We start from the raw sequence: 63,693 nt of genomic DNA, 5'->3' as shown, positions 1-63,693 counted from the left end.
TTTTTAAGGTATTGATTATTGGTAAAGAAACACAGATAGAAAAGTGGTCACTTATATCAGTCTGCAACACACCAGAGTTCACTAAATTCATTAAGTGCTCATTACTGTTAATAAATATATGATCCAGACAATATACATGGTTACGACCATTAGGTAATCTGGTATTAATGTTTATAAATGACGCAAAACCACTCACAGATATTAGATCTAGGTATTCATTATTAATTAAATTATCACCGACAATATTTATATTCATATCTCCAATGAGAACAATATAGCCACCTTTATAATTATATTCCTTTATAACATTACTTAATGTTTCCATAAAGCTACGTATATCAGTCGAGGGTGATCTATAAATGCATAAAATATTTATAGGCAGGCATAGATTCATTAAAGATATTTTAACAATGTTTGTTTCTACATAATCGTATTCAAAAAAGTCTACATTAAAAGTGTTTTTAACAAAAATAACTATTCCATCATTTTGATTTCTCTTAATAGTTGAAAAAAATAAATTATAGCCATCAATAGTGTAGTTACAATGATTCGAAGCATTATGCCAAGTTTCAGTTAAAATAATTATATCTAATTTTTCATTATTTTTATCACTTTCTAAAAACAACATTAATTCATCAAAATTGGCGTTTACACTTCTAATATTACAACAAAAAATATTTACATAATTAATACTATTTACATTTTTTACATGATAAAATTCAGAAAAAGATTCAAAATAATTTGTTTTATAACTTAGATATCCTTCAATATTTAAACATTTTTCCATTTAAAATATAATATAAAATATAAACAAAAATAACCTGCTTTGTAATGATGTTAAATTAAATTAGTTTAGATCCTCATTATCAACTATTATGGCTTTTGTACTTTCACTGTTTTTTAATAAACAATTTTAAGTCTTTAAACCAAACAAATTTAAAGCTCTTTTCACGTGCAAACATTTTAGCTTTAAAAAACAGATTTCTATTAAACAGAGTTAGACAATCATTAATATAAATCTTATCATTATTCCAGTTAGCATTAACAGCTTCACCTGTTAATTTTGTTTTCCTTACATTTTCCATCAAAATTTGTTTAGTATGGTTTGTCTGGAATTCAACAATCATTTTTCTGGGTTTGTTTTGGAGTTTAGTCTGGATACGATAAGCTTTCAAAATAGTTGTTTCAACTCCTACTGATGCCGCGATTGCCTCCACTGTTTTAATACAATTTTCATTGTTTGTTTCTGGAACACCAACAATTCAGCAAAATGTTCTATTGATTTTTGTTCTAAGACATTTATACGCTTATCTAAGAAAGTAACTTCATTTTTCAGTTTATTATTTTGTTCCCTTAAAATTTGATTTTCCTCCTTCATATATTTTATTGTCGTTAACATTTCCTGTAGTTGTTTACCAAAGCTATCAAACTTATCGCTCATGTAGTTAACTGAATCAATTAAACTTTTAAAAGTTTCGTTTGATAAGGTACATGAATCCATACTATTAAGTACCGTAGTACTTACCGAAGTCGGTGTTTTATCCTTTGGAGCAGAAAATTTGCATTTATTACAACTCCAGTTAAATTTGGCGTTTTTTGACATTTTTCTAAACGAGATTTCTCTTAACGAAGCACATCCGAAATGAAAAAGTGTAATACACGTTGAACATTTAATTTCATCTCCCTCAAAAATATCATCATTGCATTCATTACACAACATTTTCACAACTTATAATTATTTATAAAATATAATCGAGAAATAATAAGCAATTAACTATTTAATCACAAAGAGAATTAAAGATAACACACGACTAACGTCCGTACTCTTCAAGCACACGATGCACACTGGATATTAGATTGATAACTTATAATATACTTAGTGCAGGAACTTACACTGCTTTTTACTGTGTAGGAACTTACATATGTACCTAATTTTATCGTGTAGGAACTAACATAGGTATGTATCTTGTTTACCTGCTAGGTCTCGTGTAGGAACTTACATTCGCCTATTAGAATACTGCAACACAAATGGTTTACACGCACTCGACCACTTCCTTTACTCCGTTAGTCTACCTCTACATCATTTGAACCTTGCGTTTAACGTAATACATTTTTCTTTGTTTGGTCAATTGATGTACATCGATGATCAATGTTATTGATACTCTTATAATCCGATAATGTGACAAAACTGCATTTGTTTATTAGTTATTACAGTCGACTACTGACGCTTAGTGGGATATTGAACATTATTAGAATAGCGTTATACTTTTGTTAACTAAAATAAAGTCTATAGTTTTCTGTTGATGATTTACTTTTATGCAATCGATGGAGCTGGGTTTGTGAACTATATGATACTGATTAAGAGAAAATGAATATATAAGTAATTACACATTTTTATCAGAATAAGATATTTGAAGTATGAAAAGTACCTAACGTTAACCATTTAAATCATTTTAATACTTCACTAATTTGTCAGATAATAGTTTGAAACAATTTTGGGGTTTTACTGTTCATCTTGTTATTTATAAATGTATATAATAGCATTGTGTTGTGGTATTTAAGGTATTTAATATTTAAGCTCAAATGAAATAAAATAATAAAATATAAGTATCTATCTTAACAATGTACTAGTATTTAAGTATTTATGAATATCAATTACTTACACGTTTTAAAATGTTAAATACCTACTAATTGCCAATAAATGTTTATTTTATTATAATAGTTCGGCCATTTGTATTAATTTATTTTTAAATTGTTTCAGGATATGTCAGCAATGATATTTCACTCGTTATCCACTACATAAACCTCAGACGAGAAAATCTCATAATCACATGCGTTGGACGTGCTTTTCACACATATAGTTCTGATAGATTTCAACTTCTATCAGTAAGCCCACAACATGAAACTGACATAACTTGTTTAGCGGCTGATAGTTATCTGGTTTATACCATGGGGTTACAACTTTATAGCAACAAGCTGCATTAGCCCGATAAGAATATTACGAAATCAGAATGCCAACTGTAATTATACGTACACTAGTTACCATAAGTTGGTAATGCAAAAAACCACATTGGAACATTTATATTTTATTTTACTATATTTGTGTATTGTGTAAAATGAAAAATTATTAATTTATTTAATTTTATAATTTATAATAAAACGTTGAAAACGATAAACGATTACTAGTTATTACTGTTAATAGTTTCTACTATACTTCTATCGGTCTTTACTCTTTATATAATAATATTAAGTATTTAAGTATCAACTCCAATAGTTATTGAAGTGAGTACCTAACTACTTTTATTTAAATGGTAATTAATAATTATATTACTTCTTTATGATGTATTTCAGTCATTCCAGATGCCATCAAAAAATTGTATTGTTGTTGGTTGTGATACAACATATAAAGACAAATCTACAATACGTCATTTATTTCCATACAATAATGAACTTTTGTTTTCAAAATGGGTTCAGAGTACAGGAAATTCAAAATTAAAATCACTAAGTGTACAACAAGTGCATAGATCATTTGTGATATGTTCAAAGCATTTTGACGAAAGTTGTACAAGTCCTGGAACTAAAAAACTAAACCGAAATGCTGTTCCAACATTATGTTTACCAGCTGGTTTGTATTTATACAATGAAACATAATTTGTGATTTGTGAGCATGTTTTATGTGTATGGTGTATAATACAACAGTGGTGAATATACATTTCTTAAATCAATTACAATTATTTTTATGTGTTCTATGTATTGTACCTATTTGATAATCAAATTTTGATTTGAGAACATGTGTATTGAATGTCAATGTATTATTTGGATTACTATTAATTATTAGTTAAATCTATTCTTTATGTAAAATTTGCTTTTTGTGTTTTAATTTAAAATTGTATTTTTTGTATAGGTATTAAATGTTAAAGTTATGGTTTGTTAACAGTTGAATCTATTATTTGTGTACAATTTGCTTCTTGTGTTTAATTTAAAATTGTGTAATACATTTCATGTTATTTATATGTTATCTGTGTGTCTAAGGGTCTAAGGTAACTGTTGCTAACATTAATTGAGCTTTCTGATAATTTTATTAACCAATGAAATGATGAAGAAAAAATGCCATCAATGATGACAGGTATATTAATTTCACATTTGTACATTATATTTTTTTATAGATTTAAATTGTTATGAATATAAAATGTAATTGTGTTTTAAATACCTATGTAACATATTAATTATTTATTATAACTCAATTGTTTTTGTGTTTTAGATGGAATTTATGATGTCATGTGTTTAGACAAGACTGAAAGCACGATTCAGTATTCTACATCTACATCTGAAGGTACAGGAATTGATGTAATGTGTTCAGACAAGGGTGAAAGTATGACTCAGCATTCTACATCTACATCTGAAGTCAAAAGTAAAGATAATTATAAAATTTCTATTTCTGAATAAAATTTGATTAGTTGAACAATGTATATTAATTTATTGTTTTTACTAGTGCTCAACACAATGCTACCATCTACAAGTAAAACAGTTTCGAGAAATATCTCAGTTTCAGTGTCTACAAATATATTAGGTTCGTATATTATATTTTTATTTACATTTATATTGTGATGAACATATTATCTTAACTCAAATAATTAGAACTTAATTGTAGGTGAGAAAAAATGTTATTGACGTTATTGTGTTTTTAATTGCCTATAGGTACCTACCTAACATAATATTAGTTTTTTAGTATACATAACTCAATTGTTCTTGTGTTTTAGATGGAATCGACGGTGTAATGTGTTTAGACAAGTCTGAAAGTATGATTCAGCATTCTACACCTATGTCTGAAGTCACAGATAAAGATAATTATAAAACACATTTGTTTTTCCTTTGAAAACATTTATCTAATTAAGTTAAATTAAATTTCTTAACAGGAAAGAAAAAGCCATCTACTTTAGGCATATTGAAACATATAAATGTACGACGTAGGGTGGATTTGACTCCCAGGAAGGGACGTATTTATGATGCCCTTAAAGAAGCCAAGAAGAAAAACTCTTTACTTAATTATCGATATAGTGCATTCAAAACACGTTTGCAAGTAGCTGAAAAGTATATGAATGATCATAGAGAATGTTTGAGTAAACTCAATCATATCACTACTACATTCATTGAATCACAAATAAGATCACAATCAAAAAAGCCACAGGGAAGACGATTCACACTCGATGACAAAATATTTGCTCTTTCATTATTTAAGCAAAGTGGAAAAGCTTATAGGTTACTCCAAAAAGTATTTGCTTTACCATGTAAGAGTTCGTTGATGAGTTTATTACAAAAAATCCCATTTGAAGCCGGAATAAACAAAAAAATATTTCAACACCTAAAAAAAACTGTCAACAAAATAAAAAATCCACTAGATAAATATTGTACGGTCATTTTTGATGAAATATCGTTATCTGCAGGACTACAATACGTGCCACATCAAGATAGGGTGATAGGTTTTGAAGATCTTGGTAATAATAAAACAAAACCATTATTTGCTGATAAAGCGTTGACATTTATGATCAGAGGAATTCATAGGAAATTCAAACAGCCAGTTGCTTTTATGTTTACGAATAGCTCTATGAAAACACCAGATCTTGTAGTTGCTATAAAAGAAGTCATCCAAGCAGTGCAATCAACTGGACTTATGGTGGCTGCACTAATATGTGATCAAGCATCTACTAATGTAGCAGCTATTAATAAATTAAAAATGGAAACAAAAGAAATGTATTCACGACTCGGGAAAGATAAGAAAACTTTTGGTTTTGAAATAGGCAACCAAGAAATTGTACCGCTATTTGATCCGCCGCATCTATTAAAGTGTATGCGTAACAACTTAATAACAAAAAATTTAATATTTTCTGATAGTGGAATACAACATGTAGCAAAATGGGAACATCTTACTCAGCTATATGAATTGGACAAAACAGAGTCAAATATCGGTGATCGTATCAACCCAAAGCTAACAGACGCTCATATTTATGTTGAAAAAATGAAAAAAATGAAAGTTTTACATGCAGCACAAGTTTTTAGTCAGCGAGTTGGTTCCATAATGAAACTTCTTGCTACATGGTCAGGTAAGCTAAATTTTTTAATTAATTCAATATATCTGTAAAAATAAATAGTTTTTTATTTAATTAATTTTTGTAATAGCACACTCAGCAGTAAAACAACTTGATCCATCTGCTGTAGACACTGCTAAATTTTGTCTTTTTATGGACAAACTGTTTGATAGCGTAAATGGAAGTATGGCTCTTCCAACAATTGGAAAAGAGTTAAGATGTGCAGTGACAAAAACATCATGCCATTGGGATTTTTGGAAAGAAGCACTTACAATTTTGAAAAGTATGAAATTTGACTGCAGACAAAATAAAGTTGTTTCTATTAAAAGTTGGATAGAAACATTAGAAGGTATAATGTATCTATCAAAAAAATTATTATCAAATGGGTTTGACTTCTTAGTTCTAAGAAATCTTAACCAGGACCCAATCGAAAATTTTTTTTGTTCAATTAGGAGTCATGGTTTAAGAAATATAAATCCTACTTGTTGGGGATTTATATCATCTTTTAAATCACTTTTAATAAGTAATTTAACAACAAAACATTCTGTAGGAGCGAATTGCGAAACAGATAATTCTGAAGGAATTTTAGATAGTTTAAGAGAATTGGTATTATTAAATGATTTTGAGGATGTTGAAGAAAATATAGAAACAGAGCAAACACAAATTATTGAATCCTATTTTAATATACAACAACCGGTATATTCAAACATACAAATTAATATCAGGTCATATGTTACAGGTTGGATCATAAAAAAGATAAAACCACTTTTAAACAACTGTAAGATATGTCAGTATAAATTAACTTCTAACAAATTTTTAAATGAACATAATTTTATTAATCTTTTTGAATATGAAAAATGTAAATTAAATTATCCTACTTCAGAAGCTTCCAATCTATATAGTTTAGTTATCCATTTTTTTAATATACATGTATCTGACTTAATTTCAAAACCTCATTTAAAAACAAATTTAATCTTAATAATAAGACGGTATATTAATATTGAGTCATTATTGTGTCCAAAACATGACTTAAAAAATATATATTTAAAAACTTCTATTAAGCTACTCATTTTTTCATTTATAAAAGAAATAAACTACATTTTAAATAAAGGTGAACTAAAATCAAAATATACTGAAAACTCAATGAAAATTTCCGCTTTAAAATATAATAAAACTTATAAATCAAGATCTCAAAAAATAAAAACCATGAAAACCGGTGGAAAGTAGTTAATATTAAAACATAGTATTTTATTATATAGGTAGGTAGTTACTTATCATTTATTAGTGTATATTTGTATTTTGTTATATTAATTGTATATTTGTATTCTATGAATTCTTAGATATTTTAAATGTTTAATATACAATTAATTTGAGTATATTATTATTAAGGTTGATATTAAAACATTGTATTTGTAAATTATCATTTATTAGTGTATATTTATTGTTAATTATATATAAATTATACAAGTCCTTTTAATTTTTATATTATTTATAAATTGTTAATATTTTATGTGTAATAATGCTTTTAAAAAAATGTGATTCACTTAAATAAATTAAAATTGTTTATTATAATACTATGAGAAGTTATTGATAAATAGTAAATTGTATTTTCTTATTGGTCTCTATTAGTTATTGATAAAGTACAAACAAAGATGAATCTAAATGTATCGTGTGTAAAATAAAACAACAGACTAAAGTCGTCTATAATATTATTATGAAATCGATAAAACCATAAAATCGATAAAATTATATTATCGATATATGATATACTATCGATAGTTAATAACGATTGTTTAGTTTTTACGATAACCGTTGGACTATTTAGCGCTAGTGTCACTGTTTCATTATTACTCCAGCGAGTCCGCGTTCTATTTATCTTTTATCTATGGTTTATACTAGTTGTGGAAATAATATATATGCATGGCGACGAGGGATAGAAGTGAAACACATGTATACAGGTCACAAAGCAGCTATCAAATTATTGTTTCCATTTGCGGCTAATTTAGTGTCTATTGATGAATCAGGAGTTCTTAAAATTTGGGATGTAAAAAGTGAGAGTTTATACAAAGAAATTCAATTAGACTTCACTGCAACAGCTATATGCCATCCACCAACGTATACTAATAAATTATTAATTGGCTCAGCTGAAGGAAAATTACAGCTGTGGAACATAAAAACAGGATCTATGATATATGAATTTAAGGGTTGGAATAGTTGTGTGACCAGCTTAGAACCAGCTCCAGCTGAAGACATGATGGCAATAGGATTGAGTAATGGAAAAATTATTTTGCACAATTTAAAGTTTGATGTAACCAGCATAAGTTTTACACAAGATTGGGGTTCGGTTACACGTATAAGTTTTCTTATTAAACGACAATTAATGATAACTGGGTAGTCCAAAGGGCACTGTAGTAGTTTGGAATCTCGAGGAAGGAAAAGTTGACAGCTTAATTATTAAAGCGCATCATGGACCAGTTTGTGGTCTTCAGTGTTTACCTGACGAACCACTTCTTGTGACTTCGTCTTCTGATAATTCTTTGAAAATGTGGCGTTTTGACATGTCTGATGGTTCGGCCAGTTTGTTTAAAATATGTGAAGGTCATTTCAAACCTCCTGTTTCTATTCGTTTTCACGGGGCGGATGGTGCTAGTATTTTAAGTTCTGGCAATGATTCATCATTGCGTGTCTTCAATACAGTCACTGAAATTGTGAATAAAAGTTTTGGACGTGCATCATATAATCGAAAAGCTTCTAAAAAAAAATGGAAATAAATGGGCTGATCCTCTTATAATGCCTCCAATATCTACTTTCACATCAGAAACTACACGAGATAAAGAATGGGACAGCATTGTTGCTGTACATAGAGGCATACCGACTGTAACTACTTGGTCATTTGACAAGAGTAAAATGGGAGAGCATAAGTTATGTCATGAAAGATTTAAGAAAAATGTCAGTGGGCAGAAAGGAATCAGCGCCACATGTGCATGTCTTACGCATTGTGGTAATTTTGCAGTTGTTGGATACAGTTCTGGTCACATTGATAAGTACAACATTCAGTCAGGCTTACATAGAGGAACTTATGGAGAACCAATAGCCCATAAATGTGTACGTGGAGTCTATGTAGACACACTTAATCAAATAATGGTATCTGGTGGCTCTGATACATTTTTAAAATTCTGGAATTTCAAAAAATTAAGTATGTCACATTTATTTTAAAATATATTGATTAAATAGCATTTTATTAAAAATATTTTATTTTTTTTTTGCAGATTTATTGTCTAAATTGGAGTTGGATGATACAGTTTCATTATTTAGCTGGCACACAGAAAGTTCATTCCTTGCAGTTGCTTTAGATAATTATAACATTAGTCTAGTTGATATTGATACTCGCACCATCATAAGAAAGTTTACTGGTCACCGAGGTCTTTTAACTGATTTGACATTTAGTCCAGATTCCAGATGGTTAGTTTCATCAGCAATGGATTCAACCATTCGTACTTGGGACATTCCATCATCATCATTGATTGATATACTTAAAGTAAGTTACCTGATATATTTATGATTGGATCATAAATATTATATAATTATATATATTTAATTGTTATAATATTTTAGGTTGATACACCTTGCGTTTCATTGACATTTTCTTCTACCGGTAGTTATCTGGGTACGGCGCACGCTGACCGTTTGGGAATATTTTTATGGTTAAACCAAACAATATACAATCATGTTAGTTTACGACCTATCACTGTGAAGAAGATACAGATGAATATATTTCCAAATTGGAAATTCAAAACTTAATAACTACGAGCGGCCTAAATGACGCTGGATGGCAGAGTCTATTAAATTTAGATGCTGTCAAAAAAAGAAACAAACCAGTACAACCACCTAAAGCTCCAGCTGCTGCTCCATTTTTCCTGCCTACTATACAATCAGTAGACTTTCAATTCGATTTAAATGGAGTTGGTAAAACAGATACAAATATTAAAATTCCGGAAACAGTTATGCATACTGTTTTTGCTCAACAACTTAAAAGCTACTTCGTCAAAAGATTATCAAATTTTATTTGATCAATTAAAATTAATGGGACCATCAGCTTTGAACTATGAATTAAGAAGCTTATCGCCAGAAGCAGGAGGGACTTATGAATTAATAATTAAATTTTTAAATCTTTTAAATGAAATATCAATCAAAAACAAAGACTTTGAGTTAATACAATCATATTTGGGTGTATTTTTAAAATATAATGGACGTGCATTGGCCCAGCGACCAGAAGCAATCAACAGTATTGAGGAGATATCAAAACATAATGCATGGGAGCATTTACAAAATAACTTTTTATTATGTCTAAGTATTATTGAATATATGAAAAATAATTAATAAGCATTTATTTGAGTTCTTGTTTATTTTTTTAATGCTTGTGTTAAGCATTTATACATTTATACAGTTTAATATCTAGTTAGAATTATTTAATTGATCATAGATAATACAATATAATTTATTAATTAAACAAATAATCAAATACAATTCAAGAATCAATATTAATACATTATAATACAACTTAATAAGGTATTTAAAAAACATATTTATTATATTGTTTTTAAATTATAACATCATATATTATGGTGTTAAGTTAAACGTAAAGTAATTTTAGTTAAATATTGAAATGCTAAATATTCTGTTTCCGAATATGGAATTAAAAATGTGTGTTGTTATTCAACAATGTAAAAGATACAGTTAAAAATTTATGTATGATCAACAACATTAATTTTTTTTTAAATAAGTGTTGTATGATAATAAAATAGCCTTATATATATTATATACTTGTATTTTTAAAATATGACTAAAATTTATGAAATAATTAATCATTTAAGACGGTTTTACAATTCATTGTGATTTGAGTAAAAATATATAAAATCTAAAAATCTATAAAAATCTATGCCCCATAAAAACAAAGAATATAGATGATCAACCCCATGTTGTTGGGAGTGTTGGGACCGAAAGGAAAAAGAAAAAAGACGTCATAATAGTATACAATGTAATGCATTTTAAGAATGTGTGATCAGACCATTTTTGGTAAGTACCATTTATACTGTTATACCACTGCTATTAGTTACTACTCACAACGATCAACAGGGATGTAGCGACCTTATGAAATATTTTTTAGATACTTGTTAACAGATTAAAAGAATAAAGTTACTTTTTAAAAGTATTTAAGAATAAACACAGAGCTCAGATACTTATTTGGAATGTCCTTAAAACTTATAAATTGAATACTCTGTAAAAAAAAAATGCAAGAACAAATACAGAAAAGTATTTTAATAATGTATTTATAGATACTTTCAAATTTTTTACTTACAATTTTTCTTATGTTTTAACCTAACTGAACTGAATTAATTGTATAGATCATTTTAGTATTTTTTATTTCATTAAACACCATTCAATTGAATTTTTTCCTATAATGATGATTCAATTTTTCTCTTAGCTACTTGAAGGAAAACTTATGAAAAACTAAGTATTGAATTATTTATTCTTAAATATAAACACAAACAATTTTATGATTTTTCAACTTCAAAATTACTTGCAAATTTTCGCGATTTTGACATATTTCGTAAAAATTTGAACTATAAACGCTTATAAAAAAAAAATGTGACCAACGATTTAAAATTTTTTTTAGCAATAATAAGAAAAACTTATAAGGAACTTTGTATTCAATTTTAAAGTATTTTTGGTCATCCAAATTTTTTTTATCGACACTTCAAAAAATATTCTTATAAAAAACGAAAATTTCAGTGGCCTATAAATAAATCAAAAAAAAATCAAAATTTTTTGAAAATTTATCTGTATATAGATAACATTATCATAAACATTTGGTGAAAATGTCAAGTATTTACATTGATTAGTTTTTGAATTACAACCAAATAAAATTCTCTTTGGTCGAAAACTGGTTTTACGTAAAAATTCCCGTTTTCCGTCCTTTTTTTTTGTTTTTCTCGATTTTTTTTGAAAACTGTCAGAAAATGTTTACTTTTTACCTCTTTAATGCTCCAAGGATATTCATTTTTCTATCGGAAACCACCCTCGAAGTTTGAAATTAAAGCATTATTTCAACTAGTTATGCTGTACACAGACACAAAAAAAAAAAATAAAAAACAAACATCATTGTAAAATCAATACATTCATTACTCCGTTCAGAATCTAAAACGTGTTGTGTGAGTCAAAATACTATTATATGTGATTTCTACGCACAGAAACGTTACCGCGTATTCGTACACATATTTTAAATATATTTAAGACGACAATATATTTATATTTCAAAATATCAAGTCTGTTTAGCTTTTTGTATGTATTTATTTTACACGTATAATGTATATAGGTATCCGCGTTGAACTTATAAAAACTTAAAGAGCATAGAATTTCTCATAAATCGTTATATATAATTATTTCTCACTCAATATCGAGTTCATCCGATCGTTTAATATACCCATCATATATGTATATACTGGCGGTATAGCGTCCTCTATACGTATAGAATACTATAAATTATTAACGATCTACATTTTATAGTAAGCAGTACATATTATCGATAAGTATATGCCTATGACATCGATATGCCTAATATTCTGAAGCGAAATATTTTTAGAGTATTTAGATGTATTATAAAATCGAAATTTAGACGAGTAGTTAATGAATTATAATTTGTAAGTATTTATAGTTAAGGTGATCAGAGTAGTAGACCGATGCATTTTGCGAACTGCATAGTATCCACGTACTATTCCATTTGTGTTACCTAAAATTTAAATACTTATAAGTAACAAAGTTATAACTTATAAACTATTCGTCTGATTTTTGATTTTTATATTTCTAAATACTCCAAAAATAAATGTTGTTATTCAAAAAAGTAAAAATCAACAAAATATAGTAACAACTAAAAATAGTTTTTTTTTTAAATATGTTGTTTTATTTTGCCTGTAAATTATACGAAAAAAACATATTTTCAAAAACATTAATAAGATTTTAAAATAATGACTATTTTAGATTAAATAATCACCCTGTATATTTTACATATAATATATGGTTTCCATTGCCTATTATTGGTTACAAAAAATATAATAGTCACCGAAAGGGTTACTGTAGCTTTGGATATAATTGATTTTTTTAATAATTAAAAACTGATCTTATTTTTCTTTTTTTCTTTTATATAGGTACCTATCTTGTGTATCACAAATGAAAAGTATTAACATTTTATATCCAGCGCGACGGCAGTGGCGCGAAGCTAAGTATTAAAAAAAAACGTATTGATAATATATTATATAGGTACTACATAGTTGGTGTTCATTAAAAGAAAAATTTAATTCGAAGAAAGTTAACAATAATTTAGATCACAGAAAGCGTCAACTCTAAGTAACGAGTGATTGACAATATTATAGTTGTGGTATATTTGTTTACGTGAACTCGAGGGTGTCATACTTCACACTTTTCAAAATGTTAAGATCACACCAAATTAGCTCGTTACGAATTCTAAAATAAAATATGAAACTTTACAATCTAATATCAATCTATTAACGTGCAATAGTTAAGAATACATCGATATTTCAATTTAAGTGTATAATATATATCATATACATACCTAACCAATTTTAATGTTATATCTGAAAACCTTGGTCAATAAAAGATAAAAAAAAACAATACAACTATCTATAGGTATAAGATTTTGATATAAGTATAGTAGGTATTTGTGATTATTCGTATTTTTATATCTAACGGTCCGCTCGAAAATTATTTTAAAGGGCATTGTCTCCCCGTCTTACTGTGGAATTATCTTTATTACCACGAACTAAAATGTACCGTATAATATAATCTTAGTTTGTGGCTATTGCATATCTGTGATTAGGTCTAAAGTTAGTCGCCGATAAATTGCGAGCGCGTTCGCTGCAATGACGAACGTTATTCATTACGTGCGCGGAGGTCGTGGAGTTTTCAAATTTCAATAATATTCTACGACGCTTATTTTACTGTTGTCAAATTTGTGTGTATTTCATCCAAGTCGTGTACGCGAATTCGGTTTCTTTTATTTTATTCTACCGTTGGATTTTGAGTTAACCATCGAATATTTATTTTGAATTAGCTGTAGCAAGTGCGTTGCGTGTGCAGTTATTTTTTTAAGTTGATTACTCAAGTTACCTTTTATTTGAAATTATTGACGTAACAGCTCCGGATTCGGGTTGCTTATGTCGAGGAAAGTCATATTACACTATAAATTGTAAATGCGTGTGTTGGGAAATGCACCAACTGAGAAAATATTTTTTAATAGTTTATTTTTCGAGTAAATAATAAAATATTAAAATTCCTTCACGGTTAATTATTTATAATTTATACGACCATGATAATGGCAAAAATAGTAAAAACTAAATGGTTCCTATTAAGGTAACTGTCGTACTTACTTAAGTACTTACTGACAGGTAAAGTCAAAAATGAACTTACCAAGCGTCTATTAACCCTTACATTAATTGTTTTGGACTCACTAATGATATTGTTATTAATCTCATTAACCGTATAATATTATATTATTGACCGCTGCCTGTGGTGTATTGCCATGGGTATATGTTCGAGTTACTTGTTATGATATATATTAGTGAATGTACATATTGTACAATATACATAAAGTATTATAATCGTATAATTTAGAGTTGATTAATATTTATCGACAAAGGTATGAAAATAAAGAATTTTTCGAACAGAAATTCAAAAATAAATCATTGGACACGTATATGGATTGAGTCTTAAGCGGTATGCTTAGCTCTTCAGCGATTGATAACGCACATAATGTAAAAAAGAAAATACATTTTCTTAGAACTAATAAAAAAATAGAATTATGTTTAAATACATCTTGTCATACTGATCGTTGATGTGTAAAGACTTCCTATAAAGTTAGCGAAGCCTCACTCCCTCCGCCATCGGTAGCTTATATTGACACTAAAATTATTTTGCACCTAGTTAGCTACTACTTTGTGGGCATCCCTATACTACGTGTATGTGTGTGTTATGTATTTGATGTAGGCTTTATATAGAGAAGCCTATAAACGAAGATTATTACGCTATGAAATGAGAGTATAATTTATACTACACTGTCTACTATCATTTGGATTATTTATATAATTTTATTTATTTTTCGGCCAAATGGTCTGTAATTGCATTATGAACATATTTATAAATATTAAAATGCTAATGAATATTTATTACCTATACTAATTAATTATACAAATTACCTATATTAATACTTATTTGACAAAGAAATCATAGTAAACATTTGAATTTAAGTTTTGACTTACCTATCTATATGCGCAATTGCATATAATAGGTAGGTACTACCTATTTTATATTACACATTTACAAACATTCACTTCACAACCAGTAGTGAATTAGAGTGTTTACTTACTTTTATAATTTCATATCACAAAGACACAAACAATAATTATTAAGTTACTAAATTCATAATAAATATTAAATCGATGTTTGAGTATTTAAAAATTACCCTATATATAACCTATAGAACAACCAAAGTGTGTTAAGTGGATGATTTAAATATTTAATAATACAAATTTTCCCATAAAAAATAAAGAACATGAAATCATATTAAACCATATATTTATACAATTGAGTTTTATTATTCAGTTAATCATTTATTTTATTAATTAATATCTAGTATTGAATTTTTATAACATTAAAATTAATTAATATTTTTCATGCATTTAAATATGTTAATATTTTTTTTAAGGATTTTTTAACAAACCTTCAGAAACAAAAAAAAAATTAGTCAATTAACACATATTTATAGATACATAAAAAAAAAATAATTTTAATTGTTTCATTCATTATATAATATAACCATTAGCCACATAATAAGAAGATAAATGTAATGCATTTAAAATAAATAATAGTCTAAAAATCATAATTTTGGATACATCGCTAATATTTCCATTCATATCTGAAATAATGAAATATATCTACTAAATGTATCTAAATATATGTATTCAGGCCATTCATACATAAACCACCTATTCACCAACCATTCGAATTGATATCCTAGGCTGACAAATCACCTTCGTTCAGAATCCTTTTTCGTATACTTACAATGATACCTATCATTGGATTCAAATATAACACACCTATAATATATAATAAATTATTATTAATAATGATCCATACGGCACTTAATGTACAGCTGGTACAGCAGAACGGTACCCACGTACCTGCTTTTTTTTTTTACAATTATTTTTATTAATATAACCATTTTACAATTTTATTATTAATAATTTCATAAAACAGATTACTATTATATATATATAATATTAGATTATTATTCATATAACAGATTATTGTTTGATAGAATTAATTAAATTAATATTCCGTAAAAATTTTTAGTTAATATTCTTTTGGTTATTTGTGTATTCTTAGTACAAATTATTGAAATATACCATACTATAACTGATATTTTCTATAAGAAGTATAAATTACTATTCTTAAGTTAAACTTTTGATATTCTGTACCATATTGTACATATTAAGAACTATATAAATTAAATACCCTGACTGATTATTTTTTTTATCGTTGTTCAAAATATAAAGATTTTTCTATAATTTATTGTTTATTTATTCATCTAATAAATTTATAATAAGATTAATCATCATATGAGCTCTATAAAGCATTGGCAGTTCCCAGTGTATGTACCTACCTATATAAATATTAGTCATTCACTAACTGTTCACGCTCATAGGCTGTTAGCCATAATCAGTTTTGGTTATCACTGTTATTATTGTTTGCAGTGGTGGTTATACATTATGTAACCCTCCCCACCAGAGCATTTTTATATATAGTATATTTATATAAAATAAATAATAGTTATAGTAATGTATATATATTTATGATATTAATGTATTAAAAAAAAGTATAAATGATGTAGTTTAAATGTATTGACTTAATTATCTTCTAATAATAATTGTAATAAAATCATATGCCATTGCCATGATAAAGCGTATGATAATGCTATTATCTATGTTAATATTAGAAAATACACCTGTTTTTTAAATGCAGAGCAAGCGAATCAAGCAAAAAAAGTTTGGGCCCATAAATTTAATTACTTAATATAAAATAGCACTATCCGCCTCTAGTGAGTATCCTTTGATTTATATTTCAATGAATTGGTAAAAAATGTATTTTATAAATATATTAGTATCTATGTATAAAAAGGTTTATTATAATACGAGAAGGGAGGATGGTTATACCCTGCACTTGGCCCTTCCTGCATGCGCTTGTAGACAATCCGATGACCCTAGTGTACGAAGACAGACTACGAGCATAACTAATACAACCACCAAGGCGCTGATACCCAGCAACAGACACAGTAATATGCAGCCTTTAAACGGCCTTTCTCAGGGCCAATCGACGCAGATATTAGGCCCTTGCCATAGGGTTATTTCATCTAAATATTGAAGGTATTTTGTCAGGTCAGAGTGAAATTTTATCAAAACTTACGAGAGAGAAAAAGTAGATTTCATCGCACTCCCGGGATCAAATAGCTGGTTACAATTTTATTGGAGTCATACACCATAAATAGTACGGAGTTGCAACCTACCTTAACTCATGCATCATGAATGCGAGAATTATTGTACAAGAAGTAGTGGATGAAGTATTTATCCTGACGGTGAGTGTGAGTGGAGTAAATATAGTAAATGTGTACAAACCACCACCAAATACATTATGGAATAAACCGACTGTTGGCTCGCGTTCGGCTTTCTCCACAAGGAGTAAGATGCCTTAACGGCCTGGAGATAGGCAACCCAATGTAGGTACTACCTATCTCAGCGCAACAAATAAAATAATAATATAAAAAAGACTTGGTTGTATTTAAGGTATATTAAAATATATGATTACAATAAATAAAATAGACGTAATTGTCTGTTTGGCACAACAATAAAATAATACAATAAGTAGATAATGTTGAGAAATAATATTATATTAAACTAAGACCCGTCGGTCATACACATAAACATTTGGTCGACAAATACTCACATAACAGTTGAGACACACGCCTGGTTTTACACCCACGCTACCGCACCAGGGTCTGTATATAATAATATGTCAAATAAGTTACAATAAAAAAACAAATTGACCCTGCGTACGTCCGAATGTGTGTCGGCAACTGTTCACGAAGAATTCACACCAATGAAACATTGAATGCAGCCGGGACTCTGACTAAATCTATATGATGCTCTGCTAAAAAAACTAAAAGATGCTCTGTGTAGACACGCTAGTCGTTTGCTCACTCTCGAATTTCCTACAGCGTAGATCAAAATAATTAATATCTATTTAATATTAAAATAAAACGTTAATATGTATTACCTTCGGCAAGTTTTCTAGTAATATGGTATCATTAGAAGTTCATACGAACAAATTATTGAAATTCGTCGGCATATATAATGATAACATAACTCTCAAATAAAAAAATTGAATATAATTTATAATGAAAAAGGTAATTTTTAAGTAATGCAATAATAGTGAACCTCGTGGAACTCTTAAGTCTTACATAAAAAAATCTGAGTAAAAATGTCTGTATTTAATTACTTCAGTTTTGTATTTCTTCCTATTATATTTTATATAAAAAGTAACTAATTATGAATGAATTGGGTTATGAAAATCTATACGATGCAGTATTATGTACTTATATATGTATAGGTATTTTAAATAAACACACTTATAGGTATCGGTATAAATAAAACATAATAATAATATAATTACGCACAATGGTAATTGTGTCATCATGAATATTAATATTATGATATATTAATATTAAAATTTTTTATCAGATAATACATGACATTATCTAGACAGTTAAACCTTTAGTTTAACTTATAATTTATACAATTCGTGTATTCTGTGCATCTTTATTTTTAATATCACTTTTTGATTAGTAAAATTATTTCAAGTCATATTCTATAAAATTTAAATTTAAAATACTTTTTAGTTTTAAAGTTTATTTTACAATCAAAATTCATCAATCAAGTTGTAATTAAATAAATAAAAAAAATATAATTCAAATAAAGCTCTACGTTAATAACAATTTTTAGCAATAAATTTATTATACATAAAATGTTGCACTAGTACAGATACATGAGTAAAAAATGCATTTATTTGAGTAATTGATGGTTCAATAATTACATGTTTCATAAACTGAATTCAACAAAATATATTAATTAAAAGGTTAGGTAAATATATTAAATATAGCAAGCCAATTTTTTTTTATAAAATAATATGAATAAAAACAAAATTGAGGTATTAAACTATTATTTTAATGAATTTTCGTTTATCTTAACCCTAGAACACACGCTACAAGTCAAAAAGACCGGGCTTTTATAATTTTGTTCATTGCTTCAAAAATATGAAATATTAATCTAACACAACCTAGGTACCTTCTAATTAGGTGATAAACTAAAATTAGATACAACTCTCAATTGTATACAATTTGATGCCTGTACTATAGAAGGGCTCAAAGTTCATTATTTATTGAAAAAACTGTGAGTGGTATACTACAATATAACCTTATATATATTTGATATATTTATATTTTATATGAAAGTTGAATTTGTTTAAATTAAGTATCAATAGAAACATTTGAAAATTTTTATTTATTTAAAAGCAATATAATAATGATTATTTCAATTTATCGAGTTGAAAAAGACCAAGTGCGTAGAATCTCGTGGATATTTTTAACGCGCGTAATCTAGGATTAAAAATACAAAATATTTAAGTATAAAATAATACTAATGATTTAAATACGCTTAACTGGATTTAATTTTAATAATAACCAACCTATCGTTTGAATTTATTTAAAAGAAATACAATAATACATTTTCAATTTATCTTATGTATACTATGATAATATACCTACTTATATTTCATTATAAAGATATTATCAGTATATATAAAAGTTATATCATTAAATACTGAAAAAAATTACAAATCAAATAATGTTTATACACATAATTTTAAACATTTAATGTTAAATTTTTTAGTAATAAAAAAAATGTTACTATAGAGGGGTAAATTTTAATTAAATAGTAATTAATAGATGAAAATTAAAAATGTATAAAGAACTAAATTTTCGTCAGCTCTATCAACATAATTTATTTTTATACCAAATGCTAAAAATCATATGACTTATGATTTATAAATGTAATTCTACATTAAGTCAAGTGAGAAATAATTGTATGACTAAAATCAATAATGTGTACAAATAGTAATACACAAATAAAGCAGATTAATATTAAATTTTAATTATTTGATTCTATCGTAATACCTCTGCATGCAAAAGTGCACGAGACTTGTCACCCACACAGAATACTTTTGATTGAGGAGACTCAACAGCTTCTGCACCCCATTCGTTACGAATGGTTTTTGCAACGTTTGTGTGGACTGCGCCACAAAGACCACGATCAGATGTTATAGCAACAATTAATTTATTGTTGTTACCATCATCCACTGCTTCGGTGGCACCAGACTTTTCATAAAATGCCTAAGAAAAGATAATACTTACACATTAAATAGATATATGACTTTTTGACTCTTAGCATATATAGTAATTTGGTACTTTTCGGTTATCCCTGCTGCCGGCCAATGCCGATAATGACTACCAGAAGGTTAGGAGAAATTCGTTATTTTCTTGTTAATTTGAAACTACAACTACATAATGTAAAATAAATAATAATTTTAAATTATTTGTCTAGGTACTTACAATTGTTAGGGCAGTACTTTCTCGTATGGCCAAATGCCCTGCAATTGTGGCACATAACTGGTGGCCGTCCCCGTCCACGTCCTCGTCCACGACCCCAAAAAACATTTTGAGCCCCATTATCGAACGTGTCTGTAGTTTGCGGTTGGGCAGCCTGAGCCATTTGAACTAAATTTAAATAATTATAGAATATTAGAGACTATTTTTTAACTAATATTAATATTATATAAATTAATTATTTAAATATTTTATTATTGAAACTAACCAACTGAGACGATCCCAGAAACAATAGATTTAAACACCTCTATGAAAATGGTCGTGGACGGTGTGGATGTGTGCCCTCCACGTCCATCACGTCCATAAATTTCACTGCGACCAGTGCGACCACGCATTACACCGCCACGACCACTTATAAGCCCGACTTGGCCACTGCCAGGCGTGTTCTGTAATATGGGCGAGGGCCGGTGATGTGCCCTGCCTCTAGGCCATTTCCCTACTGCCGACGCGGTGGTTGCCATCGATCTTCGACAGTTTATAAACTAGTGAAATTAATAATATATTTTTCATAATTATTACATAAGTAAATAAATTGAATTCGATGATCAACTTACATATGAGGGTGTCGCATACTAGTAGTTTATATCGCTGTGGTACATTATCAGCTAACAGTGATCGTACTAACGACACAAATGATACATATTTCGACATTTCTGATTTTGGAAATGCCCAAATTAATGAATTAGGGAACATGTTCCTTGTTTCGTTAATTTGGGTTTCCAAAATCTAAAAGAGATTTATATCGTTTGTAGAAAGGGCCCAAATTACAAAACAATTATTTGTTTTCGCAACTTCTCCTTTTCTAACAGACGCCCATTTCCCGTTCTCTATTAAGCTGTAAAAATATAAATAAAACAAAAAAAAATGTAACTATACGTTGATAAAAAATTAAATATAAAACGATTAAATTACCTTGGCGATAATTTAAAATGTTCTAAACACTTTTGGAAAGTGGGATTTTCGCTGGCATTATTGATTTCTACAGGAAGAATATATAGAGTTCCCGGAGCACCTGCATACTCCAAAAACTCTATTTTTAATTCGGAACATTTTGCGATGTGGTGAAGGGGCGTCTGAAACTGTAAATTACATATTTTATGCTATAATTTATTTTTATACCAAATGCTAAAAATCATATGACTTATGATTTATAAATGTAATTCTACATTAAGTCAAGTGAGAAATAATTGTATGACTAAAATCAATAATGTGTACAAATAGTAATACACAAATAAAGCAGATTAATATTAAATTTTAATTATTTGATTCTATCGTAATACCTCTGCATGCAAAAGTGCACGAGACTTGTCACCCACACAGAATACTTTTGATTGAGGAGACTCAACAGCTTCTGCACCCGATTCGTTACGAATGGTTTTTGCAACGTTTGTGTGGACTGCGCCACAAAGACCACGATCAGATGTTATAGCAACAATTAATTTATTGTTGTTACCATCATCCACTGCTTCGGTGGCACCAGACTTTTCATAAAATGCCTAAGAAAAGATAATACTTACCCATTAAATAGATATATGACTTTTTGACTCTTAGCATATATAGTAATTTGGTACTTTTCGGTTATCCCTGCTGCCGGCCAATGCCGCTAATGACTACCAGAAGGTTAGGAGAAATTCGTTATTTTCTTGTTAATTTGAAACTACAACTACATAATGTAAAATAAATAATAATTTTAAATTATTTGTCTAGGTACTTACAATTGTTAGGGCAGTACTTTCTCGTATGGCCAAATGCCCTGCAATTGTGGCACATAACTGGTGGCCGTCCCCGTCCACGTCCTCGTCCACGACCCCAAAAAACATTTTGAGCCCCATTATCGAACGTGTCTGTAGTTTGCGGTTGGGCAGCCTGAGCCATTTGAACTAAATTTAAATAATTATAGAATATTAGAGACTATTTTTTAACTAATATTAATATTATATAAATTAATTATTTAAATATTTTATTATTGAAACTAACCAACTGAGACGATCCCAGAAACAATAGATTTAAACACCTCTATGAAAATGGTCGTGGACGGTGTGGATGTGTGCCCTCCACGTCCATCACGTCCATAAATTTCACTGCGACCAGTGCGACCACGCATTACACCGCCACGACCACTTATAAGCCCGACTTGGCCACTGCCAGGCGTGTTCTGTAATATGGGCGAGGGCCGGTGATGTGCCCTGCCTCTAGGCCATTTCCCTACTGCCGACGCGGTGGTTGCCATCGATCTTCGACAGTTTATAAACTAGTGAAATTAATAATATATTTTTCATAATTATTACATAAGTAAATAAATTGAATTCGATGATCAACTTACATATGAGGGTGTCGCATACTAGTAGTTTATATCGCTGTGGTACATTATCAGCTAACAGTGATCGTACTAACGACACAAATGATACATATTTCGACATTTCTGATTTTGGAAATGCCCAAATTAATGAATTAGGGAACATGTTCCTTGTTTCGTTAATTTGGGTTTCCAAAATCTAAAAGAGATTTATATCGTTTGTAGAAAGGGCCCAAATTACAAAACAATTATTTGTTTTCGCAACTTCTCCTTTTCTAACAGACGCCCATTTCCCGTTCTCTATTAAGCTGTAAAAATATAAATAAAACAAAAAAAAATGTAACTATGCGTTGATAAAAAATTAAATATAAAACGATTAAATTACCTTGGCGATAATTTAAAATGTTCTAAACACTTTTGGAAAGTGGGATTTTCGCTGGCATTATTGATTTCTACAGGAAGAATATATAGAGTTCCCGGAGGCATATTACCATACCATACATTGTTTCACAACCGGGCTCTCCTGATTGGCTGGATTTAAATCACCCGCCGTTTTTATCTTTATCTCATTAAAATATAATCATATCATATTATATCATTAATTAATCAATTAAAATATAATCAATAAATAAAATACAAAATAGAAAAATAGACATCACCTACAACTTTATAACTATTACTTTATAACTCTTACTCTATTACTGTCTCTACTATAGCTACAATTTATAATAATATAATAAAAATAATTATTAATTAGTAGGTATTAGCTGTGGCAATTTCAGTTTTAAAAAAATTTAACTCTATGATTTTTAAGTTACCATAAATACTTACCAAACCGTTTAGTATTATTAACAATGTTAACTTAACTTTAACTTTTTAACAAGTGCATGGTTATATAGGTAGTTTTATTGTTGTGTATTAGTACTTAGTACTTAGTAAGTAGTAACACTTTTTTATATTATTATTATTTACTTGTATTTTATTATCTTCCTTTGCCTTACATATTGATGACGAATGTCACATATTGGTGACTGTTGTTTGTATACCTATAATATAATATGATCTTTGTATACTACTTTATTATAAAACATAAATTATTAATAGTTTCAGTTCATAAGACTTTGTAAATTTATTTTTAAAATGAAATTGTCTACTACTAATTTTTAAGGTAATATGGAAAATATAAAATACAAAAAAACTATCCTACAAAAATTAATAACTTTTCATAGTGATGGTAATTATTATAAAAAATGTATAAGGTTAGTACATAAAAACTATTACTATTAGTCATTAGTAGTTAGTACTATTATATATCATAATTTGTAACTGAAACTGTTCTGAATTTAATTTTACTTAATGTACAATATTACAATTAATAATTTTCACTGAGAAAATATTTCATTTTAATAGTTTTAGTAAATAAAAAAACATTAAAGTAGATAATTTGTATCTTAATTATATTAATGTCCACGTCCATGTGACTTTGCATTTGGGAGGTTATTTTTAATATTGTGTCCTAGATTTCTTTTTCTTTTATTTATTAATTTTTCCTGTTTTGCTGGCCGCCCAACTGGAAAACGTTTACTACCTCTTGTTAATGTTAATGAACGCCTAGCAATTGTGGTAGGTTGAACTTTAATTGTAGTTCCAGATCTTCTACGAAGTGGTACAGATGCCCCTCCAGCAGTGTGTAAAAATGATTCCCACATTCCTTCTGATGTAATTTTTTTTAAACGACATTCAATCATCTTTAGACCTGACGTAGAAGAATTATATTTCTCATCTAAATTTGTCATTAAAGAAATAATATTTTTCATTGATACACTTTCATCTGTTTGTGATGTTTCTGGTACATCACATTTTTTTATTACTGGTAATAGTTCTTTCACAGTTTCAGATTGGATTTCAATATTCGACTCTGTATAGTTATTAGAAGTGGAATGTGCAGAAGAAGAATTTGGTAAAAAAGATTCAAAGAATGAAATTGGTAGAGATTTGTCACCTTGGGCAAGAACCGAAATGGTATGTTTATCTTCTGGTGTGACTGGAGGAAAATTTTTCGATACAACATCATAATATGAATAAACAGCACATTGGTGAGCACAAAATGATCCAAATTGTCCCTTATCACATGAGCAAATGCCTACACTTGTATTTATGTCATAAGTCTTATCATCAGAAGTTACAACTTGATATTCAATATCTGAAATTTGGATTACATTTTCTGGTTTAATTGTACTGGCTTTTTTTGATTGTGACTGAAGAAAAAGTCTAGCTTTACAATTTCTAGAGTTTGCGAATTCTCTGAATCTGCGACAGTAATATTCTTCCAAAACTGTACAAGCAAAATCAATTAATGCAATTGCATTATATGCCTTAACTCTCGATAAAACTATATCCTTGAAAATCCTAACAGTTATTTCAGAAAAGTTATTTGTTTGATGACCATTGACAGTTGCATCCCTCCATGCAAGACACCATTTTGATCGAAATTCCCAGTATGTGCTAATATATTTATTCCAATTTGCATAGTTGGGATTTTTTGTGTCTAGATATGCTTGTTCTGCTTTTTCAATAGTATTAGCATATAAAGTAATTTGGAATTTCTTCATCAAAATTTGTCTGCTTTCTTTTGGTATATTATTTTTTGCTTCCCATAACCAACGCCAAATTGCTTGAAGCACATGAAATATGCACAATAAATGTCTACTGTTTGGCCAATTATTATGAAGAGCCTTAATTTCAGCAGAAGAATTATCAGTCATAAAAATTTTAGGATATCCACAAGAACCAAAACTTTTATTTTCCGGAAGAGCTTCTTTCAATAAACTGAATCCGTTATTATATGCATCATAACTTTGACCTACGAAAAACAATTAATATTGTATACTAAAAAATGCGTTTAAAAATGAATTAAATTAAACATTTCATCATTATAAATTGTTCTATAATTTATTTAAACATTGAAATTGATTTGTTTCAATATCATATAATATGCATGTTTTAACAAATTTCATTTAACTACCTTTTCAATAACTATTAAATTCATTTTAAACTGCATTTGTGTATGCAATGTGAAGTTAAATTAATAATTACCCTGAGTGATTATAATGCCTAATGGTACAGCTCCTGCAGCACAAGGTGCTAATACAAATGTTATGGTATGATTTTCTGGATCACATGCTGATGTACTATCCACAAAGACAATATCACTTGATGTTTTTAGTAGATGTGCTCTTTTCATCATAGGAGTCAATATAACAACAGCAAATGGGTTTTGTTTAAAATTAACAATAATATCATCTTTTTCATATAACACTTTTTTTTCTATCAGTTTCTACATAATAACACATTATAATTAATATTTATTTATTAATCTAGGTACCTATTATAGTATATTAGCAATGTAAATGTCAATACATTGACTGTAATACATATTAATTATTGTTGAAAATATAATAGAATAAATATTTACTTCAATTAATCCAGAACCACTACGTGGACCTAGATTATTGAGCCGCCATGTTTCATACCATTTTGTACACATCTATATGTTGGATTCAGTGAACCATTGGCATAATCCTGTTGCTTAAAACCATGTTTCAAGGACAATACATTTTCATGGTACTTAGATGATTCAATAATTCCCAAACCATTATTAAAATATTCAATAAATGTACTCTTCAGATTATTGTCAGCTGGTAAAAATCTTAATGTCTCGGCAGTCTGTAGTGTATGTCCATGATTTGAATGTATTTTAATAGAAGCCAATAAACCTTCCTAATCATATAAATATATAGGTTCATACTAAAGATTATTATCTCCAAATATACTTTTTTCTTTTATATAAGCAAATATTTGTAATTATTATTATTATTATTTTTAACTATTTATTTATTTATTTCTCAGAAACAAGAACACCTATATTCCCTATAATACCAATTACCTATTTAATACCTACAATGTTGGTCCTACATTATATATAGAATATTAAATGATTGATTCGTAAAAAAGTTTTCAATGCTCCTTAATTTCTAAAAAGTACCTATTTACCTATTTAAGTATTTTACAAGTTTGTCAATTCTTCCTTTAAATTATCCTACTTGTCCACCCTGCCACAAAGATATGTGCAGATTGTTAATACAAAAATAACAATAATTTATTTTACTATAACAATCCTAAATAATTATATTTATTTTTAATAATCTTGAGGTCTTACCTTAACATAAACATCTGTTTTTTTTGTCCATGGTGTACTAAGTTTTATACTACACAATATATATGCTGGGCACATAGCATTTTTTGAGTTTCCTTTCTTATTGTCTTCTTTAGAAACCTTTTGGAAACTACTATGATGACAAACATACTTTTTTCTATAATGAGTATTATTATTAAAAATTAAAATTATCATTTATTATTCTCTAAACTAGTTAAATAATAATAAGTTAAATATATTATTTAATTTTAAGGTAACATGTTACCATTAACCATAAATAAAGTAAATAATTTAATAATGTTATGATTAGAGCAAGGACTTTCATGCATTCACACATTTTTCTAGTTAACTTTTTCGTATGTAGAGTAAGTACACAACACATTTCACAATGTCTGTGACCAAAGGCTCAACATTTTTAGTGCATATTTTTGCATATTTTGATATTTTTTACTTTTACTTTTTGATGCAAAAGTGCATGTTTTTAAATGCATATTTAATTATTTTTTAGTGCATGAAAGTCCTTGCTCTAACTTATGATACATCAGCATTCATTCAGTGGTTAAAGTGTAAAAATTTGAAGATCCCCCCCCCCCTTTAGGTCAATAAATTAAAAAAAATTACAAGTATTATAGTCGTCCCAGACCATTATTATTTAAATCATAAAAATACCTATTTTTGTTTTTATTTAACTAGATATGATTTGAAAAGAAAAAGAGTTTTTACAATATTTTGCAAAATTCATTATTGTTAAAAAATAAAAAGATACACTTGCATTATTAAACTGAAAGGATGGAAACTAGAGGTAATAACATATTGGAAATCTTGGCTCCATCATTATAAATACTGATGCAATTATAATTTTCTTTCCAAAAATATTATGTCAAATCAGTACCTATTTATATTTCATAATTAATTTTTTTTAATAATAAACCAAATACATAAAATATTACAACTTCAAACAATGCAAGTATCTGATCTTTTTTATATAGCCTATAAACTATAATAATATATTAAATATCATAGCTACTATACCCAACTATTAGAGGTACCTCAATTTCTTTGTACAACCATACATTATAATATTAATATAATATAAAACATTGTTGCATGATATAATAATATATTTTTAATTGTTTTCATTATATAAAAATATGTAAACATATTATAATATTATTTTTCTTTATTATAATACACCTAACTGAATTTATATATAATTGAACCATTACAATTAAAACTACATGGGATGCAAAACAATGTAACTTTATATAAAAGGCAGAGGACTCTGTTTAACAACAATAAATAAATTATTGGAGCTTCAATTTTATTTTATCATATTTATCATTATATAATACATTCATATAGGTAGGTACATATAATTATGTAATTTCAACTTTTTTTTAACAAAAAAAACCAATACTTAGATTAGTTATAGGTAATTAACAAAATTGATGTCAAGTGCCTGCTATGACTATTGTCTATTAGTAATAGGCTAATAGCCAATAGCACAGTTATCTACTCTAGTAGCCAATAGCCAATAGGTAGATACCACTATACACAGGTACACTTACGAACACAAAATTTTGGTTCCTGCTGGAATGGAGCTTCTTGCTATCCAGTGAGTATTTGTTAAAGAACCATATTCATTCACCCACTGCTTAATATCATCTACAGAGTTTAAATTACTTCGAATTTCTATAAAATTTAATTTTTCCTCTTTTATTTTATTGGTAAATGATTTAGGATACATTTTTATATAAGTATTAAACACTATAGTAGAGTTGTTGTATAGTCTATAGTTATAAAGTTGTAGGTGATGTATATTTTTCTATTTTGTATTTTATTTATTGATTAATTAATGATATAATATGATATGATTATATTTTAATTGATTAATTAATGATATAATATGATATGATTATATTTTAATTGATTAATTAATGATATAATATGATATGATTATATTTTAATGAGATAAAGATAAAAACGGCGGGTGATTTAAATCCAGCCAATCAGGAGAGCCCGGTTGTGAAACAATGTATGGTATGGTAATATGCTTCCCGGAGCACCTGCATACTCCAAAAACTCTATTTTTAATTCGGAACATTTTGCGATGTGGTGAAGGGGCGTCTGAAACTGTAAATTACATATTTTATGCTATAATTTATTTTTATACCAAATGCTAAAAATCATATGACTTATGATTTATAAATGTAATTCTACATTAAGTCAAGTGAGAAATAATTGTATGACTAAAATCAATAATGTGTACAAATAGTAATACACAAATAAAGCAGATTAATATTAAATTTTAATTATTTGATTCTATCGTAATACCTCTGCATGCAAAAGTGCACGAGACTTGTCACCCACACAGAATACTTTTGATTGAGGAGACTCAACAGCTTCTGCACCCGATTCGTTACGAATGGTTTTTGCAACGTTTGTGTGGACTGCGCCACAAAGACCACGATCAGATGTTATAGCAACAATTAATTTATTGTTGTTACCATCATCCACTGCTTCGGTGGCACCAGACTTTTCATAAAATGCCTAAGAAAAGATAATACTTACACATTAAATAGATATATGACTTTTTGACTCTTAGCATATATAGTAATTTGGTACTTTTCGGTTATCCCTGCTGCCGGCCAATGCCGCTAATGACTACCAGAAGGTTAGGAGAAATTCGTTATTTTCTTGTTAATTTGAAACTACAACTACATAATGTAAAATAAATAATAATTTTAAATTATTTGTCTAGGTACTTACAATTGTTAGGGCAGTACTTTCTCGTATGGCCAAATGCCCTGCAATTGTGGCACATAACTGGTGGCCGTCCCCGTCCACGTCCTCGTCCACGACCCCAAAAAACATTTTGAGCCCCATTATCGAACGTGTCTGTAGTTTGCGGTTGGGCAGCCTGAGCCATTTGAACTAAATTTAAATAATTATAGAATATTAGAGACTATTTTTTAACTAATATTAATATTATAAATTAATTATTTAAATATTTTATTATTGAAACTAACCAACTGAGACGATCCCAGAAACAATAGATTTAAACACCTCTATGAAAATGGTCGTGGACGGTGTGGATGTGTGCCCTCCACGTCCATCACGTCCATAAATTTCACTGCGACCAGTGCGACCACGCATTACACCGCCACGACCACTTATAAGCCCGACTTGGCCACTGCCAGGCGTGTTCTGTAATATGGGCGAGGGCCGGTGATGTGCCCTGCCTCTAGGCCATTTCCCTACTGCCGACGCGGTGGTTGCCATCGATCTTCGACAGTTTATAAACTAGTGAAATTAATAATATATTTTTCATAATTATTACATAAGTAAATAAATTGAATTCGATGATCAACTTACATATGAGGGTGTCGCATACTAGTAGTTTATATCGCTGTGGTACATTATCAGCTAACAGTGATCGTACTAACGACACAAATGATACATATTTCGACATTTCTGATTTTGGAAATGCCCAAATTAATGAATTAGGGAACATGTTCCTTGTTTCGTTAATTTGGGTTTCCAAAATCTAAAAGAGATTTATATCGTTTGTAGAAAGGGCCCAAATTACAAAACAATTATTTGTTTTCGCAACTTCTCCTTTTCTAACAGACGCCCATTTCCCGTTCTCTATTAAGCTGTAAAAATATAAATAAAACAAAAAAAAATGTAACTATACGTTGATAAAAAATTAAATAAAAACGATTAAATTACCTTGGCGATAATTTAAAATGTTCTAAACACTTTTGGAAAGTGGGATTTTCGCTGGCATTATTGATTTCTACAGGAAGAATATATAGAGTTCCCGGAGCACCTGCATACTCCAAAAACTCTATTTTTAATTCGGAACATTTTGCGATGTGGTGAAGGGGCGTCTGAAACTGTAAATTACATATTTTATGCTATAATTTATTTTTATACCAAATGCTAAAAATCATATGACTTATGATTTATAAATGTAATTCTACATTAAGTCAAGTGAGAAATAATTGTATGACTAAAATCAATAATGTGTACAAATAGTAATACACAAATAAAGCAGATTAATATTAAATTTTAATTATTTGATTCTATCGTAATACCTCTGCATGCAAAAGTGCACGAGACTTGTCACCCACACAGAATACTTTTGATTGAGGAGACTCAACAGCTTCTGCACCCGATTCGTTACGAATGGTTTTTGCAACGTTTGTGTGGACTGCGCCACAAAGACCACGATCAGATGTTATAGCAACAATTAATTTATTGTTGTTACCATCATCCACTGCTTCGGTGGCACCAGACTTTTCATAAAATGCCTAAGAAAAGATAATACTTACCCATTAAATAGATATATGACTTTTTGACTCTTAGCATATATAGTAATTTGGTACTTTTCGGTTATCCCTGCTGCCGGCCAATGCCGCTAATGACTACCAGAAGGTTAGGAGAAATTCGTTATTTTCTTGTTAATTTGAAACTACAACTACATAATGTAAAATAAATAATAATTTTAAATTATTTGTCTAGGTACTTACAATTGTTAGGGCAGTACTTTCTCGTATGGCCAAATGCCCTGCAATTGTGGCACATAACTGGTGGCCGTCCCCGTCCACGTCCTCGTCCACGACCCCAAAAAACATTTTGAGCCCCATTATCGAACGTGTCTGTAGTTTGCGGTTGGGCAGCCTGAGCCATTTGAACTAAATTTAAATAATTATAGAATATTAGAGACTATTTTTTAACTAATATTAATATTATATAAATTAATTATTTAAATATTTTATTATTGAAACTAACCAACTGAGACGATCCCAGAAACAATAGATTTAAACACCTCTATGAAAATGGTCGTGGACGGTGTGGATGTGTGCCCTCCACGTCCATCACGTCCATAAATTTCACTGCGACCAGTGCGACCACGCATTACACCCCCACGACCACTTATAAGCCCGACTTGGCCACTGCCAGGCGTGTTCTGTAATATGGGCGAGGGCCGGTGATGTGCCCTGCCTCTAGGCCATTTCCCTACTGCCGACGCGGTGGTTGCCATCGATCTTCGACAGTTTATAAACTAGTGAAATTAATAATATATTTTTCATAATTATTACATAAGTAAATAAATTGAATTCGATGATCAACTTACATATGAGGGTGTCGCATACTAGTAGTTTATATCGCTGTGGTACATTATCAGCTAACAGTGATCGTACTAACGACACAAATGATACATATTTCGACATTTCTGATTTTGGAAATGCCCAAATTAATGAATTAGGGAACATGTTCCTTGTTTCGTTAATTTGGGTTTCCAAAATCTAAAAGAGATTTATATCGTTTGTAGAAAGGGCCCAAATTACAAAACAATTATTTGTTTTCGCAACTTCTCCTTTTCTAACAGACGCCCATTTCCCGTTCTCTATTAAGCTGTAAAAATATAAATAAAACAAAAAAAAATGTAACTATACGTTGATAAAAAATTAAATATAAAACGATTAAATTACCTTGGCGATAATTTAAAATGTTCTAAACACTTTTGGAAAGTGGGATTTTCGCTTGCATTATTGATTTCTACAGGAAGAATATATAGAGTTCCCGGAGCACCTGCATACTCCAAAAACTCTATTTTTAATTCGGAACATTTTGCGATGTGGTGAAGGGGCGTCTGAAACTGTAAATTACATATTTTATGCTATAATTTATTTTTATACCAAATGCTAAAAATCATATGACTTATGATTTATAAATGTAATTCTACATTAAGTCAAGTGAGAAATAATTGTATGACTAAAATCAATAATGTGTACAAATAGTAATACACAAATAAAGCAGATTAATATTAAATTTTAATTATTTGATTCTATCGTAATACCTCTGCATGCAAAAGTGCACGAGACTTGTCACCCACACAGAATACTTTTGATTGAGGAGACTCAACAGCTTCTGCACCCGATTCGTTACGAATGGTTTTTGCAACGTTTGTGTGGACTGCGCCACAAAGACCACGATCAGATGTTATAGCAACAATTAATTTATTGTTGTTACCATCATCCACTGCTTCGGTGGCACCAGACTTTTCATAAAATGCCTAAGAAAAGATAATACTTACCCATTAAATAGATATATGACTTTTTGACTCTTAGCATATATAGTAATTTGGTACTTTTCGGTTATCCCTGCTGCCGGCCAATGCCGCTAATGACTACCAGAAGGTTAGGAGAAATTCGTTATTTTCTTGTTAATTTGAAACTACAACTACATAATGTAAAATAAATAATAATTTTAAATTATTTGTCTAGGTACTTACAATTGTTAGGGCAGTACTTTCTCGTATGGCCAAATGCCCTGCAATTGTGGCACATAACTGGTGGCCGTCCCCGTCCACGTCCTCGTCCACGACCCCAAAAAACATTTTGAGCCCCATTATCGAACGTGTCTGTAGTTTGCGGTTGGGCAGCCTGAGCCATTTGAACTAAATTTAATAATTATAGAATATTAGAGACTATTTTTTAACTAATATTAATATTATATAAATTAATTATTTAAATATTTTATTATTGAAACTAACCAACTGAGACGATCCCAGAAACAATAGATTTAAACACCTCTATGAAAATGGTCGTGGACGGTGTGGATGTGTGCCCTCCACGTCCATCACGTCCATAAATTTCACTGCGACCAGTGCGACCACGCATTACACCGCCACGACCACTTATAAGCCCGACTTGGCCACTGCCAGGCGTGTTCTGTAATATGGGCGAGGGCCGGTGATGTGCCCTGCCTCTAGGCCATTTCCCTACTGCCGACGCGGTGGTTGCCATCGATCTTCGACAGTTTATAAACTAGTGAAATTAATAATATATTTTTCATAATTATTACATAAGTAAATAAATTGAATTCGATGATCAACTTACATATGAGGGTGTCGCATACTAGTAGTTTATATCGCTGTGGTACATTATCAGCTAACAGTGATCGTACTAACGACACAAATGATACATATTTCGACATTTCTGATTTTGGAAATGCCCAAATTAATGAATTAGGGAACATGTTCCTTGTTTCGTTAATTTGGGTTTCCAAAATCTAAAAGAGATTTATATCGTTTGTAGAAAGGGCCCAAATTACAAAACAATTATTTGTTTTCGCAACTTCTCCTTTTCTAACAGACGCCCATTTCCCGTTCTCTATTAAGCTGTAAAAATATAAATAAAACAAAAAAAAATGTAACTATACGTTGATAAAAAATTAAATATAAAACGATTAAATTACCTTGGCGATAATTTAAAATGTTCTAAACACTTTTGGAAAGTGGGATTTTCGCTGGCATTATTGATTTCAACAGGAAGAATATATAGAGTTCCCGGAGCACCTGCATACTCCAAAAACTCTATTTTTAATTCGGAACATTTTGCGATGTGGTGAAGGGGCGTCTGAAACTGTAAATTACATATTTTATGCTATAATTATTTTTATACCAAATGCTAAAAATCATATGACTTATGATTTATAAATGTAATTCTACATTAAGTCAAGTGAGAAATAATTGTATGACTAAAATCAATAATGTGTACAAATAGTAATACACAAATAAAGCAGATTAATATTAAATTTTAATTATTTGATTCTATCGTAATACCTCTGCATGCAAAAGTGCACGAGACTTGTCACCCACACAGAATACTTTTGATTGAGGAGACTCAACAGCTTCTGCACCCGATTCGTTACGAATGGTTTTTGCAACGTTTGTGTGGACTGCGCCACAAAGACCACGATCAGATGTTATAGCAACAATTAATTTATTGTTGTTACCATCATCCACTGCTTCGGTGGCACCAGACTTTTCATAAAATGCCTAAGAAAAGATAATACTTACCCATTAAATAGATATATGACTTTTTGACTTTTAGCATATATAGTAATTTGTACTTTTCGGTTATCCCTGCTGCCGGCCAATGCCGCTAATGACTACCAGAAGGTTAGGAGAAATTCGTTATTTTCTTGTTAATTTGAAACTACAACTACATAATGTAAAATAAATAATAATTTTAAATTATTTGTCTAGGTACTTACAATTGTTAGGGCAGTACTTTCTCGTATGGCCAAATGCCCTGCAATTGTGGCACATAACTGGTGGCCGTCCCCGTCCACGTCCTCGTCCACGACCCCAAAAAACATTTTGAGCCCCATTATCGAACGTGTCTGTAGTTTGCGGTTGGGCAGCCTGAGCCATTTGAACTAAATTTAAATAATTATAGAATATTAGAGACTATTTTTTAACTAATATTAATATTATATAAATTAATTATTTAAATATTTTATTATTGAAACTAACCAACTGAGACGATCCCAGAAACAATAGATTTAAACACCTCTATGAAAATGGTCGTGGACGGTGTGGATGTGTGCCCTCCACGTCCATCACGTCCATAAATTTCACTGCGACCAGTGCGACCACGCATTACACCGCCACGACCACTTATAAGCCCGACTTGGCCACTGCCAGGCGTGTTCTGTAATATGGGCAAGGGCCGGTGATGTGCCCTGCCTCTAGGCCATTTCCCTACTGCCGACGCGGTGGTTGGCATCGATCTTCGAAAGAAACATAAATATTAAATACGATATAATATTTTAAGTAGCTGTATAAACGAATAAAAATTACTCGTTCAAACTTTGGTTGCGAATTATCGTACAGATTTTTTTAGCTACTTAATTGATAATTATTAGTTTTTAATAATTAACAACAAACAGCAGAACCAATATTTTTATTTTTTAGTCATACCAATATTCTAATATTAATACAATTATATTGACTGTCTAAAGTCTGAACATAATATTCATTTGGCAAAAATATCATTAGATTTAATTTACATATAAATAAAAATTTGATCCAATATCTATATAAATATAAATTATACCCGGATTGTAATTTACATATAAAATTTAGATAGGGATGCAATTTAATAAAAAATAACACATATGAACGTCAGGCCCTGATTTGACAACCGTGAACTGAGAGAAAGTATGTGTATAAAAATTAAAAACCCTTTAGCTAGAGTAGCAACTAGAAAAGTGATGTTTTAGTGATTATTACTAATAATATGTATTGTGTTAAAAAAAAATATTTTAAGACAAACTAAAGAAAATAATAATAACAACATATTATGTCGGACATCCTTTTTAAAATAAAGTATGTACCCCAGTAGCTATACTTATATTTGTACCAATACCACATACTGACATCACCATATTGTATTATACTGTTTATAACTATTATCTTTTATTAGAACATCAATGTGATTTATTCCTTATTAAACTCAAAACTGACAGAATGTAATAAAATTATTTTATTCATTATTATTTCTACTTTTAAAATATATTAAATAGTACAAATACACAACATTAAACATTAATTACACTATTAGAATTAAAATTATTTGTAATATAATTTTAAAACTAAAATATGTTATCTATACAAAATACATTGAGTTATTGAATAAATTAATACCTAGGTAACATGAATAACATGATTAATAATGTTCATATTTACAATTTTTTATTTTATATTATCTTCTTTCAAATTATATTTTATTACTATAATACATGGATTGGTGATTAGATTATTTCTATTATGTAAACGTGAGTACATAAGTAGATAGTTAAGTGTTTATTATATTAAGTTTAATATAATAATGATTAATTTTGCACATCTACAATTATTAAATTATTATTCTATGATGATAATATCATTGATACCTATACTATTATGCTATAATTAATATAATATAATATTCCTATTAAAGATTAAACAAATTTATTTTAATTTTAATTATAAACAATTTAAGATCTATACTACCACCTTTGAAATATAATTTAAATATCTCTAAACTTAAGATTTAATGTACTAGACAAAGGTAAATTTTCCTGCATAATAATGATGCATTTTCAAGGATTTAAGAATTTGTTGCATTCAATAAAAGAAGTAATATAATAAATACAATTAATATAAATCGTAATAAAATCAGTAACTATTAGGTACTAACAACAACAACTTTTACATTTAAATTATTATTTTTTATTCATTTAATAAATTTAATTATAATGTAAACAGTTTAATATTAATGGCTATTTTTAAAATCAAAATATTTTTGTTTAAACTTACAAATTAAAGTTCATTACAAATTATATTAAAATCACCTATATAATATAATATTTATACATAAATAAAGTAAAAGTCTAAAACACATAATGTGTAATTACCTTCAAGAAATTTTTCATTTAATAGGTTCATTTGGGTTTTTTTCATAAAAATAGACAATCTTTCGATTCATTTTTTTAGATTCAATTTTTTATATTGTCTTTATTATTGACTGTAGAGCGTCACCCTTAATTAGGCAAATAAGTAATAATTATTCAGTTTTTTTTTTTTAAAAATAAAATAATAATTATATCTTATTTATAATTATTAGTAATATAATTATGTTATGCTAGCTGTAAACTTGAAGAAAAGTACAACTCTTTAACTAACTTGAGTTTGCTTTTTTGAGCTTATCTAGACATGTAGTATCCAAAAAAATCATATTGATTTGTCCTGAGACAAGCTTTCAAATATTTGTCTCCCTTTGCAGGATTTTATCTGGTTAAGTACCATAGTTTTAATTTATCACAAATCTAAAAAAGTTACTGATATAACATCCCATATTATATATTATATTTTAAAGATGATGAATTTATTCTTATTATGTGATTATTACCTACAACTATAAATTAAAATTTTTTTTTTTAGTGACCATGAATATGAATAATTACTCCGTTGACGAAGATGATAGAACCATGCTGAACAGTTTCCGGCTTATTGATCTGCAAACACTATTGGGAGCTTTTGGTCTAAATACAAGTGGATAAAAATCCGAATTAAAAGATCGAGCACTTGAATTGTTAAGGACTAGACCAGCTTACATTAACATTCCAGCATATATAGCAAAAATATATGAAATTTATCGTTCCTTGAATTTGCTTACTGATGATAATAGTATTATATTGCGCAGCTTATTACAGAAACCATCAAAAAGAATATACCAACCACTACAATATCCTCAACAATCAACGCATATGGTACAAGCTGAATTACCTCAAGTTATGCCCACTATGCAAAGAGGCATGTATGGTAATCACTAGGGCTAGGATTTATATGCATTTGCATGTTTTTTTCCTTAAGTCCAAATTTAATGGTTGTCAGATTTGTCCACGATTTGGCTTATTCTCGTTTAAATAGAACCAATTTATTTTTGCATATTTTTGCATATTTTGAACACAATGCATATAATTGCATATTTATAGATTTTTGGAATTTTGACTTTTTTTAACTTAAATTTTCAAATTTTTATAATTTATTGTTAATTTTAAATGGTGTTTTTTTTCATAAAATCGATAATTTTTGGTTTATCCGTCGAATTATTGTAAATATAAAGTATAAATATTATCTATCTAAGAAATCGATATTGATTAACTCCAGGATAAATCGCATTATTTAAAATATGCACCAATAACCTTGTGTGATGTGGAAAGGAGTTTTAGTCAGTATAAATCTATTTTACGTTCAAATCGCTGGATGTTTGTATTTGAAAATTATTGAAACAACACATTATAGTAGCATGTAATAATGATATAATATAAACTAATATTCAATATTTTAATGTAATAATAATACAATTTTGAATTATGATAAATAATAATACTCTAGAAATAATAAAAATTTGTTTTTGCATATTTTTGCATATTTTGGTAAATAAAATGCATATTTTACAATTTTTTATTGCATATAAATCCTAGCCCTAGTAATCACATATCAAATTCTATTCCTGCTAACAATATGGTCAATAATAACACTCAGTATATAGCTGCTGGCAATTATCAACCATCCAGAACTAGTACCACAGTGTCATATCAATTATCCCCAAAAACACAAATTAGTATTGTAGCACAAGATGCATTAGGATTAGGAACATCGGCTAGCGGAAATAATTCTTGCACACCATCTATTGAAACTGTAGCTCAAATTAAATTCAAAAAGCTACCATTTTATGAAGTTATTGATGAAGTCATTAAGCCAACTCTTCTAACTGACACGGGCAGATGTACATTATTAAACGTTTCTAGAGGTAACAATATTTTATAATTATTTTTTTATTTTAATTATGTTCATAATATCTATTTTATTTCAGATATGAAAGAAGCTAAATTCAAACATACTCTGTCACTCGAACATGTCAATCTCGTAGCCACAAATCGTGATATTTCTCAAGGGAAAAATGAATATCGTAATCAGTTCCAAATTCGAATTTGTCAGTTGATAGAGCCTGTACCTAATGAGTCACCAGATTACATGCCTCTTGGACTACACATACGAGTTGGTGGGAAAGCCTGTCCATTACCACCAACTGCTCCTAATACTCGACCAGGAACTGAGTCTAACGAACTGCAAGGCCTATCAATTGCACTGAAATGTTCAAACTTTCTACAATAGTTGCCAATAACATCACAATTAATTGGATTCCTGATGGAAAAAAATATGTTTTTGCTATGTTTCTAGTAAAAAAATTAACCGTGGATACATTAATAAACAAACTTCAAGACAAAGGTGGGAGGATATCAGAAGAAACCCGAAACTATATAATTAATAAGTTAGTAGATAATGATCCAGATTTAGCTACTACTTCTTATCGTGTTTCTTTAGTGTGTCCATTGAGTAAAACTAGAATGAAGATACCCGCAAAATCTATAAATTGTGATCATTTACAATGTTTCGATGCTAGGACGTTTCTTTTAATGAATGAGAAGAAGCCAACTTGGATGTGCCCAACATGCAATAAACTTTGTTTGTATGACGATATAGAAATTGAAAATTACTTTTTAGAAGTTCTTTCAAGTTCAACACTTAACAACTGGAGTAAAGAAATTGAAATTTTGGCTGATGGCACATGGAAAGCTTTTAAAGAAACAAAAAGCACCAGTAGTAGTCATACTAAAGTAAAACATATTGATTGTGTGGATTTAGATAGTAACGATGAAGAACCACCAACAAAAAGAGACAAGTTGGAAAAAAAAAATCAAGTACAGCCGCAACAAGCTGGTACCAGTTCTGAACAAGGAGTAGTAATTGAAATAGACTGAACGACTGAAGCCTCCTAATTTATTTTTATTTATTTTTTTAATATTATTAGTAATTTTGATAGTATAAGCTTTTAAAATTAATGTAGTTTAATCCATGTACATATCAATATATTTATTTTGATTTTTATATACATATTGTATTCTTCTCACCTTTCATATGGAGACCTAGATAGTCTAGATGATGAGGGCATCTCACTTTGGTAAATAGTTTGTGAGTTAATAACCATAAATATACTACTTATAATATAGACATTGCATTTAACACAAATTAACTTTGATCAAGTGCTTATAGGTAGTGTGTAAAGAGTTTATTTTAGTAAATATGTATTGTCGTATTGAACACATGGTTATATTAAGCTCCGGTAATATTTTAGAAAAAAATAGTAACTTCTATTGTAATTGAGGTATTTTTTAAACTCTAAAGAAATGTAACTTGACAAATAAAAGAAAAAGCAACCTAATAATAATTTAGTTACAATTTTGATAAAGAATTAGTAATTTAATTTAATTACCAAAAAACAGTAACTTCCTCAACACTGACTACACACACTATTTTAATAATTACATTTTAAAGTTATAATTTTTTTCAAGCTTAAAAATCAAATAGTTGTACAAACTACAAGTATTAAATTCTATATTATTATAATATAATACTAAAAGATATTACTTTAATTATAACAACATCTAAGTCCCAATCATGACATCAAACATAATTAGGTAGTAGGTACCGTATCTATTATGTCCAATTCCATCACTAAAAGATCATCATAATATATTCTGAGTAGATGCATTAAAATAAGATAAATATATGGTAGGTAAACTAAATTTCTAAGCAAATTCATTGATTTTTAAAGACTATCAAATTTAAAACTTATAATTCAATTTTAATGAATGTGAAAATATTTTAAATGTGTACAATTTTGATATTAGGACAAATTATTGTTGCAAATTAGAACACTTTACTATAGAATAAGAGACCTATCAAGATAATATGTATGATAAACTAAAATAATTGTTTGAAATATTAATTATGTTTAATAGTTATGTGCTCAAGTAAGTTTAAAAACAAGTTGCTTCTATGTAAATAACCTTGTACAATTCAACTGCAAGTCTTTAAAAAGTTAAATCAATATAGAAACTTATTGTTTATAAATTATATAAAGTAATAATAATTATATTTTTATTAAGCATAGTTAATTAAACTTACAGAAGTTTGGTTCATGTCAGAGGTTTAAAACTAGTTTAATCAAATAATAAATCATAACAAAGGTTTTTAACACTATTTTGCTATGTTTATTACAATATTAAATGTGACCAGTGTTTAAACTTATTATTAGAAAATAATATAAGGTATACATAAGCTCAAAACGGTGGCTTTTATATGAATGACTTTATAAAATATAGACTAAAAAGTTATAAACTTTATAATTTTGTTGATACAAACCAACAAAAAACTATTAATGCAAATATTTATTGAGTAAATAGATAGTTGATTTCTATGAAATTATTACTCATGAGTCAAGAATTAAAGTAAAATAATGTAAAATATACTAAGTACCAAAATTAAATATTTAGGTGGTGAAATTTGTTGAATTTCCACTTTTCATTAAAATAAAGATAATAATAAAAATTACGTAAATAAATGAAAAATACACATTAAACTGTGATGAAAAAGCTAATTTAAAAGTATTAGACAGGTTACAAATGTAAAAATGACTTTTAGAGTAGGACAAGTAGGTACTTAATTAAAAATTTGCTTTATTCTAATTAATTACCATACTTTTCAATAAATTTTGTCTTAAACTGATTGATGAAAATAGATCATAATATCCTATTTAATATAAGTATAATATAAAGTATATTTTAAGTTTTAAGTGTCAATAGATAAATGTAGGTAGGTACTTACAAAATTATCGAAATTACATCCTCTGATAAACTAATGCAAACATTTCCAAACATAACAACCAGTTGACAACAATTTAAACACAATAACTACAATGTCTTAATAACATCAAATTGATTGAAATAATAAGACGTTTATTTTCATAGATAGTATAAGAATGAATAGGCCATGTTAAAGCATATAATGCGAGTGGTCGCGGTCTTTAAATGTGGAAGAGAGAAAGGCACACGGATATATTTGTGAAAAGGCGGTTTCTTAGTCCCCCAAGACGTGGCAATAGCATAGATAATAGAATTCTTCTATTATCTATGTTTATTTTAATTTAATTTAACTTTTAAGTTCATAATATTATGATAACCTTTAAGGAAGTGTTATCATCAGACAAACTCATGGTCATGGTCGTACCTAATCATTTACCACTATTATCGTCGTATTTATTATAATTTATAAGTTTAGAACATACCCTACATACTTGGTCCGTGATTCTAATTCGTTACATATAGTAATATAGAAGTCTGTGATTATAAACAGACTTCGCGGTGACAAACGCTAACTCCGGAGTATTGGTATGCTCATTTATTAAAATGCATTAAAATTTATAGTTCTATTTAATTTATAATTTATTAACAAAACAGAAATTTGTATTTAATAATAAATTAATAAAAAATAATACAATTGCCACACACTCGTACAATTACAAAATATAATAGTTTAATTTGAACACAGTTTTACACCGATATATAGTTATAGGATGTATAGCCGTATATAGGTAATACCTTAATTAAATTTATTGCGCGTGGACCTTTGGTGTTAAAAATATTTTTATTCAGGCAGAGCTAAGGTGTGTCCATAGAACGTTATCATCAGCAATCCAATATATGTATACATATAAATTATGTGTTGCATCGGTAAAGCACGATTCCGTTAGTTCTACCTTTTTAGGAACACGATTCCGTACGATTTTGATCAAACAATAGATTATCAAAAACAACACGATTACGTACGATTGTCTTTGCAATGCTGCTATTTAATATAATTTACCTATTGTCAATTTGTTTAAAATATAAAAAAATAATTATTGTATACGCATTGTATACAAGGTTTTGCCTTTTCATACAATTATTATACACGTGTTTTTGGCACCCCCAAACCATCTTCCAGGAATGCAGTGCCGAGTAAAACGTTTTTGGGAATAAAAATTTTTGTTCTATTATATATTATATAATATTATTACACACATGTCCTTATGTGTATATACCTACATATATATATATGTCACTATGTTAGTCTCGACTCTCAAGTCTCAAGACCTCGACGCAGCCGAAAACTTGTTGTGGAGGTATAAAAAATAAATCTTAGATTCTTGTACATAATATAATCCCTGTTTAAAAAATAAATACGTTTCAAGAACTCACCTATAACATAACAAATAATATTATACCTACTTAATGGGTGTATATTAAGTATTACACAGATATCTAAGAAAATGTACCTATATGTTAATGGTAATTTATTTAACGTTACACAAATTATTTCAGAAAAAACTAATAGTTTTATAAATATTTCTGATATATAAGTTTTAAAACAGTATTTCACTCTATAGGAATAACTAGGTAATAAGTAGTTTATAGTGTGTTATAGTATTTTTTACTGATAATCACTATTCATTGGTCCAAAATTCAATATTTGTAATTCAAAAATCAGTCATGTATATAAAAAATGGTAAGAAATGTAATTTCATAAAAGTTAATAGTTTTTGAAAAAATTAATGCCTTTTAATGTTCCATTTTATATAAATAACCAGGTGTATGTAATTCACACTGACGTTACATTTCAAACAGAACAAAACTGAGTTAAATTATAAAATAACTTTATACTCAGCATCAAATTTGTTAAGCCTAATAGGTGTTGCTCACCTATTTCTGTCATTTTAAATGTAAATTAATTTAATTTTATGAAAAAAATGACGCGCACTCGGATCACGATAAACACGAAGAAACGCGACTAATATATGGTTCACGAAAATCTACTCAAAACCAGATTAGGTACTAAAGATAACTAGTCCCGTCAGAATTTCAAAAACATAAAAGTTACATATCAGATTTGATAATATTTCCTTCATCAATTTTATTTTATTGTCTACAACTTTATAGTTGTATAAATACATTACTTATAATTAATATAATCAAAATACAGAGTGCGGCATAAGTCGGTTCCCGCTGTTTTGTTATCGCAAAACTGTTTATCAATTCAGTATTCCTTGTCATCAGTTCAAGCATAACCAGTGATTTTTTGTAATTATTTAATAATATAAATAAAATCTATTATATCTAATAATATAGTCGGGGAACCGACTTATGCCGCACTCTGTATAACATAGGAAATCGTCCGTTTCGGCACGGCTGTTTCGGCGCAGCGTTTCCTTTTTTAAAATTAACTATTAGGTACTATTATGAAAAATAAACGTAATAAAATTGTCAATCCTACCAAATATAGCAGTTATCGTTATCGTGTATCGTGACAACCGATTATATAGGTAAGATAAAGGTATAGGTTATTAACTCGCATACATTTTAAAAATACAAAAAAAAAATAATAATAATATATTAATAGTTCATCATTATTCCAATATTACAATAAATTTTAAAAATACAAACTAATTAATATAACAATAAAGTTTAATATGTGTAATAATACATGATTACATGGTTAAAATATATAGGTATATTAAGATATCTTAAAATTTTATAATTATTTTTAAAAAATGAATTGATAATACTTTAAACATGTTAATTATATACAATTGATATTTATTTAAAAAAAATATTATGAGCTATTCCCTTTAAATAGTAAAAAAAAAAAAAAATGAATAAATAACAATTTAAAAATGTTAATAATATACAATTGAAATTTATTTTAAAGAAAAGAAAGATTATGAGTAAATCCCTTTACATAATCCATACAATTTATTTACTAAATATTTTATGTAATCGACTATTTAAGTAGATGTATTTTTTAAATTTTTTAGGAGGACTCCATCCAGCAGTTAGTTGCTCTATAAAAACATCGTGGCCTGTTGAACCCTTTTCAGGCAATTTATAAATGTCAAAATTGTTGGGCCACACACTCCCATTTCAATATTCAACCTCCTATTTACTGCCTCAGCATGATTATTTGTACTATTTTCGGCATTTAAGACTCTATCATATAAATTCCAAAATTGCGACACCTCCAAAATCGCTTTGTAAGGTTAAAATTAAATTTGTCGAAGATATACATGAAACCATCTAGTACAAAAACTTCACGTCCGCGATTCGATAATAAATTAGACATTATAGGTAAGTAAAAATTTTTGTTTTTGATTTTATTATGATTATTTTTCATAATAGTAATAGTGAATTTAAAAATAAAACGCCGCGCCGAAATTTCCAGCGCAGATATAATATCTTCGCGACGATACAGCCGAGCCGAAAAATCCTAGACCCTATAACATATTATGCATGAAAAATTTGTCTATATGCAAAGAAAATACGTAAAATACAGAAATACCTATCATGTTTTATATTTTTCATAATTATAACATTCAATATTTTATTTTATGATCTTGAAACATCATTGTAATATTGTAACCATTAAGTGGTTATATTGGTGTTTCTCAACACTAGTGTAGATCCAGCCGGATAAGTCCAAATGTATCGTATAGTATTATTAAATGGCACAAAATGTACAAATATTTTTACACAATTTACGAAATATTAAAAAAATAAGTTATCTATTATGAAATTAAATATTATTTGCTTACATGAATTATTAACTGAGCCAGTGCATTCAAATTACATGACATAGAATCAACGAATCCTATGATGGATTTTCTTGTCTCCCTTATTAGAAATTAAACTAGATTTTCCTATCTAATATCTTCACAATTATTTAGTATAGAGTATCTAAGACCTAAATATGTAGTAGTAAAAACTGAAAAACAAAACAATAAATAAATTATAGCATTTTATCAAAATACCAAAAGTTATAGATAATGCCTGTAGAATGTTTACAAATTATATACTTAATTGTAATGACAATTTTTTTCCACAATAAAATTAAAGAAATTGAAAAATAACCTAAATAAGTACCTAACTGACTAACCATGTATATTATATATACCAGATAAATATTGGATGTTAACTTTCATTAATATTAGGTTTTCATTATATTAATTGAAGATACATTTAAAATATGAGAAATCATCTAAACAAATATTAAAACATAACTTTGTCTTTGTAATTAAAATACCAAGGTCAAAGAGGCTTTGCATTTATTTCCTTTCCAATATTATAGTATTATAATATTATTATGCCAGAACAAGCAGTGACATGTAATAACCAATTACATACATTATTTGAATTTTTATTAAGCAGATAAATTTTTAAAATAAATAATTTAACACACTATAATATTTATTGGAAAAAAACATAACTTTTACTCTGAAATTAACAACTCAACTATTTATAATACTAAGTCTTTCATATAATAACATTTTATATTTATAGGAAACATTTAAAACATGCATCATAATAATATATAACATTATATAGACATAAATTAACCAGCTTATTTCCTGGAAGAACCAAGATAGTATTATAAAAAATTAAGGCAGTACGAATATTATTTACTCTAAAATATCTGTACTTGATTTCAACAAAAATGTAAAATTAGGAATTCATAACTGATAAATGTCAATGAAATTATTTAGACAATGTTTTGATACTTAAAAATGTATTAAACTGTAACATGTTTGTAAAAAATATATAACTATGGAACAGGGCTTAAAACCGTTTACCGGTTTTTCACGAAAACCGTTAAAAACCGTAAATTTTAAGAACCTTAAACCGGTAATCTATTTTATCCGCATTTTGGAAAGCGAATATCGGTAACCGATTAACAAAAGTTTATAATGTCATATACAAAACACCAATTATCACCATTTCTGAAAATCGTTCATTTAGCGATACCCGGTAACCAGTAGAAATATTGCGGAAAAAGATTATTTTGTTCCAATAAATTACCTACCAATTATTTATTGTTATTTCAGTTTATATTCTAGTCTCTATTTAGTAGAAAAACATTTATCAGTGGGTACTGGGGAATACCTATATTGAAGTTATGCATTTCATTATATAGGTAGATATACAATGTCAAATACGTACATGCTATACGGGCAATATACAATAGGTTTATGATGTAAATAAATATATTATAAATTAAAAATAATATATTTATTATTTATAGCTGTACTGATTATTTAATATTACTGGTATTCACTATTTCCCTTTTGGCTGTTTCCTGTACAACGGTCTACATGGTTATTTAATATTAATGATCTACAAATTATATAATATAAATTATAAATATATATTATGTATATCATATTATTTACTTGTTACCTGCTATTATTCGTAATTATTTATTTATTTCGTTCAGTATTTTTGTATAGCACTCCTTACAGACCACCGTATTGTTGTATAGTGTACAGACGTACATTGTGCAGTCGTCACTCGTCAGTTATATATATTTAATATTTTTGAATATTTTGTTGTTGTTTTCTATTAATCATGAAAAATCCAGTGCTAGAAATGTTTTTTACGTTTAACGTAAGCTCAAATACTTCGAAGTGCAATATAGATAATTGTAATAAAAATATGACTGGTAAACATTCCTCTAATTTGGAAAAACATATTTTTTCCCATCATAAAAAACAATTTAATGAACTCCAAGATGTTAAAAATAGCAAAAAAATTGATGCTCCTGAGTCTACATGGAAATTCAAAAAACAAAAGGTAAGTTTTGTATTTTATATAATTTACATAACTAGATGCACTAATTTATCAAAATCGGTAAGAAAAAAATAAGTTAGGTTAGATAAATTACTGTTCTATTTTAATTGTTATTATACGTTCAGATTATATCATTTAGACATTTTACTTTTTTACAAATAAATATTATTTGTTAAAAATAAATTAGAAATTGATTATTATCTGCTCATAACATAATATCTAGCCCTACTAGCATATACCCTAACTAGTATCTTAGTTAATACTTAGATATTTCAATACAATATGTCAATATGTATTATTATTATTATTATTATTAATATTCATGTATTTGAGTATCATTCAAGTGTCATTTATAGTTTTACTGTAGTCATATTTAAGAGTATTATATATTATGTATTCATAAATATAAACATTTTAAATAATATCCTTAATAGTTTAAACACTTTAAACATTAATTATAGTAATTATTTTTATGTAGAGAGACATTGATTCAAGTCAAATGCTTATGAGTTCTTTTATTGCAAACAACACTATAAAAATTGAAATGGACAAGAAGAAACTACTGTCTGCTTGTGTTGAACTAATAACAGTGAATGGAAGACCAATGTGCCTAATGCAAGATTCTGGTTTTCAAAAAATAATAAATCCAATACTTAAAGCCTTTGAACCTAATTGTAAGTGTTTTTAATTGCTTAGCAAAATATCTAAACCTTTGAAATATTATGTTGCATGTTGTATAACTTGTTATAAATTTATATTTTATAGCTATATCTATAAATCCACAAAACATAAGAAGTCATGTATCTGCTACTGCTTTAAAAATAGTTGCTGAAATTTCTGACGATATGAAATATAAGATGGTTTCATTGAAAGTAGATGGAGTTTCAAGACATAATAAGTCATTTTTGGGAGTCAATGTTCAGTATATGCACAAAGATACATTGACTTTAAAAATTAAAACCTTGGCCATTTTCGAGCTTGTTGAACGCCATTCCTCGAAATACTTAAAAGATACAGTAAGATATATAAATGTTAATTGAATATTTTTTTATATACCTATTTAATAGGTATTTATTTAGTATTCAGAGTCTAAAATTGGGAGGCATAAATGTAATGAACCCCAATTTTGAAATTACCACATTCATAATTAATGGCGTTTGTAGTTAATTTGTACTTATGTTTTATTTTGTTAGTAATATTGTTAAGGCCATTATTAAATAAATTATAATTTTCTGAGAAGTCAAGATGGTAAGGTTGGGGGTAAGATCATTATGTAATGCATCATAAGACTAAAAAAAAATAAGGGGCTTCAGCACCTATATTCTTTTATTGAAATTGGGCAATTAATATTATATTTTGCTAATAATTATTTTATATTCACTTTATTAGTTGCTTAATGTTATAAGTAAATATGGACTAACTAAATATCAAATATATTCAATTACAAGTGATAACGCTGCTAATATGTTAAAAATGACTGATTTAATGATAAGCGATCCAGATCAAGAAATAGGTAATTTAATGATTTAGATAATTTTAAAAGTTTAATACCAATCATAATAAATAATGTACTCTGTAAAGGTTAAATATTTGGATATATTATGTTGTTATATTATGTATATAATACGAGTAGGTACTTGATATGAAATGTGGTTTTTTTAAATAAAAATTATTTTTCAACTTTTCATGAATCAGCTGAAGACTTGATAGTGGATAATGAACCAATAGAGCTTGAAAATGAGGTAATTGATGCTATTTGTCCAGAAGCAATTACTTCAAAAGTAAGATGTGCAGCACACACTTTAAATTTGGCAATTGAAGAGGGACTGAAAATCCAAAGTATCCGTGGTGCTCTTGCACGAGCAAGAACAGTAATTAATTTAAAATATTTAACTTCTGATTGTTTTATACTAATTAACTAATTTTAGGTTGTTAAGAAATTACGAACTCCAATCTATGCTGGACTACTTAAACAGGAAAATAAAAAACAAGCCATTCGTGATGTGGAAACCCGATGGTCATCTGTGTATGACATGTTATATAGATTTCTTGAACTCAAAGATTTCTGTTTGAAATTTCAAGATACCATGAACGATTTAAAACTATCTTTACCCGATTGGGATAATATTGAAAAAATGGTAATAAAATTAATATTGTCTATTATTGTGTAATATCAATTAATAACCAATTTCAAGTACCTACTCGTATTATTTTGTAAAATGAAATTACAAAAACATAAAATATTTTATTATGTTGCAGGTGGCTTCACTAGAACCTGCAAAAATAGGACTTGTTTCTTTACAAAAAAGTGATATTACCATTGGGGATTTCTTTGCAATTTGGTGGAATATATTATCAAAGTTACAAAAAGTAGATAGTTCATTATCACAAGCAATAGTAATTTCTATGGACCGGAGAAGTAAATTATTGTTTGAAGAACCTATATTTTCTTCTGGTTTGTAATATGTTATTGTTCTGTTTAATATTATCGGAAGTAATATATAGATTAAAAAATTAAAATGTACAACTTTTATTTCCAGTAATTTTTTTAGATCCTCGGTTTCAAAGAATGCTCAGCATAGAACAAAAGTCAATTGCTAAAAATCACTTAAACAAAACATGGAATGCAATGAAACTTACTTCTGAAACAATTGTAAATAATGATGTTAGTGAGACAACCACCAACGAAGATGATACTATTGGTGAAATAGATGAATTTGAAATATTTTTAAGTTCTCAAAGCAGTACACCGTGCCTTGAGGTGGAAAATAATGATAATCGTTCAATTAGAGTTATAATTGAAGAATTTGATAATGTGCCTCGACTTCATCATAAAAGCTGTGTTCTAAAATATTGGTCAGAGAATAAAATTATAAAACCAGAATTATTTCAGTTAACACAAGTTGTTATGGCTGTTCCGTGTACGCAGGTAATAATATAAAATTTATGGCACCTATTGAACAATAATACTTAATGTACGTTGTATATGTATATTTTATAGGTGACTGTAGAAAGGACGTTTTCCGGATTAAAGTTTATTTGCAACGATCTAAGATCATCCATATCCTCTCATTTACTTGATGATATTATGGTCATACGAGGAAATCATAGTTAAAACTAATTTTCAATGTTGTTTAATTTACAATTTACATTTTATAAAATTATAATAAATTATTATAGGTACTTACAGTTTTTGTTTTTTGTTAATTTATAAAAAGGTGTATAAAAATTAAAAACCACGGTCTAAGAGTTAAGACAGAATAGAGATTAGATAATATTATGTACTGAGATTTATATTTTATCTTAGTCTGTGGTGTAAACACATCATTATAAATAGTTCATAATTGTTAAGTTAAAAAAAAAAAAAAGGTTTTGTGAAAAGCGGTATTTAAACCGATTAAAATCGGTAAGTGGTGATTTAAATATATCATAAACCGTTAAAAATTGGTATCCGGTAACCATTATATTAATCTGGTGTAAGGTAACCGATAACTGGTTAACAACACTTCTTAGAACGAGAAAACTGGTAACCGGTTAGTAAAAAATTTTCGGCTCCTACCGGAGCCGAATACCCCTTATTTTAGAAACGGTTTTAAGCCCTGCTATGGAATAATGATAATATCAATTTTAAAACTGATGATTAATGTACATATTCAAGTCAGGATGAATACAGATACAATTAATGAGATGGTATTGATATTATCTAAATTATTTAAATTATTCTTCGTCTAAATTTAAACATGGAAGTATATCATCTGCTAGATAGCTTCTTATTTGATAAGACATTTTTCAAGTCATCTGGCAATGAACAAATTATATCATCCATTTTTACTTTCAATTGATCTTTGATTCTTTTATTTATCTGGTACCCTTTGCTTTCACATTCATCCAGTTTCTGACGTATTTTCAGTATCATGTCAACAATTTCTACTTCTTGTTTTCCTTCGAGCCAATTATTAATATCCTAAAACCAATAAATAAATTATAATATGTTTAGTGTTAACTTATATTTATATAATAAAAAGTAGTTAAATAGAGGTGATTTTATTTACCACACTAGATAGGGCTTCAATTTGCAAGATTTGAAGCTTCATCATCATTCCTTTGTAACGAATATTGTACCAACCATTGAAATTTGGAGATCTAAAAAATTGCTTGTAAAGTCCCTTCCAATCTCCTTTAATACCACATGTCAGTTGAGGTCCAGCATATTCTAAACTGGCCAAAAAGTTGTCTGGATTAAAAGGCCAGGGTTTGGGAGCCGCCTGCAAAAATTAAGTAAATACATTTTCTGTATATATCCTTACCACATAAAAAAATGTTATACCTTAAAGGGAGAAATATTTCTTTGTAAAGGCATTAAAGATGACATGTATCGTTCAAGTGGTATCATAAAACTCTGGGTGAGTTCTAAAAAGTGTCGTCGCAATAGAGCTGATTGCACTTCTTCCGGGCGCTTGGTTTGCATTCCTCTGAGAAGTTTTTTCACTATTGATTTATCTTTATACAAAAAGGGTTTATACTCAGTATAAACTCCAGGTTTAGCATCTAAGATTTTCAGATTCGATCCTTTTCTTACTTTACTTTTATTTGTGGTGTCTAAAAAAAAAAAAAAAACACATAGGTACCCATTTTAATAAATTTGATGTTTGAATTCAAAAAGATTATACATTTTAAATAAATAGCACTGGAAAAAAATTGATTAAATGACTTAAGGTATTTGATACAAACAGTTAAACGAATCAATAATATTAAAAATAATATTTGAGTCTATTCAAAAAGATTACTTGAAATATTTTTAAAACAATAAATATATAATAGTAACTACAATTTTCATTTTTTAAATATTTTATATATTTTTAAATAAGATCTTTATTATAAACAATCAGAAATATATAATTCTAATAAATAATTTACAACAAAAATTGTAATAGTGAAAAAATATTAATATTATTAACTGTTAATTTTAAATTACAATAAAAACTCTACATAACAAAAATCTTTACATAATAATGGTTGGTTTGCTTTATAACCCATTATTCAATTTAATTTCTAAAATGTATTAGTCACCCTCAATAACAAAACAATATTTAATGTTTCATAATACCATTTAAGTGTTACTGTATTATAAATTAATAAATTGATTGGTGTAAATGACAAAATTTCCAAGTACGGTTACATTTTTTTAATATCTACTTTTATCATTGTAAAAATACCGTTAAAAAAAAATATTGGCAGTGTAATCAAATTCAAACAAAGATGACTGACTATTTTAAATAATTGTATAAAATATAATAAGTATAATAATTTAGTAAAATTTAATAAAATAATAAATATCTAATTAACTTATGAACTGTAAAAATGATAACATGTATGATAAATAATACTAAATAGGTACCTTTATACATAATTAATTAAAATTTTGTTTTTTTTTTTAAAAAAAACTATTTAAAACTATTACAAAAACTCTATAATGAAAGAAATCTCTTGGTCCCTTCAGATTCGTTATAGAGTTTTCACTGTAGTTCAAAAAATAAAGTAAATTTTAGAGCAACATTAAAATAAATAATCAAAATAACATTTCAAAAATGAATTTATTTATAAACATTGTTGATTTACCTTTTTTTAATGTATCAGTAACTCTTACAATATGTGGCCAATGTTGTAATGTTTTTGTGAAGTAAGGATTTGTTACACCAAGTATTATAGGTGGCGGATTCAGTGTTTTGCTCATATACTCCTTGAACTCATTATCATGTATTGTAAAATAAGGACGATAATCTCCATAATAAGCCAATGGTACTATTAAACTAATAATTAAAAATATAATAAAAAAAGTTGTAATAAACTACCATTTTAAATCTTTAAGCCATTTTAGTTAAATAAATAAATTTTACCTAACTAAAGCTTGGACAACCTGTGAACTGTAGGTAGGTGATGAGGCCATCACAACAATGGGTTCAGTCGTTAACACCAATTCCCATAAAAGGTGCATTTGAGATACAATCGATGAAAAACATATTCAATTCAAACGTATTCAATTCGTACAATGATGATACAACTACTGGTAACTGATAATCAGGTAAAATTGAGTTTGATGAGTTGCTGATTTTATTATTATCACACATCAGTTGAGCCTATAAACAAAATAGTTTTAATATTAAAAAAGTATCTGATATTAACAGTTAATTTTATTGATTCACAAACTTGAAGAACAATCCCCAGTAATGGCAAGCTCACTGTTTCTCCCGCATATAAATCTGGCCACTGTTTGATATCGTGCCATGCTACTTCTATTCCAGTAATCCCGTGTTTAAAATATTCAGGTGCTATTGTACCACAAACTTCAGTAAATAAACTAATGAATGGCAACTGAGATAGTATAATTACACTCTAAACAATAAAATAAAATAATATTAATTACATTTCAAACTAAAATTATTTTTTTCTTGCATTTATGTAGCCGGTGATCCACCATTTTATACAAGAGTAATAAGTAATCTACATTTAAATTTTAAATTTAGTTTGCAATCAGATTTCATGAATATTTATCAATAGTAACCAATACATATTTTTCTAGACCATGGTGGTAGAGGTCAATAAATAATAACAAAGATATATTAATGTACTTTGAATTAAATTATTTAATGTTTATTGTACTAAAATTTTATAATTTTAATTTATTATAACTATTATGATCCTAAGTAATTAATAAAAAAATAAATTTTAAACGTTGTAGTAGTTTACCATCTTGAAGTAGATTACCTACTACATAAATACAATTTTATTTTCTAAAATTAATACTAAATAAGTACTCATTTTATTTTATATATTAAAAAATTGAATTCAATTTTGTGATAAAAAGAAGTTGATGGTAACAGTTAGTGTGCACACAAATGTTGGGAGGTTATAAACATAGTTTGTTATTTTCACCAAAAGTGTTTTAATTATTGTAATTTTCATTGTTTAATTGAATAGTAGTATGATATTGTTGGAATACTTGTAATTTTTAAATATATTAAGTAAATTAATTACTTTTTAATACATATATTAAATTTAATCTTATTATATAATGACAACTGATAAGTAATAATTTTAAGTATTGATAGATAATCATATCTAAAAACTTTGAAATATTAATTTTAATATTATAAAAATAAAAACTCAATCAATTTTTTTTTTTATAAACAAATTAAATAAATTATTAATTCATTGATGCTTGTTACGTTACAAATATGAAAAACTTTCTTTAAAATAAAAAAATAATAATTAAGATGCCCATACTAACATTTCTTACAAAAGCTGATAACAAAAGACTATCTATGTCTATTCCCAAATTTTTACTTAAGTGCACAACCCAGAATACTTACTGAATAGTCATAAATAGTAAGTACAGTGACATCAAATATAATATATAAAGGAAATTAAATTATGAAAAATAAAACACAATAGTATGATTACACACACTGCTCTTAAACATATTACATAAGATTACATCAAAAGTATTAAGTAGAATACCAGAATTTAAGAAGACTTAAAATTTGGGAATGTTATTTATTATTTATTGTATAACATGTTGGAATAAGAAACCAGATAAATATGCAAATATGAACATTATTTTATAGTATATGTACATATTATTATATACATTAAACTGTAAATATTTAAGTATAATTTTGGATATTACATTTATGTGGACAGTAAAATGTGTAAGAACATACTTAATTTGATAAATTTTTTCTCCTAAGATTTAGTTTATTTAAATTTTTAAAAAAATTTCAATGAAATCATGAAGTTTATCATAAATTGAGACAATTTAGCAATAACAACATTTTTAAATAAAAATAATTTCATGGTTTTCTTTTTACATAATATATTAAAAATATACCCTGAGTAATATCCAAAAAAATATTTTAAGCTTCTTATTATGATATTCCCTTAATAATACTTAATAAATAATGAATGTGATGATCAAAACAATAAAAAGCATGCTGTGTTGGTTGTTACTTATTAATTTTAATGCTATTTTCATGTGGCCATGTTAACAATCTCTTTATTATTTTTCTACATGGACATAAAAATACCTAGGAGTTAAATTAATATCATTTTATTATTACAATTAAAGAGAACCATAAAAAAAACAGACAGCTCCATTTTTCAAAACTTTTCAGAAAACCAAAAAAACTATTTATTAAATATTGTATCCAAAGTAAAATTAATATTAAAATTAATTAAGATACATTAGATAGCTCCAGAGTTACATTATTTTTCAACGGAAAAAAAAATAAACCAGCTCTAAGCTCTAAATATTTCCTATACTGGTAATTAGATTTATTTCGTTCTTGTACAAATAAACTCTTAAATTTTTGCTTTAACCTAACCCGATTTTGACGAAAAATGAAACTGTTTAGTTCTTTCATGGATTCTTCATTTAGAGTTAGTATATTGTGTACCTAAACACAATTAATATATAAATAATTAAGCTATAACTAAAAGAAGTTTTGTTAAGAAAAAGTATTTTTGTAACATTTAAACTGTATTTAAAACAACAATGATTATACTATGATTAATGACATTAAGATTGCTCGATCAATCTCTATAATTTTAATGATTTAATAGTCACTATTGATTTTAACCATTTAATGTTTAGTGTCTATCATCAATAGTTCCTTGACATAATTTAAAGGCTTATTCAAATTTAGCGAATCATTTAATTATTACATTATTTATGCAACTCAATGTCTGACTATGTACGTATAAACAATAAAATTATGAAACTAAACTCATACTATGTACCTTAAATTGTTTCAAAAAACAAAGGTTAATAATCGAACATTTTGAATAATTCAAAAAACTGACAACTTGCTAAGATTTTTTAAAAAAAGAAAAATTATTGGGTTGGCATATTTGTATTTTCATAGGCAAATTAACCTTAATTTTGAGCATTTAAGAGAGCATTTATGTTATAAATTCTTTGTAATGTAAAATTAATATGGTATGTTGTGTTACTGTTTTACATAATATGATTAACAGATATAACATAACAAACAATGCATAAGTTGTGACCTACACACAAAACATACCATTGTGTAGATAATATAATATAATATTATTCATACTAAAATGTACAGTGTTAATTCAAGAACAAAATTAAAATATATTTTACTAAGTTATTGAAGTTATTCAGAGATGTACTGATATTTATTGGTAACCCAAATAGACTTTTTTACCTGTAAATAATGTAAATTCATCTCTAAATCAGTAAGGTTTCTGACAATGTCAAACTGTATTTTATTCTCATAAGAAGTTAGTGTATTATAAAAAACAAACGGTTAAACATACTTTTTGAAAATAACCCCGTGGAAGAGACAGATCTTTGATTTGTCGAAAGAAAACAAACCCATACAAACAACGATGATCAGCTTGTAAGAAAACTGGACATTTTGTGTTATAATTTATATGGCGTTGACTGAGATTCAAAGGTTGAGAACATTTTATCTTGACGTGAAACTGAGTGTCTCCCATGCAACCAGAATTGGAGTCGGGAAAAGCCAGGTAACAGAGGTTTGTTTTGTCTTCCTCGGACAATTTGACATTGTTAGGATAGACCATCTGTGAAAGAAACAATAAATAAAAGTGGCACGGATAGACATTGCAAGAAATCCAGCTATCAAACGTGCTCAAAATGAACAGCCGATAGCCATAACAGTACCTCCATCGCCTAGCCAAACGCCAGGTCAAAAGTGACGATGCAAATGCAGTGGATCCAATCCGACAGCATTTCTTCGATTCCAAATGTAAGTTTGTTATATGTATCTTTTGTAATTTAGGTTTGAACTATGTGTTTAATTAACTTTTTTTCTATGTATCATTAAAAAAAAAATTGTAAAGTTATTACCAGAGCTCAAGACTTGTTATCATTAGTATGGTTGTAAAGTAGTTGATGCTAAAAGAAATTCAATACCAAATGTTTTAAGCCTTTTTGCATTGTTTCGTTTACTATGAATAATTTGGCTATTTATTCAAAAATTTATGTATAAATTACCATAATATGTGATTTATTTGAAAATTCCAATCACTTGTTAGTGATTGATAAATTTGGATGAATTAAAAATATTGTGTATGCATTCTTGACATTAGATCCAATTAATAATTATAATATTATATGATAAAAGTACAACTTCTTCTTGTCCTGTCCGGTAAAACTTTAAATGCTGAGGGGGTTGGTCCTGAAAAGTGCCGTTTTAAGTTTGAATGCTTAGGTATTTTATTACCGGTGTTAGTAAGATTAGTTCGTGATATATATCCTGGTGTAGACTCAATATCACAATACAGGGGATGCCACATGCAGACTCTTACCATGTTCCCCAAAAAGTACAACTAATATTTTATGTATACTAAATATAAGTTAATTTTGCTGAACTCTCTTAAATAATCACTAACTGTTTAGATCAGTGGTTCTCAATATTTTTGGGATTAGACCCAAATTGTCCACTGAAAACTATTGTGACCCACATGACTACTCATACATAAAGTAGTATCAAAGTTTGTTCATTGTTCTTACTAAACTTTTTTTATACTATACAGTTTTTAGGTTTGTAATGAATATAATTTTACAAATGTATTTTTAATATTGAAGCTTATGATAAGTGTGCTTGTTTCTTGCTGGTTGATAACAGAAACTTATAGTTTATACAGTTTATGTTCATACAGAATAAAATATCATAAATATTTTTGAATCTATATAATTAAAAAAATTCTTAAGAAATACTAAAAATTAATTTGCTATCCACCATTTGAGAAATGCTGGTTTAGACATTTAAAGTTATAGTATTCTTTAAAAATAAATTTAGTGTTATAAATTAATGATATATAAAATTATGTATTCATAGTATGTAACTAATACAATTATTTGTTATCACTGCAACCTTAGTATTTATTTAATGAATAAATATTCTATTTTAGTGTTTTCAAATATTATACTAATTTTACAGATTGAAGTAAATGATGACGACATCACTTGCTCAACAAAAGCATTTGCATTTCTTTTGTCTAGTTCAACACCATTGGCCCCAGGTAGAACCAAAACCAATTCTGTCATAGAAGATCAACAACAACCACAAACGTATGTAAAATTAATTTAGTAATAATATGTTAAAAATCATATAATACATTATTTACAAATTTAAATTGTTTACTTTTGTCCCTATACTTAATAGTAAAATTGAATCAAATAAAAACAAAGAAACTGAAGAATTTCAATTGGGAAAAAATTTAAGTATGATACTAGAAGCGTCTAAAGAACGTAATAGCAGTACTTCATCTGGAATTATTTCTTCATCAGTTACAAAAGTAGAACAACAATCTTCAATTGATTTTGATAAAATAATTTGTCTACCAATTTGAAATTTTATCTCCATTTATATTAATTAAACTTTATATGTAATATGTACTGTTAGTAGTTTTTAAAAAATATATTGTTAAGAATAAATATTATTTATCTTAATGTTGAGTTAAAATAATAATAATATATAATATTCTCAATAAATTAAAAGTTTATTTCATACCATATATTTGATCTTAAAATTTTAGTTTTTAAAAGTAAATGTTTATTTTTATTATTAGTAAATAAGAATTTCAATAAATTAAAGCTAATTCATTATTTTATCTAGGTGATTCAATTAATCCTTTTGACGATGAATTAATAACTAAATTATTACAAAGAGTAATTAAATTTCCTAATGAACATCACAAATCTGGTTATATAGAGCAAGAATCAGATTTACCAATTATGCGATCCGAATTCAAATTGGGTATGTACAACTTGTATAATTTTGTTAAGAAAAAAACTAAGAAGTATCACTAATTTTAATTTGGATTTTTCCATTTTACAAGTTATGATGTTGTTTTTTTCTTACTTTTATAATATTAAATACAAAATATAAGTAAAGATTGTGTATTATTTGTAAATATATGAAAAAATAATAAGAAACTAATATTAAAGTTAATATTTTATTTTATCTAGGTCCCAATAAAATGACACTCATCAATGAAATTGGTAAAGGATCATATGCGCGTGTTGTGAAAGTTAGACCAGATGGTGAAAATGCTGTAGAAAGAGCACTTAAAATTCAAAAACCGGCATGTGCTTGGGAATGGTATATAAGTAAAGAAATTAAGCATCACCTTAAAGATTCTGAGAAAGTAAATAAGTGATATTATTTTATACACAAATTTTGTACATAATTATATGGTTTTTTTTTTTTTAATGAAACTGATATATTTTTTTTTTTGTTTAAGGTATTATCTTATTTCATTAACATGGACCAGATGTTTGTTTTCAAAAATGGATCAATTATTTCTATGGAATTTGCTACTCATGGAACACTATTAAGTGTAGTTTTAGCATATAAAGTAGCGATGGTGAGTCCTTAAAAGAATGATAGACATCATAATCTAAATGAGTTATTTTGTTGATCTATAGCAATGGTTCCCAAACTTTTCCCCATCGCGGCACATTATTATTAGTTTTTATAAGTCACGCCACACATTGGATAAATATTATCTACTTATCGAATAATATCGTTATTAGGTAGTAATATAAAAAAAAGTTCAAGTTGTCGCGGCACACCCTTTGGGTAACACTGACCTATAGCTTTTATAATCTCAATCATTACACTTGTTTGTAACTCTTAATGATTCTATATAATACCAAAAACTTTTGTATGATTTACAGAACCGCTCTATTCCTATCACTGTTGGTGCATTGCTCATTTTACAAGTGACATCAGCACTCAAATACCTTCATCAATGTCAAATCATTCATGGAGATTTAAAACCAGATAATGTTATTATTAAAACATTGTAAGTTTCATCAATATATTTTATAGAATTGTTTTAATTTATCAATAAAAAAAAACTGTTTTATAGACCTAATGAATGTGATCAGCCTTGTGTGCAGTTAATTGATTTTGGTCGTAGTATTGATATGACTTTATTCCCTCCTGATACTACTTTTACACATACAGTGAAAACTGCTGATTTTATTTGTCATGAAATGAGAGAAAAATTGCCATGGACTTACCAGGTAATCATTTTGTTTTATTTTTTTTTCTATTAAATAAAGTATGTTTTTTTTTATTATAGACTGATTATTTTGGATTGGCTGGTATTATTTACATGGTTCTCATGTCAGACTACATGAAAACTCAAAAAATACGTAAATTATGGGTGCCATTAAAACCATTTCCAAGGTAAGAATTATCTTTTAATAATTATATATTGTCTATTAACTTATTTCTTAGTGATTTGTTATTTGTATTATTATGCTATTATATTAATAATAATTGTTTTAATGTAAATAATATCTCACCATATAGGGTATTATATCATTTAATAATAAAAAAATCAACCATTTACATTTAATTTAATTGGTGTTTTAATTGTATAGATACATAGACAAAGAACTTTGGGGCACTATGCTGAGCATGTTGTTGAACATAGAATCATGCAAAAAGCTTCCTAGCTTGGATGAAATTATAAGGAAATTGAACAAATATTTGGCAATGCAACAAAAAGTGGTATTGAGACATAATTTCACTAGTTTAAAAAATGCTTTAAAAAAAAATTAATGTTTTTATGTTTTACATTTATTCTAATGATTTTTTTTTATATATATTTGGTTTACTTACTGTAGTTTTTTTTAAGAACATTTTAATTTATACTATTTTTTGTGTGGTATGATTTTTATATTCGCTTGAGTATTCTTTTCATTATACTATTTTTTATTAATTTATTATCATAATAGAAAAATCTTAAATACTAAGTACTCGTATTGGCAAGATACAATGAATAAAAGATGTGATAACAGATAAGAACATCTATATTACTATGAAAAAAACAGGATAAAAGGATTCTCTTTTCACTGAGTTCACATTAACAGTTAATACAAAATAATTGTGACAAAATTGGTACATTATTTATAGAAGATCTTATAAATAAGGTGATAGAGGAGTATGTAAAAAGGACTTTAAAACTATCAAAAGATATGTGTAAGGAAGTTGATTTTACATGGAATATTTGACTAAGAGGAAAAATAAATAGGACCTGTAGCACTACCGTCATGGTGTGTTTGTACAATAGAAGTATTATTTAAATAAAATATTGGTTATTTATTTGTAATTTGTTATTATTATTTTTGCATTGACAAAAAACATATTTTGGCAGTAGGAACAAAATAAAATTATTATATAAATAATAGATAATGTAAACTGGTATATTTTGATATAAAAATCTAGTTAACATTTTAATACTACCAAAAGCTCAATTTGACACATAATAATACAACTGTAATGTTTCAAATTACAGATTGTTCTAAGTATTGGGTACCTATATAATATAATAGTATTTCATAAAAATAATTTATTTGTTCTCTGTCCATCTAGTTTCTAATACTTATATAAGTAAATGTTTTTGGCAAAAATTAATTCAACCTTACTAAATAAATAATATATAGCATATAATATATATAATGGAAATATAAATATATCATAAAATATTCTTCTTATAGACTGACTTACCATCTTCACTCAAAATTGTTGATCATTTAATTCAAGTTTAACACGCATACCTTTTAATAGCTTACTCAATGTAGATAGACAAGGAACAGTAGGAACATTTGTCACTTTTTGTATAGCTAAGTGGTTACTTTTCTCATTTTTATTTTTTATCTATTATCTTTATCTATATAATATTTTAGTTATCTATTTCCAATACTGAACTTATATAATAATAATTATTATTAATATATATGTTTTAAAACATTCAATTTGTTTAATACATACTTAATTTAAGGTAAAGTTATTTCAGACACTTGTAATGTTATTTTTGATGGGCATTAAGGTTCTTAGTTGATTCAGTTTGTGAATACTATAAATAAGATTAAGACTTATGGACTTATACTTTGTGAGTTATAATATCTGAGTTCAACATGTAATTGATCCAAGTGTCCAATGTCGACACCATATACCTATATACCTATAAAGCTATATGCCTATATGGCTGTATATACATGCCTAAATAAAAATATTTAGATGTATTAATATTAAAATAAACACTGTACACCATATTTATAGGTTATATTTAAGGTATTATTTTTTATTTATTCTTCAAAGTTCAAGAAGATAATGGAAGCATCATTGAATATTTTTGTTTGGGACACCATCAGCTTACAATTTGAAATACAAAACATTTATTAAATTGTTAATAAAATTAAATAATTACAAAAGGTACTTTTTTTTCTCACATAACTATAAAAATAAAATATATTTTTTTCCTTATTTATATA

At 27.5% G+C, this 63,693-nt stretch overlaps 2 protein-coding genes, 1 non-coding gene and 3 pseudogenes across 52 annotated transcripts; 4 read left to right on the top strand and 2 right to left on the bottom strand.

Annotated features, from left to right (window-relative positions):
- The first annotated feature begins 7,942 nt into the window (after positions 1–7,942).
- LOC126553344 (WD repeat-containing protein 36-like) lies at positions 7,943–10,472 on the top strand (annotated as a pseudogene).
- Positions 10,473–20,237: 9,765 nt separating this feature from the next.
- On the bottom strand, positions 20,238–42,668 carry LOC126553343 (uncharacterized). 50 transcript variants are annotated; one of them, XR_007606494.1, is made up of 25 exons: positions 35,080–35,301; positions 34,713–34,879; positions 34,355–34,635; positions 34,009–34,282; positions 33,748–33,912; positions 33,604–33,695; positions 33,313–33,528; positions 32,945–33,111; positions 32,587–32,867; positions 32,241–32,514; positions 31,979–32,143; positions 31,835–31,926; positions 31,544–31,759; positions 31,176–31,342; positions 30,819–31,099; positions 30,473–30,746; positions 30,213–30,377; positions 30,069–30,160; positions 29,778–29,993; positions 21,844–22,010; positions 21,486–21,766; positions 21,140–21,413; positions 20,878–21,042; positions 20,734–20,825; positions 20,244–20,658 (listed from the first exon to the last, which is right to left on the bottom strand). It is a non-coding gene; the product is annotated as an uncharacterized LOC126553343 (transcript). The 50 variants fall into 50 exon arrangements; XR_007606496.1 differs by lacking the exon at positions 29,778–29,993 and adding an exon at positions 22,212–22,427; XR_007606501.1 differs by lacking the exons at positions 29,778–29,993; positions 30,069–30,160 and adding exons at positions 22,212–22,427; positions 22,503–22,594.
- On the top strand, positions 37,822–40,740 carry LOC114131230 (E3 SUMO-protein ligase PIAS1-like; annotated as a pseudogene).
- A 4,458-nt stretch (positions 42,669–47,126) lies between the features above and the next one.
- Positions 47,127–51,900, top strand: LOC114130435 (uncharacterized). The gene is made up of 9 exons (XM_050208527.1): positions 47,127–48,350; positions 48,826–49,021; positions 49,113–49,363; positions 49,737–49,860; positions 50,043–50,218; positions 50,276–50,485; positions 50,607–50,802; positions 50,888–51,276; positions 51,349–51,900. The coding sequence occupies exons 1-9, from the start codon at positions 48,126–48,128 to the stop codon at positions 51,460–51,462; spliced, it is 1,881 nt and encodes a 626-aa protein (XP_050064484.1). The 5' UTR covers positions 47,127–48,125; the 3' UTR covers positions 51,463–51,900.
- Positions 51,901–51,967: 67 nt separating this feature from the next.
- Positions 51,968–58,143, bottom strand: LOC126553345 (protein DENND6B-like; annotated as a pseudogene).
- Positions 58,144–59,275: 1,132 nt separating this feature from the next.
- Positions 59,276–62,528, top strand: LOC126553346 (mitotic checkpoint serine/threonine-protein kinase BUB1-like). Its single transcript, XM_050208528.1, has 9 exons — positions 59,276–59,472; positions 59,567–59,726; positions 60,019–60,160; positions 60,373–60,551; positions 60,648–60,770; positions 61,084–61,211; positions 61,278–61,434; positions 61,494–61,600; positions 61,798–62,528. Exons 1-9 carry the CDS (start codon positions 59,291–59,293, stop codon positions 61,976–61,978), a joined length of 1,359 nt encoding a protein of 452 aa, XP_050064485.1. The 5' UTR covers positions 59,276–59,290; the 3' UTR covers positions 61,979–62,528.
- The last annotated feature ends 1,165 nt before the right edge of the window (positions 62,529–63,693 follow it).

Source organism: Aphis gossypii, unplaced genomic scaffold (genome assembly GCF_020184175.1).
Source record: "Aphis gossypii isolate Hap1 unplaced genomic scaffold, ASM2018417v2 Contig00213_ERROPOS63693, whole genome shotgun sequence".
Lineage (NCBI taxonomy): Eukaryota > Metazoa > Arthropoda > Insecta > Hemiptera > Aphididae > Aphis > Aphis gossypii.
The sequence above is the reverse complement of the archived record's forward strand: the minus strand, read 5'-3'. Positions and strand labels throughout refer to the sequence as shown.

Coding starts and splice junctions, on each gene's coding strand:
- LOC114130435 (XM_050208527.1), top strand. CDS start 48,126: ATGAAAAATCCAGTGCTAGAAATGTTTTTTACGTTTAACGTAAGCTCA. Junction 48,351..48,825: donor GGAAATTCAAAAAACAAAAG/GTAAGTTTTGTA, acceptor ATTTTTATGTAG/AGAGACATTGATTCAAGTCA. Junction 49,022..49,112: donor TAAAGCCTTTGAACCTAATT/GTAAGTGTTTTT, acceptor TATATTTTATAG/CTATATCTATAAATCCACAA.
- LOC126553346 (XM_050208528.1), top strand. CDS start 59,291: ATGAATAAATATTCTATTTTAGTGTTTTCAAATATTATACTAATTTTA. Junction 61,435..61,493: donor AATTGCCATGGACTTACCAG/GTAATCATTTTG, acceptor TTTTTATTATAG/ACTGATTATTTTGGATTGGC. Junction 61,601..61,797: donor CCATTAAAACCATTTCCAAG/GTAAGAATTATC, acceptor TTAATTGTATAG/ATACATAGACAAAGAACTTT.